Genomic DNA, 72,089 nt, shown 5'->3' on the forward strand with positions numbered 1-72,089 from the left:
GCGTTTCATTTTTGAAAATAAACTGTTAAGCAGAGGATGGTTTCGATCCATCGACCTCTGGGTTATGGGCCCAGCACGCTTCCGCTGTGCCACTCTGCTCTCAGCCACTTCAGACAAGACTTGAACTCAAAATCTTTGGCTTAGGAGTCCAGTATCTTAGGCCACTGGGATACTGTGTAAACAGTATGACCTATACAAACTGTTGGAAGAGGTAAAAAAAATATATAATGGCACTGAGACATGCCCATTAAACGACACATTTTTTAAAAATGTTGTTCTCACTTAAAATAAACTGTTTAGCAGAGGATGGTTTCGATTCATCGACCTCTGGGTTATCGGCACAGCACGCTTCCGCTGCGCCACTCTGCTCTCAGCCACTTCAGAAAAGACTAGAACTCAAAATCTTTGGCTGAGGAGTCCAGTATCTTAGGCCACTGGGATACTGTGTAAACAGTATGACCTATACGAACTGTTGGAAGAGGTAAAAAAATATATATAATGGCACTGAGACATGCCCATGAAACAACACATTTTTTTAAAATGTTGTTCGCACTAAAAATAAACTGTTTAGCAGAGGATGGTTTCGATCCATCGACCTCTGGGTTATGGGCCCAGCACGCTCCGCTGCGCCACTCTGCTCTCAGCCACTTCAGAAAAGACTAGAACTCAAAATCTTTGGCTTAGGAGTCCAGTATCTTAGGCCACTGGGATACTGTGTAAACAGTATGACCTATACGAACTGTTGGAAGAGGTAAAAAAATATATATAATGGCACTGAGACATGCCCATGAAACGACACATTTAAAAAAAATGTTGTTCGCACTTAAAATAAACTGTTTAGCAGAGGATGGTTTCGATCCATCGACCTCTGGGTTATGGGCCCAGCACGCTTCCGCTGCGCCACTCTACTCTCAGCCACTTCAGAAAAGACTAGAACTCACAATCCATGGCTTAGGAGTCCAGTATCTTAGGCCACTGGGATACTGTGTAAACAGTATGACCTATACGAACTGTTGGAAGAGGTAAAAAAAAATTATATTGGCACTGAGACATTATGCCCATGAAACGACACATTTTTTAAAAATGTCGTTCGCACTTAAAATAAACTGTTTAGCAGAGGATGGTTTCGATCCATCGACCACTGGGTTATGGGCCCAGCACGCTTCCACTGCGCCACTCTGCTTCCATCCACCCCACAATCCCTGGCTTAGGAGGCCAGTGCCTTATCCATTAGGCCACTGGGGCACTGTCTTCCTTTAGCAAATAGTACGAACTGATACAAGCAGTAAAAACAATGTGTACTGGATATCACTGAGACACGCAAATGAAATTTAGCTTTCTAATTTCTGTTTGCGTTTCATTTTTGAAAATAATCTGTTTAGCAGAGGATGGTTTCGATCCATCGACCTCTGGGTTATGGGCCCAGCACGCTTCCGCTGTGCCACTCTGCTCTCAGCCACTTCAGAAAAGACTAGAACTCAAAATCTTTGGCTTAGGAGTCCAGTATCTTAGGCCACTGGGATACTGTGTAAACAGTATGACCTATACAGACTGTTGGAAGAGGTAAAAAAATATATATAATGGCACTGAGACATGCCCATGAAACAACACATTTTTTAAAAATGTTGTTCTCACTTAAAATAAACTGTTTAGCAGAGGATGGTTTCGATTCATCGACCTCTGGGTTGTCGGCACAGCACGCTTCCGCTGCGCCACTCTGCTCTCAGCCACTTCAGAAAAGACTAGAACTCAAAATCTTTGGCTGAGGAGTCCAGTATCTTAGGCCACTGGGATACTGTGTAAACAGTATGACCTATACGAACTGTTGGAAGAGGTACAAAAAAAATTATAATGGCACTGAGACATTATGCCCATGAAACGACACATTTTTTAAAAATGTTGTTCGCACTTAAAATAAACTGTTTAGCAGAGGATGGTTTCGATCCATCGACCTCTGGGTTATGGGCCCAGCACGCTTCCGCTGCGCCACTCTGCTCTCATCCCCTTCAGAAAAGACTAGAACTCACAATCCATTGCTTAGGAGTCCAGTGTCTTAGGCCACTGGGATACTGTGTAAACAGTATGACCTATACGAACTGTTGGAAGAGGTAAAAAAATATATATAATGGCACTGAGACATGCCCATGAAACGACACATTTTTAAAAAATGTTGTTCGCACTTAAAATAAACTGTTTAGCAGAGGATGGTTTCGATCCATCGACCTCTGGGTTATGGGCCCAGCACGCTTCCGCTGCGCCACTCTGCTCTCATCACCTTCAGAAAAGACTAGAACTCACAATCCATTGCTTAGGAGTCCAGTGTCTTAGGCCACTGGGATACTGTGTAAACAGTATGACCTATACGAACTGTTGGAAGAGGTAAAAAAAAATATATAATGGCACTGAGACATGCCCATGAAACGACACATTTTAAAAAAATGTTGTTCGCACTTAAAATAAACTGTTTAGCAGAGGATGGTTTCGATCCATCGACCTCTGGGTTATGGGCCCAGCACGCTTCCGCTGCGCCACTCTGCTCTCAGTCACTTCAGAAAAGACTACAACTCACAATCCATGGCTTAGGAGTCCAGTATCTTAGGCCACTGGGATACTGTGTAAACAGTATGACCTATACGAACTGTTGGAAGAGGTAAAAAAAATTATAATGGCACTGAGACATTATTCCCATGAAACGACACATTTTTTAAAAACGTTGTTCGCACTTAAAATAAACTGTTTAGCAGAGGATGGTTTCGATCCATCGACCTCTGGGTTATGGGCCCAGCACGCTTCCGCTGCGCCACTCTGCTCTCATCCCCTTCAGAAAAGACTAGAACTCACAATCCATTGCTTAGGAGTCCAGTGTCTTAGGCCACTGGGATACTGTGTAAACAGTATGACCTATACGAACTGTTGGAAGAGGTAAAAAAATATATATAATGGCACTGAGACATGCCCATGAAACGACAAATTTTTAAAAAATGTTGTTCGCACTTAAAATAAACTGTTTAGCAGAGGATGGTTTCGATCCATCGACCTCTGGGTTATGGGCCCAGCACGCTTCCGCTGCGCCACTCTGCTCTCAGCCACTTCAGAAAAGACTAGAACTCACAATCCATGGCTTAGGAGTCCAGTATCTTAGGCCACTGGGATACTGTGTAAACAGTATGACCTATACGAACTGTTGGAAGAGGTACAAAAAAAATTATAATGGCACTGAGACATTATGCCCATGAAACGACACATTTTTTAAAAATGTTGTTCGCACTTAAAATAAACTGTTTAGCAGAGGATGGTTTCGATCCATCGACCTCTGGGTTATGGGCCCAGCACGCTTCCGCTGCGCCACTCTGCTCTCAGCCACTTCAGAAAAGACTACAACTCACAATCCATGGCTTAGGAGTCCAGTATCTTAGGCCACTGGGATACTGTGTAAACAGTATGACCTATACGAACTGTTGGAAGAGGTAAAAAAAATTATAATGGCACTGAGACATTATGCCCATGAAACGACACATTTTTTTAAAATGTTGTTCGCACTTAAAATAAACTGTTTAGCAGAGGATGGTTTCGATCCATCGACCTCTGGGTTATGGGCCCAGCACGCTTCCGCTGCGCCACTCTGCTCTCAGCCACTTCAGAAAAGACTAGAACTCACAATCCATGGCTTAGGAGTCCAGTGTCTTAGGCCACTGGGATACTGTGTAAACAGTATGAAAAATACGAACTGTTGGAAGAGGTAAAAAAATATATATAATGGCACTGAGACATGCCCATGAAACGACACATTTTTAAAAAATGTTGTTCGCACTTAAAATAAACTGTTTAGCAGAGGATGGTTTTGATCCATCGACCTCTGGGTTATGGGCCCAGCACGCTTCCGCTGCGCCACTCTGCTCTCATCACCTACAGAAAAGACTAGAACTCACAATCCATTGCTTAGGAGTCCAGTGTCTTAGGCCACTGGGATACTGTGTAAACAGTATGACCTATACGAACTGTTGGAAGAGGTAAAAAAATATATATAATGGCACTGAGACATGCCCATGAAACGACACATTTTTAAAAAATGTTGTTCGCACTTAAAATAAACTGTTTAGCAGAGGATGGTTTCGATCCATCGACCTCTGGGTTATGGGCCCAGCACGCTTCCGCTGCGCCACTCTGCTCTCAGCCACTTCAGAAAAGACTAGAACTCACAATCCATGGCTTAGGAGTCCAGTATCTTAGGCCACTGGGATACTGTGTAAACAGTATGACCTATACGAACTGTTGGAAGAGGTACAAAAAAAATTATAATGGCACTGAGACATTATGCCCATGAAACGACACATTTTTTAAAAATGTTGTTCGCACTTAAAATAAACTGTTTAGCAGAGGATGGTTTCGATCCATCGACCTCTGGGTTATGGGCCCAGCACGCTTCCGCTGCGCCACTCTGCTCTCAGCCACTTCAGAAAAGACTACAACTCACAATCCATGGCTTAGGAGTCCAGTATCTTAGGCCACTGGGATACTGTGTAAACAGTATGACCTATACGAACTGTTGGAAGAGGTAAAAAAAATTATAATGGCACTGAGACATTATGCACATGAAACGACACATTTTTTAAAAATGTTGTTCGCACTTAAAATAAACTGTTTAGCAGAGGATGGTTTCGATCCATCGACCTCTGGGTTATGGGCCCAGCACACTTCCGCTGCGCCACTCTGCTCTCATCCCCTTCAGAAAAGACTAGAACTCACAATCCATTGCTTAGGAGTCCAGTGTCTTAGGCCACTGGGATACTGTGTAAACAGTATGAAAAATACGAACTGTTGGAAGAGGTAAAAAAATATATATAATGGCACTGAGACATGCCCATGAAACGACACATTTTTAAAAAATGTTGTTCGCACTTAAAATAAACTGTTTAGCAGAGGATGGTTTTGATCCATCGACCTCTGGGTTATGGGCCCAGCACGCTTCCGCTGCGCCACTCTGCTCTCATCACCTTCAGAAAAGACTAGAACTCACAATCCATTGCTTAGGAGTCCAGTGTCTTAGGCCACTGGGATACTGTGTAAACAGTATGACCTATACGAACTGTTGGAAGAGGTAAAAAAATCTATATAATGGCACTGAGACATGCCCATGAAACTACACATTTTTAAAAAATGTTGTTCGCACTTAAAATAAACTGTTTAGCAGAGGATGGTTTCGATCCATCGACCTCTGGGTTATGGGCCCAGCACGCTTCCGCTGCGCTACTCTGCTCTCAGCCACTTCAGAAAAGACTAGAACTCACAATCCATGGCTTAGGAGTCCAGTATCTTAGGCCACTGGGATACTGTGTAAACAGTATGACCTATACGAACTGTTGGAAGAGGTTTAAAAAAAATGATAATGGCACTGAGACATTATGCCCATGAAACAACACATTTTTTAAAAATGTTGTTCGCACTTAAAATAAACTGTTTAGCAGAGGATGGTTTCGATCCATCGACCTCTGGGTTATGGGCCCAGCACGCTTCCGCTGCGCCACTCTGCTCTCAGCCACTTCAGAAAAGACTACAACTCACAATCCATGGCTTAGGAGTCCAGTATCTTAGGCCACTGGGATACTGTGTAAACAGTATGACCTATACGAACTGTTGGAAGAGGTAAAAAAAATTATAATGGCACTGAGACATTATGCCCATGAAACGACACATTTTTTAAAAATGTTGTTCGCACTTAAAATAAACTGTTTAGCAGAGGATGGTTTCGATCCATCGACCTCTGGGTTATGGGCCCAGCACGCTTCCGCTGCGCCACTCTGCTCTCATCCCCTTCAGAAAAGACTAGAACTCACAATCCATTGCTTAGGAGTCCAGTGTCTTAGGCCACTGGGATACTGTGTAAACAGTATGACCTATACGAACTGTTGGAAGAGGTAAAAAAAAAATTATAATGGCACTGAGACATGCCCATGAAACGACACATTTTTAAAAAATGTTGTTCGCACTTAAACTGAACTGTTTAGCAGAGAATGGTTTCGATCCATCGACCTCTGGGTTATGGGCCCAGCACGCTTCCGCTGCGCCACTCTGCTCTCAGCCACTTCAGAAAAGACTAGAACTCACAATCCATGGCTTAGGAGTCCAGTATCTTAGGCCACTGGGATACTGTGTAAACAGTATGACCTATACGAACTGTTGGAAGAGGTAAAAAAAATTATAATGGCACTGAGACATTATGCCCATGAAACGACACATTTTTTTAAAATGTTGTTCGCACTTAAAATAAACTGTTTAGCAGAGGATGGTTTCGATCCATCGACCTCTGGGTTATGGGCCCAGCACGCTTCCGCTGCGCCACTCTGCTCTCAGCCACTTCAGAAAAGACTAGAACTCACAATCCATGGCTTAGGAGTCCAGTGTCTTAGGCCACTGGGATACTGTGTAAACAGTATGAAAAATACGAACTGTTGGAAGAGGTAAAAAAATATATATAATGGCACTGAGACATGCCCATGAAACGACACATTTTTAAAAAATGTTGTTCGCACTTAAAATAAACTGTTTAGCAGAGGATGGTTTTGATCCATCGACCTCTGGGTTATGGGCCCAGCACGCTTCCGCTGCGCCACTCTGCTCTCATCACCTACAGAAAAGACTAGAACTCACAATCCATTGCTTAGGAGTCCAGTGTCTTAGGCCACTGGGATACTGTGTAAACAGTATGACCTATACGAACTGTTGGAAGAGGTAAAAAAATATATATAATGGCACTGAGACATGCCCATGAAACGACACATTTTTAAAAAATGTTGTTCGCACTTAAAATAAACTGTTTAGCAGAGGATGGTTTCGATCCATCGACCTCTGGGTTATGGGCCCAGCACGCTTCCGCTGCGCCACTCTGCTCTCAGCCACTTCAGAAAAGACTAGAACTCACAATCCATGGCTTAGGAGTCCAGTATCTTAGGCCACTGGGATACTGTGTAAACAGTATGACCTATACGAACTGTTGGAAGAGGTACAAAAAAAATTATAATGGCACTGAGACATTATGCCCATGAAACGACACATTTTTTAAAAATGTTGTTCGCACTTAAAATAAACTGTTTAGCAGAGGATGGTTTCGATCCATCGACCTCTGGGTTATGGGCCCAGCACGCTTCCGCTGCGCCACTCTGCTCTCAGCCACTTCAGAAAAGACTACAACTCACAATCCATGGCTTAGGAGTCCAGTATCTTAGGCCACTGGGATACTGTGTAAACAGTATGACCTATACGAACTGTTGGAAGAGGTAAAAAAAATTATAATGGCACTGAGACATTATGCACATGAAACGACACATTTTTTAAAAATGTTGTTCGCACTTAAAATAAACTGTTTAGCAGAGGATGGTTTCGATCCATCGACCTCTGGGTTATGGGCCCAGCACACTTCCGCTGCGCCACTCTGCTCTCATCCCCTTCAGAAAAGACTAGAACTCACAATCCATTGCTTAGGAGTCCAGTGTCTTAGGCCACTGGGATACTGTGTAAACAGTATGAAAAATACGAACTGTTGGAAGAGGTAAAAAAATATATATAATGGCACTGAGACATGCCCATGAAACGACACATTTTTAAAAAATGTTGTTCGCACTTAAAATAAACTGTTTAGCAGAGGATGGTTTTGATCCATCGACCTCTGGGTTATGGGCCCAGCACGCTTCCGCTGCGCCACTCTGCTCTCATCACCTTCAGAAAAGACTAGAACTCACAATCCATTGCTTAGGAGTCCAGTGTCTTAGGCCACTGGGATACTGTGTAAACAGTATGACCTATACGAACTGTTGGAAGAGGTAAAAAAATCTATATAATGGCACTGAGACATGCCCATGAAACTACACATTTTTAAAAAATGTTGTTCGCACTTAAAATAAACTGTTTAGCAGAGGATGGTTTCGATCCATCGACCTCTGGGTTATGGGCCCAGCACGCTTCCGCTGCGCTACTCTGCTCTCAGCCACTTCAGAAAAGACTAGAACTCACAATCCATGGCTTAGGAGTCCAGTATCTTAGGCCACTGGGATACTGTGTAAACAGTATGACCTATACGAACTGTTGGAAGAGGTTTAAAAAAAATGATAATGGCACTGAGACATTATGCCCATGAAACAACACATTTTTTAAAAATGTTGTTCGCACTTAAAATAAACTGTTTAGCAGAGGATGGTTTCGATCCATCGACCTCTGGGTTATGGGCCCAGCACGCTTCCGCTGCGCCACTCTGCTCTCAGCCACTTCAGAAAAGACTACAACTCACAATCCATGGCTTAGGAGTCCAGTATCTTAGGCCACTGGGATACTGTGTAAACAGTATGACCTATACGAACTGTTGGAAGAGGTAAAAAAAATTATAATGGCACTGAGACATTATGCCCATGAAACGACACATTTTTTAAAAATGTTGTTCGCACTTAAAATAAACTGTTTAGCAGAGGATGGTTTCGATCCATCGACCTCTGGGTTATGGGCCCAGCACGCTTCCGCTGCGCCACTCTGCTCTCATCCCCTTCAGAAAAGACTAGAACTCACAATCCATTGCTTAGGAGTCCAGTGTCTTAGGCCACTGGGATACTGTGTAAACAGTATGACCTATACGAACTGTTGGAAGAGGTAAAAAAAAAATTATAATGGCACTGAGACATGCCCATGAAACGACACATTTTTAAAAAATGTTGTTCGCACTTAAACTGAACTGTTTAGCAGAGAATGGTTTCGATCCATCGACCTCTGGGTTATGGGCCCAGCACGCTTCCGCTGCGCCACTCTGCTCTCAGCCACTTCAGAAAAGACTAGAACTCACAATCCATGGCTTAGGAGTCCAGTATCTTAGGCCACTGGGATACTGTGTAAACAGTATGACCTATACGAACTGTTGGAAGAGGTAAAAAAAAAATTATAATGGCACTGAGACATTATGCCCATGAAACGACATATTTTTTAAAAATGTTGTTCGCACTTAAAATAAACCGAGGATGGTTTCGATCCATCGACCACTGGGTTATGGGCCCAGCACGCTTCCGCTGCGCCACTCTGCTTCCATCCACCCCCGATTGGACTTGAACCCACAATCCCTGGCTTAGGAGGCCAGTGCCTTATCCATTAGGCCACTTGGTGCACTGTCTACCTTTAGCAAATAGTACAAACTGATACAAGCAGTAAAAACAATGTGTACTGGATAGCACTGAGACACGCAAATGAAATTTAGCTTTCTAATTTCTGTTTGCGTTTCATTTTTGAAAATAATCTGTTTAGCAGAGTATGGTTTCGATCCATCGACCTCTGGGTTATGGGCCCAGCACGCTTCCGCTGTGCCACTCTGCTCTCAGCCACTTCAGACAAGACTAGAACTCAAAATCTTTGGCTTAGGAGTCCAGTATCTTAGGCCACTGGGATACTGTGTAAACAGTATGACCTATACAAACTGTTGGAAGAGGTAAAAAAATATATATAATGGCACTGAGACATGCCCATGAAACGACACGTTTTTAAAAATGTTGTTCTCACTTAAAATAAACTGTTTAGCAGAGGATGGTTTCGATTCATCAACCTCTGGGTTATCGGCACAGCACGCTTCCGCTGCGCCACTCTGCTCTCAGCCACTTCAGAAAAGACTAGAACTCAAAATCTTTGGCTGAGGAGTCCAGTATCTTAGGCCACTGGGATACTGTGTAAACAGTATGACCTATACGAACTGTTGGAAGAGGTAAAAAAAAATTATAATGGCACTGAGACATTATGCCCATGAAACGACACATTTTTTAAAAATGTTGTTCGCACTTAAAAGAAACTGTTTAGCAGAGGATGGTTTCGATCCATCGACCTCTGGGTTATGGGCCCAGCACGCTTCCGCTGCTCCACTCTGCTTTCATCCACCCCAGATGGGACTTGAACCCACAATCCCTGGCTTAGGAGGCCAATGCCTTATCCATTAGTTAACTGGGGCACTGTCTACCTTTTGCAAATAGTACGAACTGATACAAGCAGTAAAAACAATGTGTACTGGATAGCACTGAGACACGCAAATGAAATTTAGCTTTCTAATTTCTGTTTGCGTTTCATTTTTGAAAATAATCTGTTTAGCAGAGGATGGTTTCGATCCATCGACCTCTGTGTTATGGGCCCAGCACGCTTCCGCTGTGCCACTCTGCTCTCAGCCACTTCAGAAAAGACTAGAACTCAAAATCTTTGGCTTAGGAGTCCAGTATCTTAGGCCACTGGGATACTGTGTAAACAGTATGACCTATACGAACTGTTGGAAGAGGTAAAAAAATATATATAATGGCACTGAGACATGCCCATGAAACGACACATTTTTTAAAAATGTTGTTCGCACTTAAAATAAACTGTTTAGCAGAGGATGGTTTCGATCCATCGACCTCTGGGTTATGGGCCCAGCACGCTTCCGCTGCGCCACTCTGCTCTCAGCCACTTCAGAAAAGACTAGAACTCACAATCCATGGCTTAGGAGTCCAGTATCTTAGGCCACTGGGATACTGTGTAAACAGTATGACCTATACGAACTTTTGGAAGAGGTAAAAAAATATATATAATGGCACTGAGACATGCCCATGAAACGACACATTTTTAAAAAATGTTGTTCGCACAAAAAATAAACTGTTTAGCAGAGGATGGTTTCGATCCATCGACCTCTGGGCCCAGCACGCTTCCGCTGCGCCACTCTGCTCTCATCACCTTCAGAAAAGACTAGAACTCACAATCCATGGCTTAGGAGTCCAGTATCTTAGGCCACTGGGATACTGTGTAAACAGTATGACCTATATGAACTGTTGGAAGAGGTAAAAAAATATATATAATGGCACTGAGACATTATGCCCATGAAACGACACATTTTTTAAAAATGTTGTTCGCACTTAAAATAAACTGTTTAGCAGAGGATGGTTTCGATCCATCGACCTCTGGGTTATGGGCCCAGCACGCTTCCGCTGCGCCACTCTGCTCTCATCCCCTTCAGAAAAGACTAGAACTCACAATCCATGGCTTAGGAGTCCAGTATCTTAGGCCACTGGGATACTGTGTAAACAGTATGACCTATACGAACTGTTGGAAGAGGTAAAAAACAAATTATAATGGCACTGAGACATTATGCCCATGAAACGACACATTTTTTAAAAATGTTGTTCGCACTTAAAATAAACTATTTAGCAGAGGATGGTTTCGATCCATCGACCTCTGGGTTATGGGCCCAGCACGCTTCCGCTGCGCCACTCTGCTCTCAGCCACTTCACAAAAGACTAGAACTCACAATCAATGGCTTAGGAGTCCAGTATCTTAGGCCACTGGGATACTGTGTAAACAGTATGACCTATACGAACTGTTGGAAGAGGTAAAAAAAAATTATAATGGCACTGAGACATTATGCCCATGAAACGACACATTTTTTAAAAATGTTGTTCGCACTTAAAATAAACTGTTTAGCAGAGGATGGTTTCGATCCATCGACCTCTGGGTTATGGGCCCAGCACGCTTCCGCTGCGCCACTCTGCTCTCATCCCCTTCAGAAAAGACTAGAACTCACAATCCATGGCTTAGGAGTCCAGTATCTTAGGCCACTGGGATACTGTGTAAACAGTATGACCTATACGAACTGTTGGAAGAGGTAAAAAACAAATTATAATGGCACTGAGACATTATGCCCATGAAACGACACATTTTTTAAAAATGTTGTTCGCACTTAAAATAAACTATTTAGCAGAGGATGGTTTCGATCCATCGACCTCTGGGTTATGGGCCCAGCACGCTTCCGCTGCGCCACTCTGCTCTCAGCCACTTCACAAAAGACTAGAACTCACAATCAATGGCTTAGGAGTCCAGTATCTTAGGCCACTGGGATACTGTGTAAACAGTATGACCTATACGAACTGTTGGAAGAGGTAAAAAAAAATTATAATGGCACTGAGACATTATGCCCATGAAACGACACATTTTTAAAAAATGTTGTTCGCACTTAAAAGAAACTGTTTAGCAGAGGATGGTTTCGATCCATCGACCTCTGGGTTATGGGCCCAGCACGCTTCCGCTGCTCCACTCTGCTTTCATCCACCCCAGATGGGACTTGAACCCACAATCCCTGGCTTAGGAGGCCAATGCCTTATCCATTAGTTAACTGGGGCACTGTCTACCTTTTGCAAATAGTACGAACTGATACAAGCAGTAAAAACAATGTGTACTGGATAGCACTGAGACACGCAAATGAAATTTAGCTTTCTAATTTCTGTTTGCGTTTCATTTTTGAAAATAATCTGTTTAGCAGAGGATGGTTTCGATCCATCGACCTCTGTGTTATGGGCCCAGCACGCTTCCGCTGTGCCACTCTGCTCTCAGCCACTTCAGAAAAGACTAGAACTCAAAATCTTTGGCTTAGGAGTCCAGTATCTTAGGCCACTGGGATACTGTGTAAACAGTATGACCTATACGAACTGTTGGAAGAGGTAAAAAAATATATATAATGGCACTGAGACATGCCCATGAAACGACACATTTTTTAAAAATGTTGTTCGCACTTAAAATAAACTGTTTAGCAGAGGATGGTTTCGATCCATCGACCTCTGGGTTATGGGCCCAGCACGCTTCCGCTGCGCCACTCTGCTCTCAGCCACTTCAGAAAAGACTAGAACTCACAATCCATGGCTTAGGAGTCCAGTATCTTAGGCCACTGGGATACTGTGTAAACAGTATGACCTATACGAACTTTTGGAAGAGGTAAAAAAATATATATAATGGCACTGAGACATGCCCATGAAACGACACATTTTTAAAAAATGTTGTTCGCACAAAAAATAAACTGTTTAGCAGAGGATGGTTTCGATCCATCGACCTCTGGGCCCAGCACGCTTCCGCTGCGCCACTCTGCTCTCATCACCTTCAGAAAAGACTAGAACTCACAATCCATGGCTTAGGAGTCCAGTATCTTAGGCCACTGGGATACTGTGTAAACAGTATGACCTATATGAACTGTTGGAAGAGGTAAAAAAATATATATAATGGCACTGAGACATTATGCCCATGAAACGACACATTTTTTAAAAATGTTGTTCGCACTTAAAATAAACTGTTTAGCAGAGGATGGTTTCGATCCATCGACCTCTGGGTTATGGGCCCAGCACGCTTCCGCTGCGCCACTCTGCTCTCATCCCCTTCAGAAAAGACTAGAACTCACAATCCATGGCTTAGGAGTCCAGTATCTTAGGCCACTGGGATACTGTGTAAACAGTATGACCTATACGAACTGTTGGAAGAGGTAAAAAACAAATTATAATGGCACTGAGACATTATGCCCATGAAACGACACATTTTTTAAAAATGTTGTTCGCACTTAAAATAAACTATTTAGCAGAGGATGGTTTCGATCCATCGACCTCTGGGTTATGGGCCCAGCACGCTTCCGCTGCGCCACTCTGCTCTCAGCCACTTCACAAAAGACTAGAACTCACAATCAATGGCTTAGGAGTCCAGTATCTTAGGCCACTGGGATACTGTGTAAACAGTATGACCTATACGAACTGTTGGAAGAGGTAAAAAAAAATTATAATGGCACTGAGACATTATGCCCATGAAACGACACATTTTTTAAAAATGTTGTTCGCACTTAAAATAAACTGTTTAGCAGAGGATGGTTTCGATCCATCGACCTCTGGGTTATGGGCCCAGCACGCTTCCGCTGCGCCACTCTGCTCTCATCCCCTTCAGAAAAGACTAGAACTCACAATCCATGGCTTAGGAGTCCAGTATCTTAGGCCACTGGGATACTGTGTAAACAGTATGACCTATACGAACTGTTGGAAGAGGTAAAAAACAAATTATAATGGCACTGAGACATTATGCCCATGAAACGACACATTTTTTAAAAATGTTGTTCGCACTTAAAATAAACTATTTAGCAGAGGATGGTTTCGATCCATCGACCTCTGGGTTATGGGCCCAGCACGCTTCCGCTGCGCCACTCTGCTCTCAGCCACTTCACAAAAGACTAGAACTCACAATCAATGGCTTAGGAGTCCAGTATCTTAGGCCACTGGGATACTGTGTAAACAGTATGACCTATACGAACTGTTGGAAGAGGTAAAAAAAAATTATAATGGCACTGAGACATTATGCCCATGAAACGACACATTTTTTAAAAATGTTGTTCGCACTTAAAATAAACTGTTTAGCAGAGGATGGTTTCGATCCATCGACCTCTGGGTTATGGGCCCAGCACGCTTCCGCTGCGCCACTCTGCTTCCATCCACCTCAGATGGGACTTGAACCCACAATCCCTGGCTTAGGAGGCCAGTGCCTTATCCATTAGGCCACTGGGGCACTGTCTACCTTTTGCAAATAGTACAAACTGATACAAGCAGTAAAAACAATGTGTACTGGATAGCACTGAGACATGCAAATGAAATATAGCTTTCTAATTTCTGTTTGCGTTTCATTTTTGAAAATAATCTGTTTAGCAGAGGATGGTTTCGATCCATCGACCTCTGGGTTATGGGACCTGCACGCTTCCGCTGCGCCACTCTGCTCTCAGCCACTTCAGAAATGACTAGAACTCAAAATCTTTGGCTTAGGAGTCCAGTATCTTAGGCCACTGGGATACTGTGTAAACAGTATGACCTATACGAACTGTTGGAAGAGGTAAAAAAAAAATTATAATGGCACTGAGACATTATGCCCATGAAACGACACATTTTTTAAAAATGTTGTTCGCACTTAAAATAAACTGTTTAGCAGAGGATGGTTTCGATCCATCGTCCCCTGGTTTATGGGCCCAGCACGCTTCCGCTGCGCCACTCTGCTCTCATCCCCTTCAGAAAAGACTAGAACTCACAATCCATTGCTTAGGAGTCCAGTGTCTTAGGCCACTGGGATACTGTGTAAACAGTATGACCTATACGAACTGTTGGAAGAGGTAAAAAAATATATATAATGGCACTGAGACATGCCCATGAAACGACACATTTTTAAAAAATGTTGTTCGCACTTAAAATAAACTGTTTAGCAGAGGATGGTTTCGATCCATCGACCTCTGGGTTATGGGCCCAGCACGCTTCCGCTGCGCCACTCTGCTCTCAGCCACTTCAGAAAAGACTAGAACTCAAAATCTTTGGCTTAGGAGTCCAGTATCTTAGGCCACTGGGATACTGTGTAAACAGTATGACCTATACGAACTGTTGGAAGAGGTAAAAAAAAAATTATAATGGCACTGAGACATGCCCATGAAACGACACATTTTAAAAAAATGTTGTTCGCACTTAAAATGAACTATTTAGCAGAGAATGGTTTCGATCCATCGACCTCTGGGTTATGGGCCCAGCACGCTTCCGCTGCGCCACTCTGCTTCCATCCACCTCAGATGGGACTTGAACCCACAATCCCTGGCTTAGGAGGCCAGTGCCTTATCCATTAGGCCACTGGGGCACTGTCTACCTTTTGCAAATAGTACAAACTGATACAAGCAGTAAAAACAATGTGTACTGGATAGCACTGAGACATGCAAATGAAATATAGCTTTCTAATTTCTGTTTGCGTTTCATTTTTGAAAATAATCTGTTTAGCAGAGGATGGTTTCGATCCATCGACCTCTGGGTTATGGGACCTGCACGCTTCCGCTGCGCCACTCTGCTCTCAGCCACTTCAGAAATGACTAGAACTCAAAATCTTTGGCTTAGGAGTCCAGTATCTTAGGCCACTGGGATACTGTGTAAACAGTATGACCTATACGAACTGTTGGAAGAGGTAAAAAAAAAATTATAATGGCACTGAGACATTATGCCCATGAAACGACACATTTTTTAAAAATGTTGTTCGCACTTAAAATAAACTGTTTAGCAGAGGATGGTTTCGATCCATCGTCCCCTGGTTTATGGGCCCAGCACGCTTCCGCTGCGCCACTCTGCTCTCATCCCCTTCAGAAAAGACTAGAACTCACAATCCATTGCTTAGGAGTCCAGTGTCTTAGGCCACTGGGATACTGTGTAAACAGTATGACCTATACGAACTGTTGGAAGAGGTAAAAAAATATATATAATGGCACTGAGACATGCCCATGAAACGACACATTTTTAAAAAATGTTGTTCGCACTTAAAATAAACTGTTTAGCAGAGGATGGTTTCGATCCATCGACCTCTGGGTTATGGGCCCAGCACGCTTCCGCTGCGCCACTCTGCTCTCAGCCACTTCAGAAAAGACTAGAACTCAAAATCTTTGGCTTAGGAGTCCAGTATCTTAGGCCACTGGGATACTGTGTAAACAGTATGACCTATACGAACTGTTGGAAGAGGTAAAAAAAAAATTATAATGGCACTGAGACATGCCCATGAAACGACACATTTTAAAAAAATGTTGTTCGCACTTAAAATGAACTATTTAGCAGAGAATGGTTTCGATCCATCGACCTCTGGGTTATGGGCCCAGCACGCTTCCGCTGCGCCACTCTGCTCTCAGCCACTTCAGAAAAGACTAGAACTCACAATCCATGGCTTAGGAGTCCAGTATCTTAGGCCACTGGGATACTGTGTAAACAGTATGACCTATACGAACTGTTGGAAGAGGTAAAAAAAAATTATAATGGCACTGAGACATTATGCCCATGAAACGACATATTTTTTAAAAATGTTGTTCGCACTTAAAATAAACTGTTTAGCAGAGGATGGTTTCGATCCATCGACCTCTGGGTTATGGGCCCAGCACGCTTCCGCTGCGCCACTCTGCTCTCATCCCCTTCAGAAAAGACTAGAACTCACAATCCATTGCTTAGGAGTCCAGTGTCTTAGGCCACTGGGATACTGTGTAAACAGTATGACCTATACGAACTGTTGGAAGAGGTAAAAAAATATATATAATGGCACTGAGACATGCCCATGAAACGACACATTTTTAAAAAATGTTGTTCGCACTTAAAATAAACTGTTTAGCAGAGGATGGTTTCGATCCATCGACCTCTGGGTTATGGGCCCAGCACGCTTCCGCTGCGCCACTCTGCTCTCAGCCACTTCAGAAAAGACTAGAACTCAAAATCTTTGGCTTAGGAGTCCAGTATCTTAGGCCACTGGGATACTGTGTAAACAGTATGACCTATACGAACTGTTGGAAGAGGTAAAAAAAAAATTATAATGGCACTGAGACATGCCCATGAAACGACACATTTTAAAAAAATGTTGTTCGCACTTAAAATGAACTATTTAGCAGAGAATGGTTTCGATCCATCGACCTCTGGGTTATGGGCCCAGCACGCTTCCGCTGCGCCACTCTGCTCTCAGCCACTTCAGAAAAGACTAGAACTCACAATCCATGGCTTAGGAGTCCAGTATCTTAGGCCACTGGGATACTGTGTAAACAGTATGACCTATACGAACTGTTGGAAGAGGTAAAAAAAAATTATAATGGCACTGAGACATTATGCCCATGAAACGACATATTTTTTAAAAATGTTGTTCGCACTTAAAATAAACTGTTTAGCAGAGGATGGTTTCGATCCATCGACCTCTGGGTTATGGGCCCAGCACGCTTCCGCTGCGCCACTCTGCTTCCATCCACCCCAGATGGGACTTGAACCCACAATCCCTGGCTTAGGAGGCCAGTGCCTTATCCATTAGGCCACTGGGGCACTGTCTACCTTTTGCAAATAGTACAAACTGATACAAGCAGTAAAAACAATGTGTACTGGATAGCACTGAGACATGCAAATGAAATATAGCTTTCTAATTTCTGTTTGCGTTTCATTTTTGAAAATAATCTGTTTAGCAGAGGATGGTTTCGATCCATCGACCTCTGGGTTATGGGACCTGCACGCTTCCGCTGCGCCACTCTGCTCTCAGCCACTTCAGAAATGACTAGAACTCAAAATCTTTGGCTTAGGAGTCCAGTATCTTAGGTCACTGGGATACTGTGTAAACAGTATGACCTATACGAACTTTTGGAAGAGGTAAAAAAATATATATAATGGCACTGAGACATGCCCATGAAACGACACATTTTAAAAAAATGTTGTTCGCACTAAAAATAAACTGTTTAGCAGAGGATGGTTTCGATCCATCGACCTCTGGGTTATGGGCCCGGCACGCTTCCGCTGCGCCACTCTGCTCTCATCACCTTCAGAAAAGACTAGAACTCACAATCCATTGCTTAGGAGTCCAGTGTCTTAGGCCACTGGGATACTGTGTAAACAGTATGACCTATACGAACTGTTGGAAGAGGTAAAAAAATATATATAATGGCACTGAGACATGCCCATGAAACGACACATTTTTAAAAAATGTTGTTCGCACTTAAAATAAACTGTTTAGCAGAGGATGGTTTCGATCCATCGACCTCTGGGTTATGGGCCCAGCACGCTTCCGCTGCGCCACTCTGCTCTCAGCCACTTCAGAAAAGACTAGAACTCACAATCCATGGCTTAGGAGTCCAGTATCTTAGGCCACTGGGATACTGTGTAAACAGTATGACCTATACGAACTGTTGGAAGAGGTAAAAAAAAAATTATAATGGCACTGAGACATTATGCCCATGAAACGACACATTTTTTAAAAATGTTGTTCGCACTTAAAATAAACTGTTTAGCAGAGGATGGTTTCGATCCATCGTCCCCTGGTTTATGGGCACAGCACGCTTCCGCTGCGCCACTCTGCTCTCATCCCATTCAGAAAAGACTAGAACTCACAATCCATTGCTTAGGAGTCCAGTGTCTTAGGCCACTGGGATACTGTGTAAACAGTATGACCTATACGAACTGTTGGAAGAGGTAAAAAAATATATATAATGGCACTGAGACATTATGCCCATGAAACGACACATTTTTAAAAAATGTTGTTCGCACTTAAAATAAACTGTTTAGCAGAGGATGGTTTCGATCCATCGACCTCTGGGTTATGGGCCCAGCACGCTTCCGCTGCGCCACTCTGCTCTCAGCCACTTCAGAAAAGACTAGAACTCAAAATCTTTGGCTTAGGAGTCCAGTGTCTTAGGCCACTGGGATACTGTGTAAACAGTATGACCTATACGAACTGTTGGAAGAGGTAAAAAAATATATATAATGGCACTGAGACATGCCCATGAAACGACACATTTTTAAAAAATGTTGTTCGCACTTAAAATGAACTATTTAGCAGAGAATGGTTTCGATCCATCGACCTCTGGGTTATGGGCCCAGCACGCTTCCGCTGCGCCACTCTGCTCTCAGCCACTTCAGAAAAGACTAGAACTCAAAATCTTTGGCTTAGGAGTCTAGTATCTTAGGCCACTGGGATACTGTGTAAACAGTATGACCTATACGAACTGTTGGAAGAGGTAAAAAAAAAATTATAATGGCACTGAGACATGCCCATGAAACGACACATTTTTAAAAAATGTTGTTCGCACTTAAAATGAACTATTTAGCAGAGAATGGTTTCGATCCATCGACCTCTGGGTTATGGGCCCAGCACGCTTCCGCTGCGCCACTCTGCTCTCAGCCACTTCAGAAAAGACTAGAACTCACAATCCATGGCTTAGGAGTCCAGTATCTTAAGCCACTGGGATACTGTGTAAACAGTATGACCTATACGAACTGTTGGAAGAGGTAAAAAAAAATTTATAATGGCACTGAGACATTATGCCCATGAAACGACACATTTTTTAAAAATGTTGTTCGCACTTAAAATAAACTAATTAGCAGAGGATGGTTTCGATCCATCGACCTCTGGGTTATGGGCCCAGCACGCTTCCACTGCGCCACTCTGCTCTCAGCCACTTCAGAAAAGACTAGAACTCACAATCCATGGCTTAGGAGTCCAGTATCTTAGGCCACTGGGATACTGTGTAAACAGTATGACCTATACGAACTGTTGGAAGAGGTAAAAAAATATATATAATGGCACTGAGACATTATGCCCATGAAACGACACATTTTTTTTAAATGTTGTTCGCACTTAAAATAAACTGTTTAGCAGAGGATGGTTTCGATCCATCGACCTCTGGGTTATGGGCCCAGCAAGCTTCCGCTGCGCCACTCTGCTCTCAGCCACTTCAGAAAAGACTAGAACTCACAATCCATGGCTTAGGAGTCCAGTATCTTAGGCCACTGGGATACTGTGTAAACAGTATGACCTATACGAACTGTTGGAAGAGTTAAAAAAATATATATAATGGCACTGAGACATGCCCATGAAACGACACATTTTAAAAAAATGTTGTTCGCACATAAAATAAACTGTTTAGCAGAGGATGGTTTCGATCCATCGACCTCTGGGTTATGGGCCCAGCACGCTTCCGCTGCGCCACTCTACTCTCAGTCACTTCAGAAAAGACTAGAACTCACAATCCATGGCTTAGGAGTCCAGTATCTTAGGCCACTGGGATACTGTGTAAAGAGTATGACCTATACGAACTGTTGGAAGAGGTAAAAATTTTTTATAATGGCACTGAGACATTATGCCCATGAAACGACACATTTTTAAAAAATGTTGTTCGCACTTAAAATTAACTGTTTAGCAGAGAATGGTTTCGATCCATCAACATCTGGGTTATGGGCCCAGCACGCTTCCGCTGCGCCACTCTGCTTCCATCCACCCCAGATGGGACTTGAACCCACAATCCCTGGCTTAGGAGGCCAGTGCCTTATCCATTAGGCCACTGGGGCACCTTTTGCAAATAGTACAAACTGATACAAGCAGTAAAAACAATGTGTACTGGATAGCACTGAGACATGCAAATGAAATATAGCTTTCTAATTTCTGTTTGCGTTTCATTTTTGAAAATAATCTGTTTAGCAGAGGATGGTTTCGATCCATCGACCTCTGGGTTATGGGACCTGCACGCTTCCGCTGCGCCACTCTGCTCTCAGCCACTTCAGAAATGACTAGAACTCAAAATCTTTGGCTTAGGAGTCCAGTATCTTAGGCCACTGGGATACTGTGTAAACAGTATGACCTATACGAACTTTTGGAAGAGGTAAAAAAATATATATAATGGCACTGAGACATGCCCATGAAACGACACATTTAAAAAAAATGTTGTTCGCACTAAAAATGAACTGTTTAGCAGAGGATGGTTTCGATCCATCGACCTCTGGGTTATGGGCCCAGCACGCTTCCGCTGCGCCACTCTGCTCTCAGCCACTTCAGAAAAGACTAGAACTCACAATCCATGGCTTAGGAGTCCAGTATCTTAGGCCACTGGGATACTGTGTAAACAGTATGACCTATACGAACTGTTGGAAGAGGTAAAAAAAAAATTATAATGGCACTGAGACATTATGCCCATGAAACGACACATTTTTTAAAAATGTTGTTCGCACTTAAAATAAACTGTTTAGCAGAGGATGGTTTCGATCCATCGACCCCTGGGTTATGGGCCCAGCACGCTTCCGCTGCGCCACTCTGCTCTCATCCCCTTCAGAAAAGACTAGAACTCACAATCCATTGCTTAGGAGTCCAGTGTCTTAGGCCACTGGGATACTGTGTAAACAGTATGACCTATACGAACTGTTGGAAGAGGTAAAAAAATATATATAATGGCACTGAGACATGCCCATGAAACGACACATTTTAAAAAAATGTTGTTCGCACTTAAAATAAACTGTTTAGCAGAGGATGGTTTCGATCCATCGACCTCTGGGTTATGGGCCCAGCACGCTTCCGCTGCGCCACTCTGCTCTCAGCCACTTCAGAAAAGTCTAGAACTCAAAATCTTTGGCTTAGGAGTCTAGTATCTTAGGCCACTGGGATACTGTGTAAACAGTATGACCTATACGAACTGTTGGAAGAGGTAAAAAAAAAATTATAATGGCACTGAGACATGCCCATGAAACGACACATTTTTAAAAAATGTTGTTCGCACTTAAAATGAACTATTTAGCAGAGAATGGTTTCGATCCATCGACCTCTGGGTTATGGGCCCAGCACGCTTCCGCTGCGCCACTCTGCTCTCAGCCACTTCAGAAAAGACTAGAACTCACAATCCATGGCTTAGGAGTCCAGTATCTTAAGCCACTGGGATACTGTGTAAACAGTATGACCTATACGAACTTTTGGAAGAGGTAAAAAAATATATATAATGGCACTGAGACATGCCCATGAAACGACACATTTAAAAAAAATGTTGTTCGCACTAAAAATAAACTGTTTAGCAGAGGATGGTTTCGATCCATCGACCTCTGGTTTATGGGCCCAGCACGCTTCCGCTGCGCCACTCTGCTCTCATCACCTTCAGAAAAGACTAGAACTCACAATCCATTGCTTAGGAGTCCAGTGTCTTAGGCCACTGGGATACTGTGTAAACAGTATGACCTATACGAACTGTTGGAAGAGGTAAAAAAATATATATAATGGCACTGAGACATGCCCATGAAACGACACATTTTTAAAAAATGTTGTTCGCACTTAAAATAAACTGTTTAGCAGAGGATGGTTTCGATCCATCGACCTCTGGGTTATGGGCCCAGCACGCTTCCGCTGCGCCACTCTGCTCTCAGCCACTTCAGAAATGACTAGAACTCACAATCCATGGCTTAGGAGTCCAGTATCTTAGGCCACTGGGATACTGTGTAAACAGTATGACCTATACGAACTGTTGGAAGAGGTAAAAAAAAAATTATAATGGCACTGAGACATTATTCCCATGAAACGACACATTTTTTAAAAATGTTGTTCGCACTTAAAATAAACTGTTTAGCAGAGGATGGTTTCGATCCATCGACCCCTGGGTTATGGGCCCAGCACGCTTCCGCTGCGCCACTCTGCTCTCATCCCCTTCAGAAAAGACTAGAACTCACAATCCATTGCTTAGGAGTCCAGTGTCTTAGGCCACTGGGATACTGTGTAAACAGTATGACCTATACGAACTGTTGGAAGAGGTAAAAAAATATATATAATGGCACTGAGACATGCCCATGAAACGACACATTTTAAAAAAATGTTGTTCGCACTTAAAATAAACTGTTTAGCAGAGGATGGTTTCGATCCATCGACCTCTGGGTTATGGGCCCAGCACGCTTCCGCTGCGCCACTCTGCTCTCAGCCACTTCAGAAAAGACTAGAACTCAAAATCTTTGGCTTAGGAGTCTAGTATCTTAGGCCACTGGGATACTGTGTAAACAGTATGACCTATACGAACTGTTGGAAGAGGTAAAAAAAAAATTATAATGGCACTGAGACATGCCCATGAAACGACACATTTTTAAAAAATGTTGTTCGCACTTAAAATGAACTATTTAGCAGAGAATGGTTTCGATCCATCGACCTCTGGGTTATGGGCCCAGCACGCTTCCGCTGCGCCACTCTGCTCTCAGCCACTTCAGAAAAGACTAGAACTCACAATCCATGGCTTAGGAGTCCAGTATCTTAAGCCACTGGGATACTGTGTAAACAGTATGACCTATACGAACTGTTGGAAGAGGTAAAAAAAAAATTATAATGGCACTGAGACATGCCCATGAAACGACACATTTTTAAAAAATGTTGTTCGCACTAAAAATAAACTGTTTAGCAGAGGATGGTTTCGATCCATCGACCTCTGGTTATGGGCCCAGCACGCTTCCGCTGCGCCACTCTGCTCTCATCACCTTCAGAAAAGACTAGAACTCACAATCCATGGCTTAGGAGTCCAGTATCTTAGGCCACTGGGATACTGTGTAAACAGTATGACCTATACGAACTGTTGGAAGAGGTAAAAAAAAATTATAATGGCACTGAGACATTATGCCCATGAAACGACACATTTTTTAAAAATGTTGTTCGCACTTAAAATAAACTGTTTAGCAGAGGATGGTTTCGATCCATCGACCTCTGGGTTATGGGCCCTGCACGCTTCCGCTGCGCCACTCTGCTCTCATCCCCTTCAGAAAAGACTAGAACTCACAATCCATTGCTTAGGAGTCCAGTGTCTTAGGCCACTGGGATACTGTGTAAACAGTATGACCTATACGAACTGTTGGAAGAGGTAAAAAAATATATATAATGGCACTGAGACATGCCCATGAAACGACACATTTTTTAAAAATGTTGTTCGCACTTTAAATAAACTGTTTAGCAGAGGATGGTTTCGATCCATCGACCTCTGGGTTATGGGCCCAGCACGCTTCCGCTGCGCCACTCTGCTCTCAGCCACTTCAGAAAAGACTAGAACTCAAAATCTTTGGCTTAGGAGTCCAGTATCTTAGGCCACTGGGATACTGTGTAAACAGTATGACCTATACGAACTTTTGGAAGAGGTAAAAAAATATATATAATGGCACTGAGACATGCCCATGAAACGACACATTTAAAAAAAAATGTTGTTCGCACTAAAAATAAACTGTTTAGCAGAGGATGGTTTCGATCCATCGACCTCTGGGTTATGGGCCCAGCACGCTTCCGCTGCGCCACTCTGCTCTCATCACCTTCAGAAAAGACTAGAACTCACAATCCATGGCTTAGGAGTCCAGTATCTTAGGCCACTGGGATACTGTGTAAACAGTATGACCTATACGAACTGTTGGAAGAGGTAAAAAAATATATATAATGGCACTGAGACATTATGCCCATGAAACGACACATTTTTTTAAAATGTTGTTCGCACTTAAAATAAACTGTTTAGCAGAGGATGGTTTCGATCCATCGACCTCTGGGTTATGGGCCCAGCACGCTTCCGCTGCGCCACTCTGCTCTCATCCCCTTCAGAAAAGACTAGAACTCACAATCCATGGCTTAGGAGTCCAGTATCTTAGGCCACTGGGATACTGTGTAAACAGTATGACCTATACGAACTGTTGGAAGAGGTAAAAAACAAATTATAATGGCACTGAGACATTATGCCCATGAAACGACACATTTTTTAAAAATGTTGTTCGCACTTAAAATAAACTATTTAGCAGAGGATGGTTTCGATCCATCGACCTCTGGGTTATGGGCCCAGCACGCTTCCGCTGCGCCACTCTGCTCTCAGCCACTTCACAAAAGACTAGAACTCACAATCAATGGCTTAGGAGTCCAGTATCTTAGGCCACTGGGATACTGTGTAAACAGTATGACCTATACGAACTGTTGGAAGAGGTAAAAAAAATATATATAATGGCACTGAGACATTATGCCCATGAAACGACACATTTTTTAAAAATGTTGTTCGCACTTAAAATAAACTGTTTAGCAGAGGATGGTTTCGATCTATCGACCTCTGGGTTATGGGCCCAGCACGCTTCCGCTGCGCCACTCTGCTCTCATCCCCTTCAGAAAAGACTAGAACTCACAATCCATGGCTTAGGAGTCCAGTATCTTAGGCCACTGGGATACTGTGTAAACAGTATGACCTATACGAACTGTTGGAAGAGGTAAAAAAAAAATTATAATGGCACTGAGACATTATGCCCATGAAACGACACATTTTTTAAAAATGTTGTTCGCACTTAAAATAAACTATTTAGCAGAATATGGTTTCGATCCATCGACCTCTGGGTTATGGGCCCAGCACGCTTCCGCTGCGCCACTCTGCTCTCAGCCACTTCACAAAAGACTAGAACTCACAATCAATGGCTTAGGAGTCCAGTATCTTAGGCCACTGGGATACTGTGTAAACAGTATGACCTATACGAACTGTTGGAAGAGGTAAAAAAAAATATATAATGGCACTGAGACATTATGCCCATGAAACGACACATTTTTTAAAAATGTTGTTCGCACTTAAAATAAAAAGTTTAGCAGAGGATGGTTTCGATCCATCGACCTCTGGGTTATGGGCCCAGCACGCTTCCGCTGCGCCACTCTGCTCTCATCCCCTTCAGAAAAGACTAGAACTCACAATCCATGGCTTAGGAGTCCAGTATCTTAGGCCACTGGGATACTGTGTAAACAGTATGACCTATACGAACTGTTGGAAGAGGTAAAAAACAAATTATAATGGCACTGAGACATTATGCCCATGAAACGACACATTTTTTAAAAATGTTGTTCGCACTTAAAATAAACTATTTAGCAGAGGATGGTTTCGATCCATCGACCTCTGGGTTATGGGCCCAGCACGCTTCCGCTGCGCCACTCTGCTCTCAGCCACTTCACAAAAGACTAGAACTCACAATCAATGGCTTAGGAGTCCAGTATCTTAGGCCACTGGGATACTGTGTAAACAGTATGACCTATACGAACTGTTGGAAGAGGTAAAAAAAATATATATAATGGCACTGAGACATTATGCCCATGAAACGACACATTTTTTTAAAATGTTGTTCGCACTTAAAATAAACTGTTTAGCAGAGGATGGTTTCGATCTATCGACCTCTGGGTTATGGGCCCAGCACGCTTCCGCTGCGCCACTCTGCTCTCATCCCCTTCAGAAAAGACTAGAACTCACAATCCATGGCTTAGGAGTCCAGTATCTTAGGCCACTGGGATACTGTGTAAACAGTATGACCTATACGAACTGTTGGAAGAGGTAAAAAACAAATTATAATAGCACTGAGACATTATGCCCATGAAACGACACATTTTTTAAAAATGTTGTTCGCACTTAAAATAAACTATTTAGCAGAGGATGGTTTCGATCCATCGACCTCTGGGTTATGGGCCCAGCACGCTTCCGCTGCGCCACTCTGCTCTCAGCCACTTCACAAAAGACTAGAACTCACAATCAATGGCTTAGGAGTCCAGTATCTTAGGCCACTGGGATACTGTGTAAACAGTATGACCTATACGAACTGTTGGAAGAGGTAAAAAAAAATATATAATGGCACTGAGACATTATGCCCATGAAACGACACATTTTTTAAAAATGTTGTTCGCACTTAAAATAAACTGTTTAGCAGAGGATGGTTTCGATCCATCGACCTCTGGGTTATGGGCCCAGCACGCTTCCGCTGCGCCACTCTGCTCTCATCCCCTTCAGAAAAGACTAGAACTCACAATCCATGGCTTAGGAGTCCAGTATCTTAGGCCACTGGGATACTGTGTAAACAGTATGACCTATACGAACTGTTGGAAGAGGTAAAAAACAAATTATAATGGCACTGAGACATTATGCCCATGAAACGACACATTTTTTAAAAATGTTGTTCGCACTTAAAATAAACTATTTAGCAGAGGATGGTTTCGATCCATCGACCTCTGGGTTATGGGCCCAGCACGCTTCCGCTGCGCCACTCTGCTCTCAGCCACTTCACAAAAGACTAGAACTCACAATCAATGGCTTAGGAGTCCAGTATCTTAGGCCACTGGGATACTGTGTAAACAGTATGACCTATACGAACTGTTGGAAGAGGTAAAAAAAAAAATATAATGGCACTGAGACATTATGCCCATGAAACGACAAATTTTTTAAAAATGTTGTTCGCACTTAAAATAAACTGTTTAGCAGAGGATGGTTTCGATCCATCGACCTCTGGGTTATGGGCCCAGCACGCTTCCGCTGCGCCACTCTGCTCTCATCCCCTTCAGAAAAGACTAGAACTCACAATCCATGGCTTAGGAGTCCAGTATCTTAGGCCACTGGGATACTGTGTAAACAGTATGACCTATACGAACTGTTGGAAGAGGTAAAAAACAAATTATAATGGCACTGAGACATTATGCCCATGAAACGACACATTTTTTAAAAATGTTGTTCGCACTTAAAATAAACTATTTAGCAGAGGATGGTTTCGATCCATCGACCTCTGGGTTATGGGCCCAGCACGCTTCCGCTGCGCCACTCTGCTCTCAGCCACTTCACAAAAGACTAGAACTCACAATCAATGGCTTAGGAGTCCAGTATCTTAGGCCACTGGGATACTGTGTAAACAGTATGACCTATACGAACTGTTGGAAGAGGTAAAAAAAAAAATATAATGGCACTGAGACATTATGCCCATGAAACGACACATTTTTTAAAAATGTTGTTCGCACTTAAAATAAACTGTTTAGCAGAGGATGGTTTCGATCCATCGACCTCTGGGTTATGGGCCCAGCACGCTTCCGCTGCGCCACTCTGCTTCCATCCACCCCAGATGGGACTTGAACCCACAATCCCTGGCTTAGGAGGCCAGTGCCTTATCCATTAGGCCACTGGGGCACTGTCTACCTTTTGCAAATAGTACGAACTGATACAAGCAGTAAAAACAATGTGTACTGGATAGCACTGAGACACGCAAATGAAATTTAGCTTTCTAATTTCTGTTTGCGTTTCATTTTTGAAAATAATCTGCTTAGCAGAGGATGGTTTCGATCCATCGACCTCTGTGTTATGGGCCCAGCACGCTTCCGCTGTGCCACTCTGCTCTCAGCCACTTCAGAAAAGACTAGAACTCAAAATCTTTGGCTTAGGAGTCCAGTATCTTAGGCCACTGGGATACTGTGTAAACAGTATGACCTATACGAACTGTTGGAAGAGGTAAAAAAATATATATAATGGCACTGAGACATGCCCATGAAACGACACATTTTTTAAAAATGTTGTTCGCACTTAAAATAAACTGTTTAGCAGAGGATGGTTTCGATCCATCGACCTCTGGGTTATGGGCCCAGCACACTTCCGCTGCGCCACTCTACTCTCAGCCACTTCAGAAAAGACTAGAACTCACAATCCATGGCTTAGGAGTCCAGTATCTTAGGCCACTGGGATACTGTGTAAACAGTATGACCTATACGAACTGTTGGAAGAGGTAAAAAAAATTATAATGGCACTGAGACATTATGCCCATGAAACGACACATTTTTTAAAAATGTTGTTCGCACTTAAAATAAACTGTTTAGCAGAGGATGGTTTCGATCCATCGACCTCTGTGTTATGGGCCCAGCACGCTTCCGCTGTGCCACTCTGCTCTCAGCCACTTCAGAAAAGACTAGAACTCAAAATCTTTGGCTTAGGAGTCCAGTATCTTAGGCCACTGGGATACTGTGTAAACAGTATGACCTATACGAACTGTTGGAAGAGGTAAAAAAATATATATAATGGCACTGAGACATGCCCATGAAACGACACATTTTTTAAAAATGTTGTTCGCACTTAAAATAAACTGTTTAGCAGAGGATGGTTTCGATCCATCGACCTCTGGGTTATGGGCCCAGCACACTTCCGCTGCGCCACTCTACTCTCAGCCACTTCAGAAAAGACTAGAACTCACAATCCATGGCTTAGGAGTCCAGTATCTTAGGCCACTGGGATACTGTGTAAACAGTATGACCTATACGAACTGTTGGAAGAGGTAAAAAAAATTATAATGGCACTGAGACATTATGCCCATGAAACGACACATTTTTTAAAAATGTTGTTCGCACTTAAAATAAACTGTTTAGCAGAGGATGGTTTCGATCCATCGACCTCTGGGTTATGGGCCCAGCACGCTTCCGCTGCGCCACTCTGCTCTCAGCCACTTCAGAAAAGACTAGAACTCAAAATCTTTGGCTTAGGAGTCCAGTATCTTAGGCCACTGGGATACTGTGTAAACAGTATGACCTATACGAACTGTTGGAAGAGGTAAAAAAAAATTATAATGGCACTGAGACATGCCCATGAAACGACACATTTTTAAAAAATGTTGTTCGCACTTAAAATGAACTGTTTAGCAGAGAATGGTTTCGATCCATCGACCTCTGGGTTATGGGCCCAGCACGCTTCCGCTGCGCCACTCTGCTCTCAGCCACTTGCGAAAAGACTAGAACTCACAATCCATGGCTTAGGAGTCCAGTATCTTAGGCCACTGGGATACTGTGTAAACAGTATGACCTATACGAACTGTTGGAAGAGGTAAAAAAAAAAATATAATGGCACTGAGAAATGCCCATGAAACGACACATTTTAAAAAAATGTTGTTCGCACTTAAAATGAACTGTTTAGCAGAGAATGGTTTCGATCCATCGACCTCTGGGTTATGGGCCCAGCACGCTTCCGCTGCGCCACTCTGCTCTCAGCCACTTCAGAAAAGACTAGAACTCACAATCCATGGCTTAGGAGTCCAGTATCTTAGGCCACTGGGATACTGTGTAAACAGTATGACCTATACGAACTGTTGGAAGAGGTAAAAAAAAAATTATAATGGCACTGAGACATTATGCCCATGAAACGACATATTTTTTAAAAATGTTGTTCGCACTTAAAATAAACTGTTTAGCAGAGGATGGTTTCGATCCATCGACCTCTGGGTTATGGGCCCAGCACGCTTCCGCTGCGCCACTCTGCTTCCATCCACCCCAGATGGGACTTGAACCTCCTGGCTTAGGAGGCCAGTGCCTTATCCATTAGGCCACTGGGGCACTGTCTACCTTTTGCAAATAGTACAAACTGATACAAGCAGTAAAAACAATGTGTACTGGATAGCACTGAGACATGCAAATGAAATATAGCTTTCTAATTTCTGTTTGCGTTTAATTTTTGAAAATAATCTGTTTAGCAGAGGATGGTTTCGATCCATCGACCTCTGGGTTATGGGCCCAGCAATCTTCCGCTGCGCCACTCTGCTCTCAGCCATTTCAGAAAAGACTAGAACTCACAATCCATGGCTTAGGAGTCCAGTATCTTAGGCCACTGGGATACTGTGTAAACAGTATGACCTATACGAACTGTTGGAAGAGGTAACAAAAAAAATTATAATGGCACTGAGACATTATGCCCATGAAACGACACATTTTTTTAAAATGTTGTTCGCACTTACAATAAACTGTTTAGCAGAGGATGGTTTCGATCCATCGACCTCTGGGTTATGGGCCCAGCACGCTTCCGCTGCGCCACTCTGCTCTCAGCCACTTCAGAAAAGACTAGAACTCACAATCCATGGCTTAGGAGTCCAGTGTCTTAGGCCACTGGGATACTGTGTAAAAAGTATGACCTATACGAACTGTTGGAAGAGGTAAAAAAAAAATTATAATGGCACTGAGACATTATGCCCATGAAACGACACACATTTTAAAAATGTTGTTCGCACTTAAAATAAACTGTTTAGCAGAGGATGGTTTCGATCCATCGACCTCTGGGTTATGGGCCCAGCACGCTTCCGCTGCGCCACTCTGCTCTCAGCCACTTCAGAAAAGACTAGAACTCACAATCCATGGCTTAGGAGTCCAGTGTCCTAGGCCACTGGGATACTGTGTAAACAGTATGACCTATACGAACTGTTGGAAGAGGTAAAAAACTAATTATAATGGCACTGAGACATTATGCCCATGAAACGACACATTTAAAAAAAATGTTGTTCGCACTTAAAATAAACTGTTTAGCAGAGGATGGTTTCGATCCATCGACCTTTGGGTTATGGGCCCAGCACGCTTCCGCTGCGCCACTCTGCTCTCAGACACTTCAGAAAAGAATAGAACTCACAATCCGTGGCTTAGGAGTCCAGTATCTTAGGCCACTGGGATACTGTGTAAACAGTATGACCTATACGAACTGTTGGAAGAGGTAAAAAAAAATTATAATGGCACTGAGACATTATGCCCATGAAACGACACATTTTTTAAAAATGTTGTTCGCACTTAAAATAAACTGTTTAGCAGAGGATGGTTTCGATCCATCGACCTCTGGGTTATGGGCCCAGCACGCTTCCGCTGCTCCACTCTGCTTCCATCCACCCCAGATGGGACTTGAACCCACAATCGCTGGCTTAGGAGGCCAATGCCTTATCCATTAGTTAACTGGGGCACTGTCTACCTTTTGCAAATAGTACGAACTGATACAAGCAGTAAAAACAATGTGTACTGGATAGCACTGAGACACGCAAATGAAATTTAGCTTTCTAATTTCTGTTTGCGTTTCATTTTTGAAAATAATCTGCTTAGCAGAGGATGGTTTCGATCCATCGACCTCTGTGTTATGGGCCCAGCACGCTTCCGCTGTGCCACTCTGCTCTCAGCCACTTCAGAAAAGACTAGAACTCAAAATCTTTGGCTTAGGAGTCCAGTATCTTAGGCCACTGGGATACTGTGTAAACAGTATGACCTATACGAACTGTTGGAAGAGGTAAAAAAATATATATAATGGCACTGAGACATGCCCATGAAACGACACATTTTTTAAAAATGTTGTTCGCACTTAAAATAAACTGTTTAGCAGAGGATGGTTTCGATCCATCGACCTCTGGGTTATGGGCCCAGCACGCTTCCGCTGCGCCACTCTGCTCTCAGCCACTTCAGAAAAGACTAGAACTCACAATCCATGGCTTAGGAGTCCAGTATCTTAGGCCACTGGGATACTGTGTAAACAGTATGACCTATACGAACTGTTGGAAGAGGTAAAAAAAATTATAATGGCACTGAGACATTATGCCCATGAAACGACACATTTTTTAAAAATGTTGTTCGCACTTAAAATAAACTGTTTAGCAGAGGATGGTTTCGATCCATCGACCTCTGGGTTATGGGCCCAGCACGCTTCCTCTGCGCCACTCTGCTCTCAGCCACTTCAGAAAAGACTAGAACTCAAAATCTTTGGTTTAGGAGTCCAGTATCTTAGGCCACTGGGATACTGTGTAAACAGTATGACCTATACGAACTGTTGGAAGAGGTAAAAAAAAATTATAATGGCACTGAGACATGCCCATGAAACGACACATTTTTAAAAAATGTTGTTCGCACTTAAAATGAACTGTTTAGCAGAGAATGGTTTCGATCCATCGACCTCTGGGTTATGGGCCCAGCACGCTTCCGCTGCGCCACTCTGCTCTCAGCCACTTGAGAAAAGACTAGAACTCACAATCCATGGCTTAGGAGTCCAGTATCTTAGGCCACTGGGATACTGTGTAAACAGTATGACCTATACGAACTGTTGGAAGAGGTAAAAAAAAAATTATAATGGCACTGAGACATGCCCATGAAACGACACATTTTTAAAAAATGTTGTTCGCACTTAAAATGAACTGTTTAGCAGAGAATGGTTTCGATCCATCGACCTCTGGGTTATGGGCCCAGCACGCTTCCGCTGCGCCACTCTGCTCTCAGCCACTTCAGAAAAGACTAGAACTCACAATCCATGGCTTAGGAGTCCAGTATCTTAGGCCACTGGGATACTGTGTAAACAGTATGACCTATACGAACTGTTGGAAGAGGTAAAAAAAAAATTATAATGGCACTGAGACATTATGCCCATGAAACGACATATTTTTTAAAAATGTTGCTCGCACTTAAAATAAACTGTTTAGCAGAGGATGGTTTCGATCCATCGACCTCTGGGTTATGGGCCCAGCACGCTTCCGCTGCGCCACTCTGCTTCCATCCACCCCAGATGGGACTTGAACCCACAATCCCTGGCTTAGGAGGCCAGTGCCTTATCCATTAGGCCACTGGGGCACTGTCTACCTTTTGCAAATAGTACAAACTGATACAAGCAGTAAAAACAATGTGTACTGGATAGCACTGAGACATGCAAATGAAATATAGCTTTCTAATTTCTGTTTGCGTTTCATTTTTGAAAATAATCTGTTTAGCAGAGGATGGTTTCGATCCATCGACCTCTGGGTTATGGGCCCAGCAATCTTCCGCTGCGCCACTCTGCTCTCAGCCACTTCAGAAAAGACTAGAACTCACAATCCATGGCTTAGGAGTCCAGTATCTTAGGCCACTGGGATACTGTGTAAACAGTATGACCTATACGAACTGTTGGAAGAGGTAACAAAAAAAATTATAATGGCACTGAGACATTATGCCCATGAAACGACACATTTTTTTTAAATGTTGTTCGCACTTACAATAAACTGTTTAGCAGAGGATGGTTTCGATCCATCGACCTCTGGGTTATGGGCCCAGCACGCTTCCGCTGCGCCACTCTGCTCTCAGCCACTTCAGAAAAGACTAGAACTCACAATCCATGGCTTAGGAGTCCAGTATCTTAGGCCACTGGGATACTGTGTAAACAGTATGACCTATTCGAACTGTTGGAAGAGGTAAAAAAAAAATTATAATGGCACTGAGACATGCCCATGAAACGACACATTTAAAAAAAATGTTGTTCGCACTTAAAATGAACTGTTTAGCAGAGGATGGTTTCGATCCATCGACCTCTGGGTTATGGGCCCAGCACGCTTCCGCTGCGCCACTCTGCTCTCAGCCACTTCAGAAAAGACTAGAACTCACAATCCATGGCTTAGGAGTCCAGTATCTTAGGCCACTGGGATACTGTGTAAACAGTATGACCTATACGAACTGTTGGAAGAGGTAAAAAATATATATAATGGCACTGAGACATGCCCATGAAACGACACATTTTTTAAAAATGTTGTTCGCACTTAAAATAAACTGTTTAGCAGAGGATGGTTTCGATCCATCGACCTCTGGGTTATGGGCCCAGCACGCTTCCGCTGCGCCACTCTGCTCTCAGCCACTTCAGAAAAGACTAGAACTCACAATCCATGGCTTAGGAGTCCAGTATCTTAGGCCACTGGGATACTGTGTAAACAGTATGACCTATACGAACTGTTGGAAGAGGTAAAAAAATATATATAATGGCACTGAGACATGCCCATGAAACGACACATTTTTAAAAAATGTTGTTCGCACTTAAAATAAACTGTTTAGCAGAGGATGGTTTCGATCCATCGACCTCTGGGTTATGGGCCCAGCACGCTTCCGCTGCGCCACTCTGCTCTCAGCCACTTCAGAAAAGACTAGAACTCACAATCCATGGCTTAGGAGTCCAGTATCTTAGGCCACTGGGATACTGTGTAAACAGACCTATACGAACTGTTAGAAGAGGTAAAAAAAAATTATAATGGCACTGAGACATTATGCCCATGAAACGACACATTTTTTAAAAATGTCGTTCGCACTTAAAATAAACTGTTTAGCAGAGGATGGTTTCGATCCATCGACCTCTGGGTTATGGGCCCAGCACGCTTCCGCTGCTCCACTCTGCTTCCATCCACCCCAGATGGGACTTGAACCCACAATCCCTGGCTTAGGAGGCCAATCCCTTATCCATTAGTTAACTGGGGCACTGTCTACCTTTTGCAAATAGTACGAACTGATACAAGCAGTAAAAACAATGTGTACTGGATAGCACTGAGACACGCAAATGAAATTTAGCTTTCTAATTTCTGTTTGCGTTTCATTTTTGAAAATAATCTGTTTAGCAGAGGATGGTTTCGATCCATCGACCTCTGGGTTATGGGCCCAGCACGCTTCCGCTGTGCCACTCTGCTCTCAGCCACTTCAGAAAAGACTAGAACTCAAAATCTTTGGCTTAGGAGTCCAGTATCTTAGGCCACTGGGATACTGTGTAAACAGTATGACCTATACAAACTGTTGGAAGAGGTAAAAAAAAAATTATAATGGCACTGAGACATGCCCATGAAACGACACATTTAAAAAAAATGTTGTTCGCACTTAAAATGAACTGTTTAGCAGAGGATGGTTTCGATCCATCGACCTCTGGGTTATGGGCCCAGCACGCTTCCGCTGCGCCACTCTGCTCTCAGCCACTTCAGAAAAGACTAGAACTCACAATCCATGGCTTAGGAGTCCAGTATCTTAGGCCACTGGGATACTGTGTAAACAGTATGACCTATACGAACTGTTGGAAGAGGTAAAAAATATATATAATGGCACTGAGACATGCCCATGAAACGACACATTTTTTAAAAATGTTGTTCGCACTTAAAATAAACTGTTTAGCAGAGGATGGTTTCGATCCATCGACCTCTGGGTTATGGGCCCAGCACGCTTCCGCTGCGCCACTCTGCTCTCAGCCACTTCAGAAAAGACTAGAACTCACAATCCATGGCTTAGGAGTCCAGTATCTTAGGCCACTGGGATACTGTGTAAACAGTATGACCTATACGAACTGTTGGAAGAGGTAAAAAAATATATATAATGGCACTGAGACATGCCCATGAAACGACACATTTTTAAAAAATGTTGTTCGCACTTAAAATAAACTGTTTAGCAGAGGATGGTTTCGATCCATCGACCTCTGGGTTATGGGCCCAGCACGCTTCCGCTGCGCCACTCTGCTCTCAGCCACTTCAGAAAAGACTAGAACTCACAATCCATGGCTTAGGAGTCCAGTATCTTAGGCCACTGGGATACTGTGTAAACAGACCTATACGAACTGTTAGAAGAGGTAAAAAAAAATTATAATGGCACTGAGACATTATGCCCATGAAACGACACATTTTTTAAAAATGTCGTTCGCACTTAAAATAAACTGTTTAGCAGAGGATGGTTTCGATCCATCGACCTCTGGGTTATGGGCCCAGCACGCTTCCGCTGCTCCACTCTGCTTCCATCCACCCCAGATGGGACTTGAACCCACAATCCCTGGCTTAGGAGGCCAATCCCTTATCCATTAGTTAACTGGGGCACTGTCTACCTTTTGCAAATAGTACGAACTGATACAAGCAGTAAAAACAATGTGTACTGGATAGCACTGAGACACGCAAATGAAATTTAGCTTTCTAATTTCTGTTTGCGTTTCATTTTTGAAAATAATCTGTTTAGCAGAGGATGGTTTCGATCCATCGACCTCTGGGTTATGGGCCCAGCACGCTTCCGCTGTGCCACTCTGCTCTCAGCCACTTCAGAAAAGACTAGAACTCAAAATCTTTGGCTTAGGAGTCCAGTATCTTAGGCCACTGGGATACTGTGTAAACAGTATGACCTATACAAACTGTTGGAAGAGGTAAAAAAATATATATAATGGCACTGAGACATGCCCATGAAACGACACATTTTTTTAAAATGTTGTTCTCACTTAAAATAAACTGTTTAGCAGAGGATGGTTTCGATTCATCGACCTCTGGGTTATCGGCACAGCACGCTTCCGCTGCGCCACTCTGCTCTCAGCCACTTCAGAAAAGACTAGAACTCAAAATCTTTGGCTGAGGAGTCCAGTATCTTAGGCCACTGGGATACTGTGTAAACAGTATGACCTATACGAACTGTTGGAAGAGGTAAAAAAAAATTATAATGGCACTGAGACATTATGCCCATGAAACGACACATTTTTTTTAAATGTTGTTCGCACTTAAAACAAACTGTTTAGCAGAGGATGGTTTCGATCCATCGACCTCTGGGTTATGGGCCCAGCACGCTCCCGCTGCTCCACTCTGCTTCCATCCACCCCAGATGGCACTTGAACCCACAATCCCTGGCTTAGGAGGCCAATCCCTTATCCATTAGTTAACTGGGGCACTGTCTACCTTTTGCAAATAGTACGAACTGATACAAGCAGTAAAAACAATGTGTACTGGATAGCACTGAGACACGCAAATGAAATTTAGCTTTCTAATTTCTGTTTGCGTTTCATTTTTGAAAATAATCTGTTTAGCAGAGGATGGTTTCGATCCATCGACCTCTGTGTTTTGGGCCCAGCACGCTTCCACTGTGCCACTCTGCTCTCAGCCACTTCAGAAAAGACTAGAACTCAAAATCTTTGGCTTAGGAGTCCAGTATCTTAGGCCACTGGGATACTGTGTAAACAGTATGACCTATACGAACTGTTGGAAGAGGTAAAAAAAAATATATAATGGCACTGAGACATGCCCATGAAACGACACATTTTTAAAAAATGTTGTTCGCACTTAAAATAAACTGTTTAGCAGAGAATTGTTTCGATCCATCGACCTCTGGGTTATGGGCCCAGCACGCTTCCGCTGCGCCACCCTGCTCTCAGCCACTTCAGAAAAGACTAGAACTCACAATCCATGGCTTAGGAGTCCAGTATCTTAGGCCACTGGGATACTGTGTAAACAGTATGACCTATACGAACTGTTGGAAGAGGTAAAAAAATATATATAATGGCACTGAGACATGCCCATGAAACGACACATTTTTTAAAAATGTTGTTCGCACTTAAAATAAACTGTTTAGCAGAGGATGGTTTCGATCCATCGACCTCTGGGTTATGGGCCCAGCACGCTTCCGCTGCGCCACTCTGCTCTCAGCCACTTCAGAAAAGACTAGAACTCACAATCCATGGCTTAGGAGTCCAGTATCTTAGGCCACTGGGATACTGTGTAAACAGTATGACCTATACGAACTGTTGGAAGAGGTAAAAAAAATTATAATGGCACTGAGACATTATGCCCATGAAACGACACATTTTTTAAAAATGTTGTTCGCACTTAAAATAAACTGTTTAGCAGAGGATGGTTTCGATCCATCGACCTCTGGGTTATGGGCCCAGCACGCTTCCGCTGCGCCACTCTGCTCTCAGCCACTTCAGAAAAGACTAGAACTCAAAATCTTTGGCTTAGGAGTCCAGAATCTTAGGCCACTGGGATACTGTGTAAACAGTATGACCTATACGAACTGTTGGAAGAGGTAAAAAAAAAAATATAATGGCACTGAGACATGCCCATGAAACGACACATTTTTAAAAAATGTTGATCGCACTTAAAATGAACTGTTTAGCAGAGAATGGTTTCGATCCATCGACCTCTGGGTTATGGGCCCAGCACGCTTCCGCTGCGCCACTCTGCTCTCAGCCACTTCAGAAAAGACTAGAACTCACAATCCATGGCTTAGGAGTCCAGTATCTTAGGCCACTGGGATACTGTGTAAACAGTATGACCTATACGAACTGTTGGAAGAGGTAAAAAAAAAATTATAATGGCACTGAGACATTATGCCCATGAAACGACATATTTTTTAAAAATGTTGTTCGCACTTAAAATAAACTGTTTAGCAGAGGATGGTTTCGATCCATCGACCTCTGGGTTATGGGCCCAGCACGCTTCCGCTGCGCCACTCTGCTTCCATCCACCCCAGATGGGACTTGAACCCACAATCCCTGGCTTAGGAGGCCAATCCCTTATCCATTAGTTAACTGGGGCACTGTCTACCTTTTGCAAATAGTACGAACTGATACAAGCAGTAAAAACAATGTGTACTGGATAGCACTGAGACACGCAAATGAAATTTAGCTTTCTAATTTCTGTTTGCGTTTCATTTTTGAAAATAATCTGTTTAGCAGAGGATGGTTTCGATCCATCGACCTCTGTGTTTTGGGCCCAGCACGCTTCCGCTGTGCCACTCTGCTCTCAGCCACTTCAGAAAAGACTAGAACTCAAAATCTTTGGCTTAGGAGTCCAGTATCTTAGGCCACTGGGATACTGTGTAAACAGTATGACCTATACGAACTGTTGGAAGAGGTAAAAAAAAAAATATAATGGCACTGAGACATGCCCATGAAACGACACATTTTTAAAAAATGTTGTTCGCACTTAAAATGAACTGTTTAGCAGAGAATGGTTTCGATCCATCGACCTCTGGGTTATGGGCCCAGCACGCTTCCGCTGCGCCACTCTGCTCTCAGCCACTTCAGAAAAGACTAGAACTCACAATCCATGGCTTAGGAGTCCAGTATCTTAGGCCACTGGGATACTGTGTAAACAGTATGACCTATACGAACTGTTGGAAGAGGTAAAAAAATATATATAATGGCACTGAGACATGCCCATGAAACGACACATTTTTTAAAAATGTTGTTCGCACTTAAAATAAACTGTTTAGCAGAGGATGGTTTCGATCCATCGACCTCTGGGTTATGGGCCCAGCACGCTTCCGCTGCGCCACTCTGCTCTCAGCCACTTCAGAAAAGACTAGAACTCACAATCCATGGCTTAGGAGTCCAGTATCTTAGGCCACTGGGATACTGTGTAAACAGTATGACCTATACGAACTGTTGGAAGAGGTAAAAAAAATTATAATGGCACTGAGACATTATGCCCATGAAACGACACATTTTTTAAAAATGTTGTTCGCACTTAAAATAAACTGTTTAGCAGAGGATGGTTTCGATCCATCGACCTCTGGATTATGGGCCCAGCACGCTTCCGCTGCGCCACTCTGCTCTCAGCCACTTCAGAAAAGACTAGAACTCAAAATCTTTGGCTTAGGAGTCCAGTATCTTAGGCCACTGGGATACTGTGTAAACAGTATGACCTATACGAACTGTTGGAAGAGGTAAAAAAAAAAATATAATGGCACTGAGACATGCCCATGAAACGACACATTTTTAAAAAATGTTGTTCGCACTTAAAATGAACTGTTTAGCAGAGAATGGTTTCGATCCATCGACCTCTGGGTTATGGGCCCAGCACGCTTCCGCTGCGCCACTCTGCTCTCAGCCACTTCAGAAAAGACTAGAACTCACAATCCATGGCTTAGGAGTCCAGTATCTTAGGCCACTGGGATACTGTGTAAACAGTATGACCTATACGAACTGTTGGAAAAGGTAAAAAAAAAATTATAATGGCACTGAGACATTATGCCCATGAAACGACATATTTTTTAAAAATGTTGTTCGCACTTAAAATAAACTGTTTAGCAGAGGATGGTTTCGATCCATCGACCTCTGGGTTATGGGCCCAGCACGCTTCCGCTGCGCCACTCTGCTTCCATCCACCCCAGATGGGACTTGAACCCACAATCCCTGGCTTAGGAGGCCAATCCCTTATCCATTAGTTAACTGGGGCACTGTCTACCTTTTGCAAATAGTACGAACTGATACAAGCAGTAAAAACAATGTGTACTGGATAGCACTGAGACACGCAAATGAAATTTAGCTTTCTAATTTCTGTTTGCGTTTCATTTTTGAAAATAATCTGTTTAGCAGAGGATGGTTTCGATCCATCGACCTCTGTGTTTTGGGCCCAGCACGCTTCCGCTGTGCCACTCTGCTCTCAGCCACTTCAGAAAAGACTAGAACTCAAAATCTTTGGCTTAGGAGTCCAGTATCTTAGGCCACTGGGATACTGTGTAAACAGTATGACCTATACGAACTGTTGGAAGAGGTAAAAAAAAAAATATAATGGCACTGAGACATGCCCATGAAACGACACATTTTTAAAAAATGTTGTTCGCACTTAAAATGAACTGTTTAGCAGAGAATGGTTTCGATCCATCGACCTCTGGGTTATGGGCCCAGCACGCTTCCGCTGCGCCACTCTGCTCTCAGCCACTTCAGAAAAGACTAGAACTCACAATCCATGGCTTAGGAGTCCAGTATCTTAGGCCACTGGGATACTGTGTAAACAGTATGACCTATACGAACTGTTGGAAGAGGTAAAAAAATATATATAATGGCACTGAGACATGCCCATGAAACGACACATTTTTTAAAAATGTTGTTCGCACTTAAAATAAACTGTTTAGCAGAGGATGGTTTCGATCCATCGACCTCTGGGTTATGGGCCCAGCACGCTTCCGCTGCGCCACTCTGCTCTCAGCCACTTCAGAAAAGACTAGAACTCACAATCCATGGCTTAGGAGTCCAGTATCTTAGGCCACTGGGATACTGTGTAAACAGTATGACCTATACGAACTGTTGGAAGAGGTAAAAAAAATTATAATGGCACTGAGACATTATGCCCATGAAACGACACATTTTTTAAAAATGTTGTTCGCACTTAAAATGAACTGTTTAGCAGAGAATGGTTTCGATCCATCGACCTCTGGGTTATGGGCCCAGCACGCTTCCGCTGCGCCACTCTGCTCTCAGCCACTTCAGAAAAGACTAGAACTCACAATCTTTGGCTTAGGAGTCCAGTATCTTAGGCCACTGGGATACTGTGTAAACAGTATGACCTATACGAACTGTTGGAAGAGGTAAAAAAAAAATATAATGGCACTGAGACATTATGCCCATGAAACGACACATTTTTTTAAAATGTTGTTCGCACTTAAAATAAACTGTTTAGCAGAGGATGGTTTCGATCCATCGACCTCTGGGTTATGGGCCCAGCACGCTTCCGCTGCTCCACTCTGCTTCCATCCACCCCAGTTGGGACTTGAACCCACAATCCCTGGCTTAGGAGGCCAATGCCTTATCCATTAGTTAACTGGGGCACTGTCTACCTTTTGCAAATAGTACGAACTGATACAAGCAGTAAAAACAATGTGTACTGGATAGCACTGAGACACGCAAATGAAATTTAGCTTTCTAATTTCTGTTTGCGTTTCATTTTTGAAAATAATCTGTTTAGCAGAGGATGGTTTCGATCACTCGACCTCTGTGTTATGGGCCCAGCACGCTTCCGCTGTGCCACTCTGCTCTCAGCCACTTCAGAAAAGACTAGAACTCAAAATCTTTGGCTTAGGAGTCCAGTATCTTAGGCAACTGGGATACTGTGTAAACAGTATGACCTATACGAACTGTTGGAAGAGGTAAAAAAATATATATAATGGCACTGAGACATGCCCATGAAACGACACATTTTTTAAAAATGTTGTTCGCACTTAAAATAAACTGTTTAGCAGAGGATGGTTTCGATCCATCGACCTCTGGGTTATGGGCCCAGCACGCTTCCGCTGCGCCACTCTGCTCTCAGCCACTTCAGAAAAGACTAGAACTCACAATCCATGGCTTAGGAGTCCAGTATCTTAGGCCACTGGGATACTGTGTAAACAGTATGACCTATACGAACTGTTGGAAGAGGTAAAAAAAATTATAATGGCACTGAGACATTATGCCCATGAAACGACACATTTTTTAAAAATGTTGTTCGCACTTAAAATAAACTGTTTAGCAGAGGATGGTTTCGAACCATCGACCTCTGGGTTATGGGCCCAGCACGCTTCCGCTGCGCCACTCTGCTCTCAGCCACTTCAGAAAAGACTAGAACTCAAAATCTTTGGCTTAGGAGTCCAGTATCTTAGGCCACTGGGATACTGTGTAAACAGTATGACCTATACGAACTGTTGGAAGAGGTAAAAAAAAAAATATAATGGCACTGAGACATGCCCATGAAACGACACATTTTTAAAAAATGTTGTTCGCACTTAAAATGAACTGTTTAGCAGAGAATGGTTTCGATCCATCGACCTCTGGGTTATGGGCCCAGCACGCTTCCGCTGCGCCACTCTGCTCTCAGCCACTACAGAAAAGACTAGAACTCACAATCCATGGCTTAGGAGTCCAGTATCTTAGGCCACTGGGATACTGTGTAAACAGTATGACCTATACGAACTGTTGGAAGAGGTAAAAAAAAAATTATAATGGCACTGAGACATTATGCCCATGAAACGACATATTTTTTAAAAATGTTGTTCGCACTTAAAATAAACTGTTTAGCAGAGGATGGTTTCGATCCATCGACCTCTGGGTTATGGGCCCAGCACGCTTCCGCTGCTCCACTCTGCTTCCATCCACCCCAGATGGGACTTGAACCCACAATCCCTGGCTTAGGAGGCCAATGCCTTATCCATTAGGCCACTGGGGCACTGTCTACCTTTTGCAAATAGTACGAACTGATACAAGCAGTAAAAACAATGTGTACTGGATAGCACTGAGACACGCAAATGAAATTTAGCTTTCTAATTTCTGTTTGCGTTTCATTTTTGAAAATAATCTGTTTAGCAGAGGATGGTTTCGATCACTCGACCTCTGTGTTATGGGCCCAGCACGCTTCCGCTGTGCCACTCTGCTCTCAGCCACTTCAGAAAAGACTAGAACTCAAAATCTTTGGCTTAGGAGTCCAGTATCTTAGGCAACTGGGATACTGTGTAAACAGTATGACCTATACGAACTGTTGGAAGAGGTAAAAAAATATATATAATGGCACTGAGACATGCCCATGAAACGACACATTTTTAAAAAATGTTGTTCGCACTTAAAATAAACTGTTTAGCAGAGGATGGTTTCGATCCATCGACCTCTGGGTTATGGGCCCAGCACGCTTCCGCTGCGCCACTCTGCTCTCAGCCACTTCAGAAAAGACTAGAACTCACAATCCATGGCTTAGGAGTCCAGTATCTTAGGCCACTGGGATACTGTGTAAACAGTATGACCTATACGAACTGTTGGAAGAGGTAAAAAAATATATATAATGGCACTGAGACATGCCCATGAAACGACACATTTTTTAAAAATGTTGTTCGCACTTAAAATAAACTGTTTAGCAGAGGATGGTTTCGATCCATCGACCTCTGGGTTATGGGCCCAGCACGCTTCCGCTGCGCCACTCTGCTCTCAGCCACTTCAGAAAAGACTAGAACTCACAATCCATGGCTTAGGAGTCCAGTATCTTAGGCCACTGGGATACTGTGTAAACAGTATGACCTATACGAACTGTTGGAAGAGGTAAAAAAAAAATTATAATGGCACTGAGACATTATGCCCATGAAACGACATATTTTTTAAAAATGTTGTTCGCACTTAAAATAAACTGTTTAGCAGAGGATGGTTTCGATCCATCGACCTCTGGGTTATGGGCCCAGCACGCTTCCGCTGCTCCACTCTGCTTCCATCCACCCCAGTTGGGACTTGAACCCACAATCCCTGGCTTAGGAGGCCAATGCCTTATCTATTAGTTAACTGGGGCACTGTCTACCTTTTGCAAATAGTACGAACTGATACAAGCAGTAAAAACAATGTGTACTGGATAGCACTGAGACACGCAAATGAAATTTAGCTTTCTAATTTCTGTTTGCGTTTCATTTTTGAAAATAATCTGTTTAGCAGAGGATGGTTTCGATCACTCGACCTCTGTGTTATGGGCCCAGCACGCTTCCGCTGTGCCACTCTGCTCTCAGCCACTTCAGAAAAGACTAGAACTCAAAATCTTTGGCTTAGGAGTCCAGTATCTTAGGCAACTGGGATACTGTGTAAACAGTATGACCTATACGAACTGTTGGAAGAGGTAAAAAAAAAAATATAATGGCACTGAGACATGCCCATGAAACGACACATTTTTAAAAAATGTTGTTCGCACTTAAAATGAACTGTTTAGCAGAGAATGGTTTCGATCCATCGACCTCTGGGTTATGGGCCCAGCACGCTTCCGCTGCGCCACTCTGCTCTCAGCCACTTCAGAAAAGACTAGAACTCACAATCCATGGCTTAGGAGTCCAGTATCTTAGGCCACTGGGATACTGTGTAAACAGTATGACCTATACGAACTGTTGGAAGAGGTAAAAAAAAAATTATAATGGCACTGAGGCATTATGCCCATGAAACGACATATTTTTTAAAAATGTTGTTCGCACTTAAAATAAACTGTTTAGCAGAGGATGGTTTCGATCCACCGACCTCTGTGTTATGGGCCCAGCACGCTTCCGCTGTGCCACTCTGCTCTCAGCCACTTCAGAAAAAACTAGAACTCAAAATCTTTGGCTTAGGAGTCCAGTATCTTAGGCCACTGGGATACTGTGTAAACAGTATGACCTATACGAACTGTTGGAAGAGGTAAAAAAATATATATAATGGCACTGAGACATGCCCATGAAACGACACATTTTTTAAAAATGTTGTTCGCACTTAAAATAAACTGTTTAGCAGAGGATGGTTTCGATCCATCGACCTCTGGGTTATGGGCCCAGCACGCTTCCGCTGTGCCACTCTGCTCTCAGCCACTTCAGAAAAGACTAGAACTCACAATCCATGGCTTAGGAGTCCAGTATCTTAGGCCACTGGGATACTGTGTAAACAGTATGACCTATACGAACTGTTGGAAGAGGTAAAAAAATATATATAATGGCACTGAGACATGCCCATGAAACGACACATTTTTTAAAAATGTTGTTCGCACTTAAAATAAACTGTTTAGCAGAGGATGGTTTCGATCCATCGACCTCTGGGTTATGGGCCCAGCACGCTTCCGCTGCGCCACTCTGCTCTCAGCCACTTCAGAAAAGACTAGAACTCACAATCCATGGCTTAGGAGTCCAGTATCTTAGGCCACTGGGATACTGTGTAAACAGTATGACCTATACGAACTGTTGGAAGAGGTAAAAAAAAAATTATAATGGCACTGAGACATTATGCCCATGAAACGACATATTTTTTAAAAATGTTGTTCGCACTTAAAATAAACTGTTTAGCAGAGGATGGTTTCGATCCATCGACCTCTGGGTTATGGGCCCAGCACGCTTCCGCTGCTCCACTCTGCTTCCATCCACCCCAGTTGGGACTTGAACCCACAATCCCTGGCTTAGGAGGCCAATGCCTTATCCATTAGTTAACTGGGGCACTGTCTACCTTTTGCAAATAGTACGAACTGATACAAGCAGTAAAAACAATGTGTACTGGATAGCACTGAGACACGCAAATGAAATTTAGCTTTCTAATTTCTGTTTGCGTTTCATTTTTGAAAATAATCTGTTTAGCAGAGGATGGTTTCGATCACTCGACCTCTGTGTTATGGGCCCAGCACGCTTCCGCTGTGCCACTCTGCTCTCAGCCACTTCAGAAAAGACTAGAACTCAAAATCTTTGGCTTAGGAGTCCAGTATCTTAGGCAACTGGGATACTGTGTAAACAGTATGACCTATACGAACTGTTGGAAGAGGTAAAAAAAAATATATAATGGCACTGAGACATGCCCATGAAACGACACATTTTTAAAAAATGTTGTTCGCACTTAAAATGAACTGTTTAGCAGAGAATGGTTTCGATCCATCGACCTCTGGGTTATGGGCCCAGCACGCTTCCGCTGCGCCACTCTGCTCTCAGCCACTTCAGAAAAGACTAGAACTCACAATCCATGGCTTAGGAGTCCAGTATCTTAGGCCACTGGGATACTGTGTAAACAGTATGACCTATACGAACTGTTGGAAGAGGTAAAAAAAAAATTATAATGGCACTGAGACATTATGCCCATGAAACGACATATTTTTTAAAAATGTTGTTCGCACTTAAAATAAACTGTTTAGCAGAGGATGGTTTCGATCCATCGACCTCTGGGTTATGGGCCCAGCACGCTTCCGCTGCTCCACTCTGCTTCCATCCACCCCAGTTGGGACTTGAACCCACAATCCCTGGCTTAGGAGGCCAATGCCTTATCCATTAGTTAACTGGGGCACTGTCTACCTTTTGCAAATAGTACGAACTGATACAAGCAGTAAAAACAATGTGTACTGGATAGCACTGAGACACGCAAATGAAATTTAGCTTTCTAATTTCTGTTTGCGTTTCATTTTTGAAAATAATCTGTTTAGCAGAGGATGGTTTCGATCACTCGACCTCTGTGTTATGGGCCCAGCACGCTTCCGCTGTGCCACTCTGCTCTCAGCCACTTCAGAAAAGACTAGAACTCAAAATCTTTGGCTTAGGAGTCCAGTATCTTAGGCAACTGGGATACTGTGTAAACAGTATGACCTATACGAACTGTTGGAAGAGGTAAAAAAATATATATAATGGCACTGAGACATGCCCATGAAACGACACATTTTTTAAAAATGTTGTTCGCACTTAAAATAAACTGTTTAGCAGAGGATGGTTTCGATCCATCGACCTCTGGGTTATGGGCCCAGCACGCTTCCGCTGCGCCACTCTGCTCTCAGCCACTTCAGAAAAGACTAGAACTCAAAATCTTTGGCTTAGGAGTCCAGAATCTTAGGCCACTGGGATACTGTGTAAACAGTATGACCTATACGAACTGTTGGAAGAGGTAAAAAAAAAAATATAATGGCACTGAGACATGCCCATGAAACGACACATTTTTAAAAAATGTTGTTCGCACTTAAAATGAACTGTTTAGCAGAGAATGGTTTCGATCCATCGACCTCTGGGTTATGGGCCCAGCACGCTTCCGCTGCGCCACTCTGCTCTCAGCCACTTCAGAAAAGACTAGAACTCACAATCCATGGCTTAGGAGTCCAGTATCTTAGGCCACTGGGATACTGTGTAAACAGTATGACCTATACGAACTGTTGGAAGAGGTAAAAAAAAAATTATAATGGCACTGAGACATTATGCCCATGAAACGACATATTTTTTAAAAATGTTGTTCGCACTTAAAATAAACTGTTTAGCAGAGGATGGTTTCGATCCATCGACCTCTGGGTTATGGGCCCAGCACGCTTCCGCTGCGCCACTCTGCTTCCATCCACCCCAGATGGGACTTGAACCCACAATCCCTGGCTTAGGAGGCCAATCCCTTATCCATTAGTTAACTGGGGCACTGTCTACCTTTTGCAAATAGTACGAACTGATACAAGCAGTAAAAACAATGTGTACTGGATAGCACTGAGACACGCAAATGAAATTTAGCTTTCTAATTTCTGTTTGCGTTTCATTTTTGAAAATAATCTGTTTAGCAGAGGATGGTTTCGATCCATCGACCTCTGTGTTTTGGGCCCAGCACGCTTCCGCTGTGCCACTCTGCTCTCAGCCACTTCAGAAAAGACTAGAACTCAAAATCTTTGGCTTAGGAGTCCAGTATCTTAGGCCACTGGGATACTGTGTAAACAGTATGACCTATACGAACTGTTGGAAGAGGTAAAAAAAAAAATATAATGGCACTGAGACATGCCCATGAAACGACACATTTTTAAAAAATGTTGTTCGCACTTAAAATGAACTGTTTAGCAGAGAATGGTTTCGATCCATCGACCTCTGGGTTATGGGCCCAGCACGCTTCCGCTGCGCCACTCTGCTCTCAGCCACTTCAGAAAAGACTAGAACTCACAATCCATGGCTTAGGAGTCCAGTATCTTAGGCCACTGGGATACTGTGTAAACAGTATGACCTATACGAACTGTTGGAAGAGGTAAAAAAATATATATAATGGCACTGAGACATGCCCATGAAACGACACATTTTTTAAAAATGTTGTTCGCACTTAAAATAAACTGTTTAGCAGAGGATGGTTTCGATCCATCGACCTCTGGGTTATGGGCCCAGCACGCTTCCGCTGCGCCACTCTGCTCTCAGCCACTTCAGAAAAGACTAGAACTCACAATCCATGGCTTAGGAGTCCAGTATCTTAGGCCACTGGGATACTGTGTAAACAGTATGACCTATACGAACTGTTGGAAGAGGTAAAAAAAATTATAATGGCACTGAGACATTATGCCCATGAAACGACACATTTTTTAAAAATGTTGTTCGCACTTAAAATAAACTGTTTAGCAGAGGATGGTTTCGATCCATCGACCTCTGGGTTATGGGCCCAGCACGCTTCCGCTGCGCCACTCTGCTCTCAGCCACTTCAGAAAAGACTAGAACTCAAAATCTTTGGCTTAGGAGTCCAGTATCTTAGGCCACTGGGATACTGTGTAAACAGTATGACCTATACGAACTGTTGGAAGAGGTAAAAAAAAATATATAATGGCACTGAGACATGCCCATGAAACGACACATTTTTAAAAAATGTTGTTCGCACTTAAAATGAACTGTTTAGTAGAGAATGGTTTCGATCCATCGACCTCTGGGTTATGGGCCCAGCACGCTTCCGCTGCGCCACTCTGCTCTCAGCCACTTCAGAAAAGACTAGAACTCACAATCCATGGCTTAGGAGTCCAGTATCTTAGGCCACTGGGATACTGTGTAAACAGTATGACCTATACGAACTGTTGGAAGAGGTAAAAAAAAAATTATAATGGCACTGAGACATTATGCCCATGAAACGACATATTTTTTAAAAATGTTGTTCGCACTTAAAATAAACTGTTTAGCAGAGGATGGTTTCGATCCATCGACCTCTGGGTTATGGGTCCAGCACGCTTCCGCTGCGCCACTCTGCTCTCAGCCACTTCAGAAAAGACTAGAACTCACAATCCATGGCTTAGGAGTCCAGTATCTTAGGCCACTGGGATACTGTGTAAACAGTATGACCTATACGAACTGTTGGAAGAGGTAAAAAAAAAATTATAATGGCACTGAGACATTATGCCCATGAAACGACATATTTTTTAAAAATGTTGTTCGCACTTAAAATAAACTGTTTAGCAGAGGATGGTTTCGATCCATCGACCTCTGGGTTATGGGCCCAGCACGCTTCCGCTGCTCCACTCTGCTTCCATCCACCCCAGATGGGACTTGAACCCACAATCCCTGGCTTAGGAGGCCAATGCCTTATCCATTAGGCCACTGGGGCACTGTCTTCCTTTTGCAAATAGTACAAACTGATACAAGCAGTAAAAACAATGTGTACTGGATAGCACTGAGACACGCAAATGAAATTTAGCTTTCTAATTTCTGTTTGCGTTTCATTTTTGAAAATAATCTGTTTAGCAGAGGATGGTTTCGATCCACCGACCTCTGTGTTATGGGCCCAGCACGCTTCCGCTGTGCCACTCTGCTCTCAGCCACTTCAGAAAAGACTAGAACTCAAAATCTTTGGCTTAGGAGTCCAGTATCTTAGGCCACTGGGATACTGTGTAAACAGTATGACCTATACGAACTGTTGGAAGAGGTAAAAAAATATATATAATGGCACTGAGACATGCCCATGAAACGACACATTTTTTAAAAATGTTGTTCGCACTTAAAATAAACTGTTTAGCAGAGGATGGTTTCGATCCATCGACCTCTGGGTTATGGGCCCAGCACGCTTCCGCTGCGCCACTCTGCTCTCAGCCACTTCAGAAAAGACTAGAACTCACAATCCATGGCTTAGGAGTCCAGTATCTTAGGCCACTGGGATACTGTGTAAACAGTATGACCTATACGAACTGTTGGAAGAGGTAAAAAAAATTATAATGGCACTGAGACATTATGCCCATGAAACGACACATTTTTTAAAAATGTTGTTCGCACTTAAAATAAACTGTTTAGCAGAGGATGGTTTCGATCCATCGACCTCTGGGTTATGGGCCCAGCACGCTTCCGCTGCGCCACTCTGCTCTCAGCCACTTCAGAAAAGACTAGAACTCAAAATCTTTGGCTTAGGAGTCCAGTATCTTAGGCCACTGGGATACTGTGCAAACAGTATGACCTATACGAACTGTTGGAAGAGGTAAAAAAAAAATTATAATGGCACTGAGACATGCCCATGAAACGACACATTTTTAAAAAATGTTGTTCGCACTTAAAATGAACTGTTTAGCAGAGAATGGTTTCGATCCATCGACCTCTGGGTTATGGGCCCAGCACGCTTCCGCTGCGCCACTCTGCTCTCAGCCACTTCAGAAAAGACTAGAACTCACAATCCATGGCTTAGGAGTCCAGTATCTTAGGCCACTGGGATACTGTGTAAACAGTATGACCTATACGAACTGTTGGAAGAGGTAAAAAAAAATTATAATGGCACTGAGACATTATGCCCATGAAACGACACATTTTTTTAAAATGTTGTTCGCACTTAAAATAAACTGTTTAGCAGAGGATGGTTTCGATCCATCGACCTCTGGGTTATGGGCCCAGCACGCTTCCGCTGCTCCACTCTGCTTCCATCCACCCCAGTTGGGACTTGAACCCACAATCCCTGGCTTAGGAGGCCAATGCCTTATCCATTAGTTAACTGGGGCACTGTCTACCTTTTGCAAATAGTACGAACTGATACAAGCAGTAAAAACAATGTGTACTGGATAGCACTGAGACACGCAAATGAAATTTAGCTTTCTAATTTCTGTTTGCGTTTCATTTTTGAAAATAATCTGTTTAGCAGAGGATGGTTTCGATCACTCGACCTCTGGGTTATGGGCCCAGCACGCTTCCGCTGTGCCACTCTGCTCTCAGCCACTTCAGAAAAGACTAGAACTCAAAATCTTTGGCTTAGGAGTCCAGTATCTTAGGCAACTGGGATACTGTGTAAACAGTATGACCTATACGAACTGTTGGAAGAGGTAAAAAAATATATATAATGGCACTGAGACATGCCCATGAAACGACACATTTTTTAAAAATGTTGTTCGCACTTAAAATAAACTGTTTAGCAGAGGATGGTTTCGATCCATCGACCTCTGGGTTATGGGCCCAGCACGCTTCCGCTGCGCCACTCTGCTCTCAGCCACTTCAGAAAAGACTAGAACTCACAATCCATGGCTTAGGAGTCCAGTATCTTAGGCCACTGGGATACTGTGTAAACAGTATGACCTATACGAACTGTTGGAAGAGGTAAAAAAAATTATAATGGCACTGAGACATTATGCCCATGAAACGACACATTTTTTAAAAATGTTGTTCGCACTTAAAATAAACTGTTTAGCAGAGGATGGTTTCGATCCATCGACCTCTGGGTTATGGGCCCAGCACGCTTCCGCTGCGCCACTCTGCTCTCAGCCACTTCAGAAAAGACTAGAACTCAAAATCTTTGGCTTAGGAGTCCAGTATCTTAGGCCACTGGGATACTGTGTAAACAGTATGACCTATACGAACTGTTGGAAGAGGTAAAAAAAAAAATATAATGGCACTGAGACATGCCCATGAAACGACACATTTTTAAAAAATGTTGTTCGCACTTAAAATGAACTGTTTAGCAGAGAATGGTTTCGATCCATCGACCTCTGGGTTATGGGCCCAGCACGCTTCCGCTGCGCCACTCTGCTCTCAGCCACTTCAGAAAAGACTAGAACTCACAATCCATGGCTTAGGAGTCCAGTATCTTAGGCCACTGGGATACTGTGTAAACAGTATGACCTATACGAACTGTTGGAAGAGGTAAAAAAAAAATTACAATGGCACTGAGACATTATGCCCATGAAACGACATATTTTTTAAAAATGTTGTTCGCACTTAAAATAAACTGTTTAGCAGAGGATGGTTTCGATCCATCGACCTCTGGGTTATGGGCCCAGCACGCTTCCGCTGCTCCACTCTGCTTCCATCCACCCCAGTTGGGACTTGAACCCACAATCCCTGGCTTAGGAGGCCAATGCCTTATCCATTAGTTAACTGGGGCACTGTCTACCTTTTGCAAATAGTACGAACTGATACAAGCAGTAAAAACAATGTGTACTGGATAGCACTGAGACACGCAAATGAAATTTAGCTTTCTAATTTCTGTTTGCGTTTCATTTTTGAAAATAATCTGTTTAGCAGAGGATGGTTTCGATCACTCGACCTCTGTGTTATGGGCCCAGCACGCTTCCGCTGTGCCACTCTGCTCTCAGCCACTTCAGAAAAGACTAGAACTCAAAATCTTTGGCTTAGGAGTCCAGTATCTTAGGCAACTGGGATACTGTGTAAACAGTATGACCTATACGAACTGTTGGAAGAGGTAAAAAAATATATATAATGGCACTGAGACATGCCCATGAAACGACACATTTTTTAAAAATGTTGTTCGCACTTAAAATAAACTGTTTAGCAGAGGATGGTTTCGATCCATCGACCTCTGGGTTATGGGCCCAGCACGCTTCCGCTGCGCCACTCTGCTCTCAGCCACTTCAGAAAAGACTAGAACTCACAATCCATGGCTTAGGAGTCCAGTATCTTAGGCCACTGGGATACTGTGTAAACAGTATGACCTATACGAACTGTTGGAAGAGGTAAAAAAAATTATAATGGCACTGAGACATTATGCCCATGAAACGACACATTTTTTAAAAATGTTGTTCGCACTTAAAATAAACTGTTTAGCAGAGGATGGTTTCGATCCATCGACCTCTGGGTTATGGGCCCAGCACGCTTCCGCTGCGCCACTCTGCTCTCAGCCACTTCAGAAAAGACTAGAACTCAAAATCTTTGGCTTAGGAGTCCAGTATCTTAGGCCACTGGGATACTGTGTAAACAGTATGACCTATACAAACTGTTGGAAGAGGTAAAAAAAAAAATATAATGGCACTGAGACATGCCCATGAAACGACACATTTTTAAAAAATGTTGTTCGCACTTAAAATAAACTGTTTAGCAGAGGATGGTTTCGATCCATCGACCTCTGGGTTATGGGCCCAGCACGCTTCCGCTGCTCCACTCTGCTTCCATCCACCCCAGATGGGACTTGAACCCACAATCCCTGGCTTAGGAGGCCAATGCCTTATCCATTAGGCCACTGGGGCACTGTCTTCCTTTTGCAAATAGTACAAACTGATACAAGCAGTAAAAACAATGTGTACTGGATAGCACTGAGACACGCAAATGAAATTTAGCTTTCTAATTTCTGTTTGCGTTTCATTTTTGAAAATAATCTGTTTAGCAGAGGATGGTTTCGATCCACCGACCTCTGTGTTATGGGCCCAGCACGCTTCCGCTGTGCCACTCTGCTCTCAGCCACTTCAGAAAAGACTAGAACTCAAAATCTTTGGCTTAGGAGTCCAGTATCTTAGGCCACTGGGATACTGTGTAAACAGTATGACCTATACGAACTGTTGGAAGAGGTAAAAAAATATATATAATGGCACTGAGACATGCCCATGAAACGACACATTTTTTAAAAATGTTGTTCGCACTTAAAATAAACTGTTTAGCAGAGGATGGTTTCGATCCATCGACCTCTGGGTTATGGGCCCAGCACGCTTCCGCTGCGCCACTCTGCTCTCAGCCACTTCAGAAAAGGCTAGAACTCACAATCCATGGCTTAGGAGTCCAGTATCTTAGGCCACTGGGATACTGTGTAAACAGTATGACCTATACGAACTGTTGGAAGAGGTAAAAAAAATTATAATGGCACTGAGACATTATGCCCATGAAACGACACATTTTTTAAAAATGTTGTTCGCACTTAAAATAAACTGTTTAGCAGAGGATGGTTTCGATCCATCGACCTCTGGGTTATGGGCCCAGCACGCTTCCGCTGCGCCACTCTGCTCTCAGCCACTTCAGAAAAGACTAGAACTCAAAATCTTTGGCTTAGGAGTCCAGTATCTTAGGCCACTGGGATACTGTGCAAACAGTATGACCTATACGAACTGTTGGAAGAGGTAAAAAAAAAATTATAATGGCACTGAGACATGCCCATGAAACGACACATTTTTAAAAAATGTTGTTCGCACTTAAAATGAACTGTTTAGCAGAGAATGGTTTCGATCCATCGACCTCTGGGTTATGGGCCCAGCACGCTTCCGCTGCGCCACTCTGCTCTCAGCCACTTCAGAAAAGACTAGAACTCACAATCCATGGCTTAGGAGTCCAGTATCTTAGGCCACTGGGATACTGTGTAAACAGTATGACCTATACGAACTGTTGGAAGAGGTAAAAAAAAATTGTAATGGCACTGAGACATTATGCCCATGAAACGACACATTTTTTTAAAATGTTGTTCGCACTTAAAATAAACTGTTGAGCAGAGGATGGTTTCGATCCATCGACCTCTGTGTTATGGGCCCAGCACGCTTCCGCTGCTCCACTCTGCTTCCATCCACCCCAGTTGGGACTTGAACCCACAATCCCTGGCTTAGGAGGCCAATGCCTTATCCATTAGTTAACTGGGGCACTGTCTACCTTTTGCAAATAGTACGAACTGATACAAGCAGTAAAAACAATGTGTACTGGATAGCACTGAGACACGCAAATGAAATTTAGCTTTCTAATTTCTGTTTGCGTTTCATTTTTGAAAATAATCTGTTTAGCAGAGGATGGTTTCGATCCATCGACCTCTGTGTTATGGGCCCAGCACGCTTCCGCTGTGCCACTCTGCTCTCAGCCACTTCAGAAAAGACTAGAACTCAAAATCTTTGGCTTAGGAGTCCAGTATCTTAGGCCACTGGGATAATGTGTAAACAGTATGACCTATACAAACTGTTGGAAGAGGTAAAAAAATATATATAATGGCACTGAGACATGCCCATGAAACGACACATTTTTTAAAAATGTTGTTCGCACTTAAAATAAACTGTTTAGCAGAGGATGGTTTCGATCCATCGACCTCTGGGTTATGGGCCCAGCACGCTTCCGCTGCGCCACTCTGCTCTCAGCCACTTCAGAAAAGACTAGAACTCACAATCCATGGCTTAGGAGTCCAGTATCTTAGGCCACTGGGATACTGTGTAAACAGTATGACCTATACGAACTGTTGGAAGAGGTAAAAAAAATTATAATGGCACTGAGACATTATGCCCATGAAACGACACATTTTTTAAAAATGTTGTTCGCACTTAAAATAAACTGTTTAGCAGAGGATGGTTTCGATCCATCGACCTCTGGGTTATGGGCCCAGCAGGCTTCCGCTGCGCCACTCTGCTCTCAGCCACTTCAGAAAAGACTAGAACTCAAAATCTTTGGCTTAGGAGTCCAGTATCTTAGGCCACTGGGATACTGTGCAAACAGTATGACCTATACGAACTGTTGGAAGAGGTAAAAAAAAAATTATAATGGCACTGAGACATTATGCCCATGAAACGACATATTTTTTAAAAATGTTGTTCGCACTTAAAATAAACTGTTTAGCAGAGGATGGTTTCGATCCATCGACCTCTGGGTTATGGGCCCAGCACGCTTCCGCTGCGCCACTCTGCTCTCAGCCACTTCAGAAAAGACTAGAACTCAAAATCTTTGGCTTAGGAGTCCAGTATCTTAGGCCACTGGGATACTGTGCAAACAGTATGACCTATACGAACTGTTGGAAGAGGTAAAAAAAAAATTATAATGGCACTGAGACATGCCCATGAAACGACACATTTTTAAAAAATGTTGTTCGCACTTAAAATGAACTGTTTAGCAGAGAATGGTTTCGATCCATCGACCTCTGGGTTATGGGCCCAGCACGCTTCCGCTGCGCCACTCTGCTCTCAGCCACTTCAGAAAAGACTAGAACTCACAATCCATGGCTTAGGAGTCCAGTATCTTAGGCCACTGGGATACTGTGTAAACAGTATGACCTATACGAACTGTTGGAAGAGGTAAAAAAAAATTATAATGGCACTGAGACATTATGCCCATGAAACGACACATTTTTTTAAAATGTTGTTCGCACTTAAAATAAACTGTTTAGCAGAGGATGGTTTCGATCCATCGACCTCTGGGTTATGGGCCCAGCACGCTTCCGCTGCTCCACTCTGCTTCCATCCACCCCAGATGGGACTTGAACCCACAATCCCTGGCTTAGGAGGCCAATGCCTTATCCAGTAGTTAACTGGGGCACTGTCTACCTTTTGCAAATAGTACGAACTGATACAAGCAGTAAAAACAATGTGTACTGGATAGCACTGAGACACGCAAATGAAATGTAGCTTTCTAATTTCTGTTTGCGTTTCATTTTTGAAAATAATCTGTTTAGCAGAGGATGGTTTCGATCCATCGACCTCTGTGTTATGGGCCCAGCACGCTTCCGCTGTGCCACTCTGCTCTCAGCCACTTCAGAAAAGACTAGAACTCAAAATCTTTGGCTTAGGAGTCCAGTATCTTAGGCCACTGGGATACTGTGTAAACAGTATGACCTATACGAACTGTTGGAAGAGGTAAAAAAATATATATAATGGCACTGAGACATGCCCATGAAACGACACATTTTTTAAAAATGTTGTTCGCACTTAAAATAAACTGTTTAGCAGAGGATGGTTTCGATCCATCGACCTCTGGGTTATGGGCCCAGCACGCTTCCGCTGCGCCACTCTGCTCTCAGCCACTTCAGAAAAGACTAGAACTCACAATCCATGGCTTAGGAGTCCAGTATCTTAGGCCACTGGGATACTGTGTAAACAGTATGACCTATACGAACTGTTGGAAGAGGTAAAAAAAAAAATATAATGGCACTGAGACATTATGCCCATGAAACAACATATTTTTTAAAAATGTTGTTCGCACTTAAAATAAACTGTTTAGCAGAGGATGGTTTCGATCCATCGACCTCTGGGTTATGGGCCCAGCACGCTTCCGCTGCGCCACTCTGTTCTCAACCACTTCAGAAAAGACTAGAACTCAAAATCTTTGGCTTAGGAGTCCAGTATCTTAGGCCACTGGGATACTGTGCAAACAGTATGACCTATACGAACTGTTGGAAGAGGTAAAAAAAAAATTATAATGGCACTGAGACATGCCCATGAAACGACACATTTTTAAAAAATGTTGTTCGCACTTAAAATGAACTGTTTAGCAGAGAATGGTTTCGATCCATCGACTTCTGGGTTATGGGCCCAGCACGCTTCCGCTGCGCCACTCTGCTCTCAGCCACTTCAGAAAAGACTAGAACTCACAATCCATGGCTTAGGAGTCCAGTATCTTAGGCCACTGGGATACTGTGTAAACAGTATGACCTATACGAACTGTTGGAAGAGGTAAAAAAAAAATTATAATGGCACTGAGACCCATGAAACGACATATTTTTTAAAAATGTTGTTCGCACTTAAAATAAACTGTTTAGCAGAGGATGGTTTCGATCCATCGACCTCTGGGTTATGGGCCCAGCACGCTTCCGATGCTCCACTCTGCTTCCATCCACCCCAGATGGGACTTGAACCCACAATCCCTGGCTTAGGAGGCCAATGCCTTATCCATTAGTTAACTGGGGCACTGTCTACCTTTTGCAAATAGTACGAACTGATACAAGCAGTAAAAACAATGTGTACTGGATAGCACTGAGACACTCAAATGAAATTTAGCTTTCTAATTTCTGTTTGCGTTTCATTTTTGAAAATAATCTGTTTAGCAGAGGATGGTTTCGATCCATCGACCTCTGTGTTATGGGCCCAGCACGCTTCCGCTGCGCCACTCTGCTCTCAGCCACTTCAGAAAAGACTAGAACTCACAATCCATGGCTTAGGAGTCCAGTATCTTAGGCCACTGGGATACTGTGTAAACAGTATGACCTATACGAACTGTTGGAAGAGGTAAACAAAAAATTATAATGGCACTGAGACATTATGCCCATGAAACGACATATTTTTAAAAAATGTTGTCCGCACTTAAAATAAACTGTTTAGCAGAGGATGGTTTCGATCCATCGACCTCTGGGTTATGGGCCCAGCACGCTTCCGCTGCGCCACTCTGCTCTCAGCCACTTCAGAAAAGACTAGAACTCAAAATCTTTGGCTTAGGAGTCCAGTATCTTAGGCCACTGGGATACTGTGCAAACAGTATGACCTATACGAACTGTTGGAAGAGGTAAAAAAAAAATTATAATGGCACTGAGACATGCCCATGAAACGACACATTTTTAAAAAATGTTGTTCGCACTTAAAATGAACTGTTTAGCAGAGAATGGTTTCGATCCATCGACCTCTGGGTTATGGGCCCAGCACGCTTCCGCTGCGCCACTCTGCTCTCAGCCACTTCAGAAAAGACTAGAACTCACAATCCATGGCTTAGGAGTCCAGTATCTTAGGCCACTGGGATACTGTGTAAACAGTATGACCTATACGAACTGTTGGAAGAGGTAAAAAAAAAATTATAATGGCACTGAGACCCATGAAATGACATATTTTTTTAAAATGTTGTTCGCACTTAAAATAAACTGTTTAGCAGAGGATGGTTTCGATCCATCGACCTCTGGGTTATGGGCCCAGCACGCTTCCGCTGCGCCACTCTGCTCTCAGCCACATCAGAAAAGACTAGAACTCACAATCCATGGCTTAGGAGTCCAGTATCTTAGGCCACTGGGATTCTGTGTAAACAGTATGACCTATACGAACTGTTGGAAGAGGTAAAAAAAAAAATATAATGGCACTGAGACATGCCAATGAAACGACACATTTTTTAAAAATGTTGTTCGCACTTAAAATGAACTGTTTAGCAGAGGATGGTTTCGATCCATCAACCTCTGGGTTATGGGCCAAGCACGCTTCCGCTGCTCCACTCTGCTCTCAGCCACTTCAGAAAAGACTAGAACTCACAATCCATGGCTTAGGAGTCCAGTATCTTAGGCCACTGGGATACTGTGTAAACAGTATGACCTATACGAACTGTTGGAAGAGGTAAAAAAAATGTATAATGGCACTGAGACATTATGCCCATGAAACGACACATTTTTTAAAAATGTTGTTCGCACTTAAAATAAACTGTTTAGCAGAGGATGGTTTCGATCCATCGACCTCTGGGTTATGGGCCCAGCACGCTTCCGCTGCGCCACTCTGCTCTCAGCCACTTCAGAAAAGACTAGAACTCAAAATCTTTGGCTTAGGAGTCCAGTATCTTAGGCCACTGGGATACTGTGTAAACAGTATGACCTATACGAACTGTTGGAAGAGGTAAAAAAATATATATAATGGCACTGAGACATGCCCATGAAACGACACATTTAAAAAAAATGTTGTTCGCACTTAAAATAAACTGTTTAGCAGAGGATGTTTCGATCCATCGACTTCTGGGTTATGGGCCCAGCACGCTTCCGCTGCGCCACTCTGCTCTCAGCCACTTCAGAAAAGACTAGAACTCACATTCCATGGCTTAGGAGTCCAGTATCTTAGGCCACTGGGATACTGTGTAAACAGTATGACCTATACGAACTGTTGGAAGAGGTAAAAAAAAATGTATAATGGCACTGAGACATTATGCCCATGAAACGACACATTTTTTAAAAATGTTGTTCGCACTTAAAATAAACTGTTTAGCAGAGGATGGTTTCGATCCATCGACCTCTGGGTTATGGGCCCAGCACGCTTCCGCTGCGCCACTCTGCTCTCAGCCACTTCAGAAAAGACTAGAACTCAAAATCTTTGGCTTAGGAGTCCAGTATCTTAGGCCACTGGGATACTGTGTAAACAGTATGACCTATACGAACTGTTGGAAGAGGTAAAAAAATATATATAATGGCACTGAGACATGCCCATGAAACGACACATTTAAAAAAAATGTTGTTCGCACTTAAAATAAATTGTTTAGCAGAGGATGGTTTCGATCCATCGACCTCTGGGTCATGGGCCCAGCACGCTTCCGCTGCGCCACTCTGCTCTCAGCCACATCAGAAAAGACTAGAACTCACAATCCATGGCTTAGGAGTCCAGTATCTTAGGCCACTGGGATTCTGTGTAAACAGTATGACCTATACGAACTGTTGGAAGCGGTAAAAAAAAATATATAATGGCACTGAGACATGCCCATGAAACGACACATTTTTTAAAAATGTTGTTCGCACTTAAAATGAACTGTTTAGCAGAGGATGGTTTCGATCCATCAACCTCTGGGTTATGGGCCAAGCACGCTTCCGCTGCTCCACTCTGCTCTCAGCCACTTCAGAAAAGACTAGAACTCACAATCCATGGCTTAGGAGTCCAGTATCTTAGGCCACTGGGATACTGTGTAAACAGTATGACCTATACGAACTGTTGGAAGAGGTAAAAAAAATGTATAATGGCACTGAGACATTATGCCCATGAAACGACACATTTTTTAAAAATGTTGTTCGCACTTAAAATAAACTGTTTAGCAGAGGATGGTTTCGATCCATCGACCTCTGGGTTATGGGCCCAGCACGCTTCCGCTGCGCCACTCTGCTCTCAGCCACTTCAGAAAAGACTAGAACTCAAAATCTTTGGCTTAGGAGTCCAGTATCTTAGGCCACTGGGATACTGTGTAAACAGTATGACCTATACGAACTGTTGGAAGAGGTAAAAAAATATATATAATGGCACTGAGACATGCCCATGAAACGACACATTTAAAAAAAATGTTGTTCGCACTTAAAATAAACTGTTTAGCAGAGGATGGTTTCGATCCATCGACCTCTGGGTTATGGGCCCAGCACGCTTCCGCTGCGCCACTCTGCTCTCAGCCACTTCAGAAAAGACTAGAACTCAAAATCTTTGGCTTAGGAGTCCAGTATCTTAGGCCACTGGGATACTGTGTAAACAGTATGACCTATACGAACTGTTGGAAGAGGTAAAAAAATATATATAATGGCACTGAGACATGCCCATGAAACGACACATTTTTAAAAAATGTTGTTCGCACTTAAAATAAACTGTTTAGCAGAGGATGTTTCGATCCATCGACTTCTGGGTTATGGGCCCAGCACGCTTCCGCTGCGCCACTCTGCTCTCAGCCACTACAGAAAAGACTAGAACTCACAATCCATGGCTTAGGAGTCCAGTATCTTAGGCCACTGGGATACTGTGTAAACAGTATGACCTATACGAACTGTTGGAAGAGGTAAAAAAAAAATTATAATGGCACTGAGACATGCCCATGAAACGACACATTTTTTAAAAATGTTGTTCGCACTTAAAATGAACTGTTTAGCAGAGGATGGTTTCGATCCATCAACCTCTGGGTTATGGGCCAAGCACGCTTCCGCTGCTCCACTCTGCTCTCAGCCACTTCAGAAAAGACTAGAACTCACAATCCATGGCTTAGGAGTCCAGTATCTTAGGCCACTGGGATACTGTGTAAACAGTATGACCTATACGAACTGTTGGAAGAGGTAAAAAAAATATATATAATGGCACTGAGACATGCCCATGAAACGACACATTTTTTAAAAATGTTGGTCGCACTTAAAATGAACTGTTTAGCAGAGGATGGCTTCGATCCATCAACCTCTGGGTTATGGGCCAAGCACGCTTCCGCTGCTCCACTCTGCTCTCAGCCACTTCAGAAAAGACTAGAACTCACAATACATGGCTTAGGAGTCCAGTATCTTAGGCCACTGGGATACTGTGTAAACAGTATGACCTATACGAACTGTTGGAAGAGGTAAAAAAAAATGTATAATGGCACTGAGACATTATGCCCATGAAACGACACATTTTTTAAAAATGTTGTTCGCACTTAAAATAAACTGTTTAGCAGAGGATGGTTTCGATCCACCCACCTCTGGGTTATGGGCCCAGCACGCTTCCGCTGCGCCACTCTGCTCTCAGCCACTTCAGAAAAGACTAGAACTCAAAATCTTTGGCTTAGGAGTCCAGTATCTTAGGCCACTGGGATACTGTGTAAACAGTATGACCTATACGAACTGTTGGAAGAGGTAAAAAAATATATATAATGGCACTGAGACATGCCCATGAAACGACACATTTTTAAAAAATGTTGTTCGCACTTAAAATAAACTGTTTAGCAGAGGATGTTTCGATCCATCGACTTCTGGGTTATGGGCCCAGCACGCTTCCGCTGCGCCACTCTGCTCTCAGCCACTTCAGAAAAGACTAGAACTCACAATCCATGGCTTAGGAGTCCAGTATCTTAGGCCACTGGGATACTGTGTAAACAGTATGACCTATACGAACTGTTGGAAGAGGTAAAAAAAAATGTATAATGGCACTGAGACATGCCCATGAAACGACACATTTTTTAAAAATGTTGGTCGCACTTAAAATGAACTGTTTAGCAGAGGATGGTTTCGATCCATCAACCTCTGGGTTATGGGCCAAGCACGCTTCCACTGCTCCACTCTGCTCTCAGCCACTTCAGAAAAGACTAGAACTCACAATCCATGGCTTAGGAGTCCAGTATCTTAGGCCACTGGGATACTGTGTAAACAGTATGACCTATACGAACTGTTGGAAGAGGTAAAAAAAAATGTATAATGGCACTGAGACATTATGCCCATGAAACGACACATTTTTTAAAAATGTTGTTCGCACTTAAAATAAACTGTTTAGCAGAGGATGGTTTAGATCCATCGACCTTTGGGTTATGGGCCCAGCACGCTTCCGCTGCGCCACTCTGCTCTCAGCCACTTCAGAAAAGACTAGAACTCAAAATCTTTGGCTTAGGAGTCCAGTATCTTAGGCCACTGGGATACTGTGTAAACAGTATGACCTATACGAACTGTTGGAAGAGGTAAAAAAATATATATAATGGCACTGAGACATGCCCATGAAACGACACATTTAAAAAAAATGTTGTTCGCACTTAAAATAAACTGTTTAGCAGAGGATGTTTCGATCCATCGACTTCTGGGTTATGGGCCCAGCACGCTTCCTCTGCGCCACTCTGCTCTCAGCCACTTCAGAAAAGACTAGAACTCACAATCCATGGCTTAGGAGTCCAGTATCTTAGGCCACTGGGATACTGTGTAAACAGTATGACCTATACGAACTGTTGGAAGAGGTAAAAAAAAATTATAATGGCACTGAGACATTATGCCCATGAAACGACATATTTTTTAAAAATGTTGTTCGCACTTAAAATAAACTGTTTAGCAGAGGATGGTTTCGATCCATCGACCTCTGGGTTATGGGCCCAGCACGCTTCCGCTGCGCCACTCTGCTCTCATCACCTTCAGAAAAGACTAGAACTCACAATCCATGGCTTAGGAGTCCAGTATCTTAGGCCACTGGGATACTGTGTAAACAGTATGACCTATACGAACTGTTGGAAGAGGCAAAAAAAATATTATAATGACACTGAGACATTATGCCCATGAAACGACACATTTTTTAAAAATGTTGTTCGCACTTAAAATAAACTGTTTAGCAGAGGATGGTTTCGATCCATCGACCTCTGGGTTATGGGCCCAGCACGCTTCCGCTGCGCCACTCTGCTCTCAGCCACTTCAGAAAAGACTAGAACTCAAAATCTTTGGCTTAGGAGTCCAGTATCTTAGGCCACTGGGATACTGTGTAAACAGTATGACCTATACGAACTGTTGGAAGAGGTAAAAAAATATATATAATGGCACTAAGACATGCCCATGAAACGACACATTTTTAAAAAATGTTGTTTTCACTTAAAATAAACTGTTTAGCAGAGGATGTTTCGATCCATCGACTTCTGGGTTATGGGCCCAGCACGCTTCCGCTGCTTCACTCTGCTCTCATCCCCTTCAGAAAATACTAGAACTCACAATCCATTGCTTAGGAGTCCAGTGTCTTAGGCCACTGGGATACTGTGTAAACAGTATGACCTATACGAACTGTTGGAAGAGGTAAAAAAAAAAATTATAATGGCACTGAGACATGCCCATGAAACGACACATTTTTTAAAAATGTTGTTCGCACTTAAAATTAACTGTTTAGCAGAGAATGGTTTCGATCCATCGACCTCTGGGTTATGGGCCCAGCACGCTTCCGCTGCGCCACTCTGCTCTCAGCCAATTCAGAAAAGACTAGAACTCACAATCCATGGCTTAGGAGTCCAGTATCTTAGGCCACTGGGATACTGTGTAAACAGTATGACCTATACTAACTGTTGGAAGAGGTAAAAAAAAAATTATAATGGCACTGAGACATGCCCATGAAACGACACATTTTTTAAAAATGTTGTTCGCACTTAAAATAAACTGTTTAGCAGAGGATGGTTTAGATCCATCGACCTTTGGGTTATGGGCCCAGCACGCTTCCGCTGCGCCACTCTGCTCTCAGCCACTTCAGAAAAGACTAGAACTCAAAATCTTTGGCTTAGGAGTCCAGTATCTTAGGCCACTGGGATACTGTGTAAACAGTATGACCTATACGAACTGTTGGAAGAGGTAAAAAAATATATATAATGGCACTGAGACATGCCCATGAAACGACACATTTTAAAAAAATGTTGTTCGCACTTAAAATAAACTGTTTAGCAGAGGATGTTTCGATCCATCGACTTCTGGGTTATGGGCCCAGCACGCTTCCTCTGCGCCACTCTGCTCTCAGCCACTTCAGAAAAGACTAGAACTCACAATCCATGGCTTAGGAGTCCAGTATCTTAGGCCACTGGGATACTGTGTAAACAGTATGACCTATACGAACTGTTGGAAGAGGTAAAAAAAAATTATAATGGCACTGAGACATTATGCCCATGAAACGACATATTTTTTAAAAATGTTGTTCGCACTTAAAATAAACTGTTTAGCAGAGGATGGTTTCGATCCATCGACCTCTGGGTTATGGGCCCAGCACGCTTCCGCTGCGCCACTCTGCTCTCATCACCTTCAGAAAAGACTAGAACTCACAATCCATGGCTTAGGAGTCCAGTATCTTAGGCCACTGGGATACTGTGTAAACAGTATGACCTATACGAACTGTTGGAAGAGGCAAAAAAAATATTATAATGACACTGAGACATTATGCCCATGAAACGACACATTTTTTAAAAATGTTGTTCGCACTTAAAATAAACTGTTTAGCAGAGGATGGTTTCGATCCATCGACCTCTGGGTTATGGGCCCAGCACGCTTCCGCTGCGCCACTCTGCTCTCAGCCACTTCAGAAAAGACTAGAACTCAAAATCTTTGGCTTAGGAGTCCAGTATCTTAGGCCACTGGGATACTGTGTAAACAGTATGACCTATACGAACTGTTGGAAGAGGTAAAAAAATATATATAATGGCACTAAGACATGCCCATGAAACGACACATTTTTAAAAAATGTTGTTTTCACTTAAAATAAACTGTTTAGCAGAGGATGTTTCGATCCATCGACTTCTGGGTTATGGGCCCAGCACGCTTCCGCTGCTTCACTCTGCTCTCATCCCCTTCAGAAAATACTAGAACTCACAATCCATTGCTTAGGAGTCCAGTGTCTTAGGCCACTGGGATACTGTGTAAACAGTATGACCTATACGAACTGTTGGAAGAGGTAAAAAAAAAAATTATAATGGCACTGAGACATGCCCATGAAACGACACATTTTTTAAAAATGTTGTTCGCACTTAAAATTAACTGTTTAGCAGAGAATGGTTTCGATCCATCGACCTCTGGGTTATGGGCCCAGCACGCTTCCGCTGCGCCACTCTGCTCTCAGCCAATTCAGAAAAGACTAGAACTCACAATCCATGGCTTAGGAGTCCAGTATCTTAGGCCACTGGGATACTGTGTAAACAGTATGACCTATACTAACTGTTGGAAGAGGTAAAAAAAAAATTATAATGGCACTGAGACATGCCCATGAAACGACACATTTTTAAAAAATGTTGTTCGCACTTAAAATAAACTGTTTAGCAGAGGATGTTTCGATCCATCGACTTCTGGGTTATAGCACGCTTCCGCTGCGCCACTGTGCTTCCATCCACCCCAGATGGGACTTGAACCCACAATCCCTGGCTTAGGAGGCCAGTGCCTTATCCATTAGGCCACTGGGGCACTGTCTACCTTTTGCAAATAGTACGAACTGATACAAGCAGTAAAAACAATGTGTACTGGATAGCACTGAGACACGCAAATGAAATTTAGCTTTCTAATTTCTGTTTGCGTTTCATTTTTGAAAATAATCTGTTTAGCAGAGGATGGTTTCGATCCATCGACTTCTGGGTTATGGGCCCAGCACGCTTCCGCTGTGCCACTCTGCTCTCAGCCACTTCAGAAAAGACTAGAACTCACAATCCATGGCTTAGGAGTCCAGTATCTTAGGCCACTGGGATACTGTGTAAACAGTATGACCTATACTAACTGTTGGAAGAGGTAAAAAAAAAATTATAATGGCACTGAGACATGCCCATGAAACGACACATTTTAAAAAAATGTTGTTCGCACTTAAAATGAACTGTTTAGCAGAGTATGGTTTCGATCCATCAACCTCTGGGTTATGGGCCAAGCACGCTTCCGCTGCTCCACTCTGCTCTCAGCCACTTCAGAAAAGACTAGAACTCACAATCCATGGCTTAGGAGTCCAGTATCTTAGGCCACTGGGATACTGTGTAAACAGTATGACCTATACGAACTGTTGGAAGAGGTAAAAAAATATATATAATGGCACTAAGACATGCCCATGAAACGACACATTTTTTTAAAATGTTGTTCGCACTTAAAATTAACTGTTTAGCAGAGAATGGTTTCGATCCATCGACCTCTGGGTTATGGGCCCAGCACGCTTCCGCTGCTCCACTCTGCTCTCAGCCAATTCAGAAAAGACTAGAACTCACAATCCATGGCTTAGGAGTCCAGTATCTTAGGCCACTGGGATACTGTGTAAACAGTATGACCTATACGAACTGTTGGAAGAGGTAAAAAAAAATGTATAATGGCACTGAGACATTATGCCCATGAAACGACACATTTTTTAAAAATGTTGTTCGCACTTAAAATAAACTGTTTAGCAGAGGATGGTTTCGATCCATCGACCTCTGGGTTATGGGCCCAGCACGCTTCCGCTGCGCCACTCTGCTCTCAGCCACTTCAGAAAAGACTAGACCTCAAAATCTTTGGCTTAGGAGTCCAGTATCTTAGGCCACTGGGATACTGTGTAAACAGTATGACCTATACGAACTGTTGGAAGAGGTAAAAAAATATATATAATGGCACTGAGACATGCCCATGAAACGACACATTTTTAAAAAATGTTGTTCGCACTTAAAATAAACTGTTTAGCAGAGGATGTTTCGATCCATCGACTTCTGGGTTATGGGCCCAGCACGCTTCCGCTGCGCCACTCTGCTCTCAGCCACTTCAGAAAAGACTAGAACTCACAATCCATGGCTTAGGAGTCCAGTATCTTAGGCCACTGGGATACTGTGTAAACAGTATGACCTATACGAACTGTTGGAAGAGGTAAAAAAAAATTATAATGGCACTGAGACATTATGCCCATGAAACGACACATTTTTTAAAAATGTTGTTCGCACTTAAAATGAACTGTTTAGCAGAGGATGGTTTCGATCCATCAACCTCTGGGTTATGGGCCAAGCACGCTTCCGCTGCTCCACTCTGCTCTCAGCAACTTCACAAAAGACTAGAACTCACAATCCATGGCTTAGGAGTCCAGTATCTTAGACCACTGGGATACTGTGTAAACAGTATGACCTATACGAACTGTTGGAAGAGGTAAAAAAAAAATTATAATGGCACTGAGACATGCCCATGAAACGACACATTTTTTAAAAATGTTGTTCGCACTTAAAATTAACTGTTTAGCAGAGAATGGTTTCGATCCATCGACCTCTGGGTTATGGGCCCAGCACGCTTCCGCTGCTCCACTCTGCTCTCAGCCAATTCAGAAAAGACTAGAACTCACAATCCATGGCTTAGGAGTCCAGTATCTTAGGCCACTGGGATACTGTGTAAACAGTATGACCTATACGAACTGTTGGAAGAGGTAAAAAAAAATGTATAATGGCACTGAGACATTATGCCCATGAAACGACACATTTTTTTAAAATGTTGTTCGCACTTAAAATAAACTGTTTAGCAGAGGATGGTTTCGATCCATCGACCTCTGGGTTATGGGCCCAGCACGCTTCCGCTGCGCCACTCTGCTCTCAGCCACTTCAGAAAAGACTAGACCTCAAAATCTTTGGCTTAGGAGTCCAGTATCTTAGGCCACTGGGATACTGTGTAAACAGTATGACCTATACGAACTGTTGGAAGAGGTAAAAAAATATATATAATGGCACTGAGACATGCCCATGAAACGACACATTTTTTAAAAATGTTGTTCGCACTTAAAATAAACTGTTTAGCAGAGGATGTTTCGATCCATCGACTTCTGGGTTATGGGCCCAGCACGCTTCCGCTGCGCCACTCTGCTCTCAGCCACTTCAGAAAAGACTAGAACTCACAATCCATGGCTGAGGAGTCCAGTATCTTAGGCCACTGGGATACTGTGTAAACAGTATGACCTATACGAACTGTTGGAAGAGGTAAAAAAAAATTATAATGGCACTGAGACATTATGCCCATGAAACGACACATTTTTTAAAAATGTTGTTCGCACTTAAAATGAACTGTTTAGCAGAGGATGGTTTCGATCCATCAACCTCTGGGTTATGGGCCAAGCACGCTTCCGCTGCTCCACTCTGCTCTCAGCAACTTCACAAAGGACTAGAACTCACAATCCATGGCTTAGGAGTCCAGTATCTTAGGCCACTGGGATACTGTGTAAACAGTATGACCTATACGAACTGTTGGAAGAGGTAAAAAAAAATATATAATGGCACTGAGACATGCCCATGAAACGACACATTTTTTTAAAATGTTGGTCGCACTTAAAATGAACTGTTTAGCAGAGGATGGTTTCGATCCATCAACCTCTGGGTTATGGGCCAAGCACGCTTCCACTGCTCCACTCTGCTCTCAGCCACTTCAGAAAAGACTAGAACTCACAATCCATGGCTTAGGAGTCCAGTATCTTAGGCCACTGGGATACTGTGTAAACAGTATGACCTATACGAACTGTTGGAAGAGGTAAAAAAAAATGTATAATGGCACTGAGACATTATGCCCATGAAACGACACATTTTTTAAAAATGTTGTTCGCACTTAAAATAAACTGTTTAGCAGAGGATGGTTTCGATCCATCGACCTCTGGGTTATGGGCCCAGCACGCTTCCGCTGCGCCACTCTGCTCTCAGCCACTTCAGAAAAGACTAGAACTCAAAATCTTTGGCTTAGGAGTCCAGTATCTTAGGCCACTGGGATACTGTGTAAACAGTATGACCTATACGAACTGTTGGAAGAGGTAAAAAAATATATATAATGGCACTGAGACATGCCCATGAAACGACACATTTAAAAAAAATGTTGTTCGCACTTAAAATAAACTGTTTAGCAGAGGATGTTTCGATCCATCGACTTCTGGGTTATGGGCCCAGCACGCTTCCGCTGCGCCACTCTGCTCTCAGCCACTTCACAAAAGACTAGAACTCAAAATCTTTGGCTTAGGAGTCCAGTATCTTAGGCCACTGGGATACTGTGTAAACAGTATGACCTATACGAACTGTTGGAAGAGGTAAAAAAATATATATAATGGCACTGAGACATGCCCATGAAACGACACATTTTTTAAAAATGTTGTTCGCACTTAAAATGAACTGTTTAGCAGAGGATGGTTTCGATCCATCAACCTCTGGGTTATGGGCCAAGCACGCTTCCGCTGCTCCACTCTGCTCTCAGCAACTTCACAAAGGACTAGAACTCACAATCCATGGCTTAGGAGTCCAGTATCTTAGGCCACTGGGATACTGTGTAAACAGTATGACCTATACGAACTGTTGGAAGAGGTAAAAAAAAAAATATAATGGCACTGAGACATGCCCATGAAACGACACATTTTTTTAAAATGTTGGTCGCACTTAAAATGAACTGTTTAGCAGAGGATGGTTTCGATCCATCAACCTCTGGGTTATGGGCCAAGCACGCTTCCACTGCTCCACTCTGCTCTCAGCCACTTCAGAAAAGACTAGAACTCACAATCCATGGCTTAGGAGTCCAGTATCTTAGGCCACTGGGATACTGTGTAAACAGTATGACCTATACGAACTGTTGGAAGAGGTAAAAAAAAATGTATAATGGCACTGAGACATTATGCCCATGAAACGACACATTTTTTAAAAATGTTGTTCGCACTTAAAATAAACTGTTTAGCAGAGGATGGTTTCGATCCATCGACCTCTGGGTTATGGGCCCAGCACGCTTCCGCTGCGCCACTCTGCTCTCAGCCACTTCAGAAAAGACTAGAACTCAAAATCTTTGGCTTAGGAGTCCAGTATCTTAGGCCACTGGGATACTGTGTAAACAGTATGACCTATACGAACTGTTGGAAGAGGTAAAAAAATATATATAATGGCACTGAGACATGCCCATGAAACGACACATTTAAAAAAAATGTTGTTCGCACTTAAAATAAACTGTTTAGCAGAGGATGTTTCGATCCATCGACTTCTGGGTTATGGGCCCAGCACGCTTCCGCTGCGCCACTCTGCTCTCAGCCACTTCAGAAAAGACTAGAACTCAAAATCTTTGGCTTAGGAGTCCAGTATCTTAGGCCACTGGGATACTGTGTAAACAGTATGACCTATACGAACTGTTGGAAGAGGTAAAAAAATATATATAATGGCACTGAGACATGCCCATGAAACGACACATTTTTAAAAAATGTTGTTCGCACTTAAAATAAACTGTTTAGCAGAGGATGTTTCGATCCATCGACTTCTGGGTTATGGGCCCAGCACGCTTCCGCTGCGCCACTCTGCTTCCATCCAACCCAGATGGGACTTGAACCCACAATCCCTGGCTTAGGAGGCCAGTGCCTTATCCATTAGGCCACTGGGGCACTGTCTACCTTTTGCAAATAGTACAAACTGATACAAGCAGTAAAAACAATGTGTACTGGATAGCACTGAGACATGCAAATGAAATATAGCTTTCTAATTTCTGTTTGCGTTTCATTTTTGAAAATAATCTGTTTAGCAGAGGATGGTTTCGATCCATCGACCTCTGGGTTATGGGACCTGCACGCTTCCACTGCGCCACTCTGCTCTCAGCCGCTTCAGAAATGACTAGAACTCAAAATCTTTGGCTTAGGAGTCCAGTATCTTAGGCCACTGGGATACTGTGTAAACAGTATGACCTATACGAACTTTTGGAAGAGGTAAAAAAATATATATAATGGCACTGAAACATGCCCATGAAACGACACATTTTTAAAAAATGTTGTTCGCACTTAAAATAAACTGTTTAGCAGAGGATGGTTTCGATCCATCGACCTCTGGGTTATGGGCGCAGCACGCTTCCGCTGCGCCACTCTGATCTCATCCCCTTCAGAAAAGACTAGAACTCACAATCCATTGCTTAGGAGTCCAGTGTCTTAGGCCACTGGGATACTGTGTAAACAGTATGACCTATACGAACTGTTGGAAGAGGTAAAAAAATATATATAATGGCACTGAGACATGCCCATGAAACGACACATTTAAAAAAAATGTTGTTCGCACTTAAAATAAATTGTTTAGCAGAGGATGGTTTCGATCCATCGACCTCTGGGTCATGGGCCCAGCACGCTTCCGCTGCGCCACTCTGCTCTCAGCCACATCAGAAAAGACTAGAACTCACAATCCATGGCTTAGGAGTCCAGTATCTTAGGCCACTGGGATTCTGTGTAAACAGTATGACCTATACG

At 43.1% G+C, this 72,089-nt stretch overlaps 14 non-coding genes across 14 annotated transcripts; all 14 read right to left on the bottom strand.

Annotated features, from left to right (window-relative positions):
- Window positions 1-1,111: 1,111 nt before the first annotated feature.
- Window positions 1,112-1,183, bottom strand: trnam-cau (transfer RNA methionine (anticodon CAU)). Its single transcript has one exon. It is a non-coding gene; the product is annotated as a tRNA-Met (tRNA).
- Window positions 1,184-14,270: 13,087 nt separating this feature from the next.
- Window positions 14,271-14,343, bottom strand: trnar-ccu (transfer RNA arginine (anticodon CCU)). The gene has a single exon. It is a non-coding gene; the product is annotated as a tRNA-Arg (tRNA).
- Window positions 14,344-15,371: 1,028 nt separating this feature from the next.
- Window positions 15,372-15,444, bottom strand: trnar-ccu (transfer RNA arginine (anticodon CCU)). The gene has a single exon. It is a non-coding gene; the product is annotated as a tRNA-Arg (tRNA).
- A 2,116-nt stretch (window positions 15,445-17,560) lies between these two features.
- trnar-ccu (transfer RNA arginine (anticodon CCU)) lies at window positions 17,561-17,633 on the bottom strand. The gene has a single exon. It is a non-coding gene; the product is annotated as a tRNA-Arg (tRNA).
- Window positions 17,634-19,673: 2,040 nt separating this feature from the next.
- trnam-cau (transfer RNA methionine (anticodon CAU)) lies at window positions 19,674-19,745 on the bottom strand. The gene has a single exon. It is a non-coding gene; the product is annotated as a tRNA-Met (tRNA).
- Window positions 19,746-20,569: 824 nt separating this feature from the next.
- Window positions 20,570-20,642, bottom strand: trnar-ccu (transfer RNA arginine (anticodon CCU)). The gene has a single exon. It is a non-coding gene; the product is annotated as a tRNA-Arg (tRNA).
- Window positions 20,643-27,942: 7,300 nt separating this feature from the next.
- trnar-ccu (transfer RNA arginine (anticodon CCU)) lies at window positions 27,943-28,015 on the bottom strand. The gene has a single exon. It is a non-coding gene; the product is annotated as a tRNA-Arg (tRNA).
- A 5,131-nt stretch (window positions 28,016-33,146) lies between these two features.
- Window positions 33,147-33,219, bottom strand: trnar-ccu (transfer RNA arginine (anticodon CCU)). Its single transcript has one exon. It is a non-coding gene; the product is annotated as a tRNA-Arg (tRNA).
- Window positions 33,220-42,392: 9,173 nt separating this feature from the next.
- Window positions 42,393-42,464, bottom strand: trnam-cau (transfer RNA methionine (anticodon CAU)). Its single transcript has one exon. It is a non-coding gene; the product is annotated as a tRNA-Met (tRNA).
- Window positions 42,465-43,015: 551 nt separating this feature from the next.
- trnar-ccu (transfer RNA arginine (anticodon CCU)) lies at window positions 43,016-43,088 on the bottom strand. Its single transcript has one exon. It is a non-coding gene; the product is annotated as a tRNA-Arg (tRNA).
- Window positions 43,089-49,611: 6,523 nt separating this feature from the next.
- trnar-ccu (transfer RNA arginine (anticodon CCU)) lies at window positions 49,612-49,684 on the bottom strand. Its single transcript has one exon. It is a non-coding gene; the product is annotated as a tRNA-Arg (tRNA).
- Window positions 49,685-53,455: 3,771 nt separating this feature from the next.
- On the bottom strand, window positions 53,456-53,528 carry trnar-ccu (transfer RNA arginine (anticodon CCU)). Its single transcript has one exon. It is a non-coding gene; the product is annotated as a tRNA-Arg (tRNA).
- A 12,739-nt stretch (window positions 53,529-66,267) lies between these two features.
- trnar-ccu (transfer RNA arginine (anticodon CCU)) lies at window positions 66,268-66,340 on the bottom strand. The gene has a single exon. It is a non-coding gene; the product is annotated as a tRNA-Arg (tRNA).
- A 4,830-nt stretch (window positions 66,341-71,170) lies between these two features.
- trnar-ccu (transfer RNA arginine (anticodon CCU)) lies at window positions 71,171-71,243 on the bottom strand. Its single transcript has one exon. It is a non-coding gene; the product is annotated as a tRNA-Arg (tRNA).
- Window positions 71,244-72,089: the final 846 nt, after the last annotated feature.

Source organism: Oncorhynchus clarkii, unplaced genomic scaffold (assembly GCF_045791955.1).
Source record: "Oncorhynchus clarkii lewisi isolate Uvic-CL-2024 unplaced genomic scaffold, UVic_Ocla_1.0 unplaced_contig_1723_pilon_pilon, whole genome shotgun sequence".
NCBI lineage: Eukaryota > Metazoa > Chordata > Actinopteri > Salmoniformes > Salmonidae > Oncorhynchus > Oncorhynchus clarkii.